Source organism: Coffea arabica, chromosome 11e (genome assembly GCF_036785885.1).
Source record: "Coffea arabica cultivar ET-39 chromosome 11e, Coffea Arabica ET-39 HiFi, whole genome shotgun sequence".
Classification (NCBI taxonomy): domain Eukaryota; kingdom Viridiplantae; phylum Streptophyta; class Magnoliopsida; order Gentianales; family Rubiaceae; genus Coffea; species Coffea arabica.
The window spans coordinates 44,075,461-44,147,549 of NC_092331.1; the positions used below are offsets into that span (position 1 = coordinate 44,075,461).

Genomic DNA, 72,089 nt, shown 5'->3' on the forward strand with positions numbered 1-72,089 from the left:
TCGAATATACCAAATCCAGTGGACCATATCCAAAGGATTACACAATAAACAGTACCTATGGTTCGCCAGTCTCCTCGACCAAGCCCTTACTGGCTCGATTCAACTGACTAACCAATAGAGTTAGGATCCCAAGCAACATTCAAGTCATGCACATATATATATATCAAACCATTTGTAATCAATGCACAGTAATAAGTCACATTAGGGCAAGTGCGATAAAGTACACCATTACCCTATCAAACAAGTTAAGTACCGTCCAATCACGTTAACAAATCCATTCAAGTAATAAGTTCAAACATGCATTTGGAAACACTCACCAATGATTTATTTGTTTCCAAAATCAAACTCAGGTTCAACTCCCTGACTGGATTCCAAATTTGCGATAAAATACCGTTTAACAATTTGCAATCAATTAGGGTTCAAAATATAGGAGTTTCACTTAAAGAAAACCAAGTAAATAGAACGCATTTAAATAGTACTCATTTTACTTATCAAATCCTAGAAAATTCATGCTCGCTCTTTTGATTTCGATAAGAAAGTGTTTAAAACTTTTAACTTTGCAACTTGGTAAAAGAAATTAGGAAATCGTGTTTAACGTGGTCGCTACTTTATCTTTGAAAAATATACACTTTTGTAAGGATCGAAGACAACCAAGTGGAAGAGATAAACAATGTAAAGATCACAAACGTAACAATAAGTAAATAAAAAGGAAAGAATTGCAAACCAATTAACTACCCAGCTCCTCCTGAGCTTGTAGATTAAATCAAACAAACTTCTTCAAGTTGATAAATTACAATCACTCTTGTGTACAAAGGAAGGTTCACCTCCTCCTTGCCCCGAACTCTACTCGGTCAAGTTAGGAAGTTTTACTATCCCTCAGGACAACCCTCACAGAGCTACACTCATGAAGTATTGACTAACAAGTGAAAAACTTATAATGAACCTCACACCACTAAGATAACAAATCTTCTTTGGAGAGTATTTTCTTACTAAAATCACTCTAGATCTTTTGCATTTTCAGTGTGCAAAAGTTGTTTGAAGATTCTGACCATGCTCTATTTATAGGAGACCAAGAAAGTGCTTCATTAATGCTTCCAACGGATAGAAAGTAGCTGAACAGTCAACTAGCCGTTGGAGTATCGGACGTCCGGTACTACCCAAGCATGCGTCCGACAGCAGGCAGTGAGTTTGCAAAATATTTTTCAATTCTATCGGACGTCCGGTATTGTCATTGTGAGCGTCCGACAAGTTTCGTCAAGTTTGAACGATCCTATCGGATGTCCGATGCTTGCGTCCGATTGAGGTCAGTGAACCAGGGGAAATGTCTTATTTCCTTCGGACGTCCGGTGGTGGAGTTCTTCATGCGTCCGAAGTTGCGCAATGATTATCGGACGTCCGATCCAAGCGTCCGACAGCTTTCAACAGCCTTTGTCCCTTTCAATTGCACTTGATTTTTGAATCTGATTTGCTTCACAATTGAAAATATTTCTTGAAGAGATATTAGTATTATCCATTGTTTTGTAAACATCAAAAGTTAGGGACCAAGGTCAACAACTTTTGAGCAAAATTTTGGCTTATAAGTCACCCATAAGGTCAACCTGAGCATCCCTATATAACTAAGTCCCAAATCTCTCACAAGTCACACACTTATTTCTGTTTTCACTCACTTATCCCACGAAAGAAAAATTGGGCAGCATTTCCTTTATATTTATCAATTTTTCCAGCCATTTCAAGGCTTTATTTTTTTCCTCAAATCAGCCCAACTCAACCACCACAAGTAAGATTATAAAGATAGTTCTTAATCTAGACCATAAACCATTCAAATGTAACTCATTCCTAGCAAATAATCATCAGAATACCAAAGGTGGAAAATTTCTAATAAAGCTGGAATTTCCTCTTTTAAAGCTAAAAAGTCACAATAAGGCTACTAATCACCTCACAAATCCATATCCAAACTCAATACCAACATATTATAGATAAACATCATAAATCAAAGATGAAAAATCACAAACCCTAGCTGAAATTTCACCAATCTTCATCAAAATTCCAAATTTCAAGTCATCTTCACCATAACTTGCAAGAATAAGAAAGAAAAAGGAAGTTGTTCATCTTATACCTTCTTGAAGAAAGTGAAGAACCAAGGCTTTCCCTCCAAAAAACTCTCCACTCCAAGCTTCCTAGCTCCCTTGGTGCTAGTTTGTTCGGTTTAGTTTTGTGATTCCAACTTAGACAAGGCAAGAATCAAGGTGGAAATGGAAGTTTTCTCCTCTCTTTTCCTCTCCAAACTCACGGCCAAGATGAAGAAAAAAGTGAAGGAAAATTGGTCCAAAAGAAAGATAAGAAGATAGGAAAATTTCTTGGTCAAACTTGCTTGAATCATTGACACTTGTTAAGCCAAGATTTCTCTTCTTTTTTTCTTTTCTTTCCTTTCCTTTTGGCCAATATTTTCGGCCAGCTTAGGGTTAGATTAAGGAATGATTAAATGAGATAAAAACAAGGAGATTAGGATAAGAAAGTATTGATCAAATGATGTACTCAACCGGTAACAAATGGTGCACGTTGGTTCAAGCCTATTTTCCTCAACTCTCTTGTACTTTTGTCTTAACTTATGATTCACTAACTTATTATTAGTACTTCTAATTACACACTTCTGCTTACCTAATACTCACTCTTATCCACTAATTTTAGTACACACACCTCACTAACTGATCACACTATCAAAATGCACAAAAATCTTAACTTACTTTACCTATAAAAGTAAAAGTAAAACTCTCGATTCTATTATTTATTACAACTATTAAGAGAGCTAATTAGTAGTAAAAGGAATTATAAATTAATTTATTTAAAATAAAAGAGGATTACAAGAAAATACAAGCAAATTTTCAAGTTCTCACACATACGATTCAGGTGAAATCAAATAGATATATACATGGATTTAAAAATAGAAATCCATTTGAACACATAATCAATGAGGGATGAAAAATTTTATTTTGTGAAATGTAAGGGACATAAAAAAAACTTATTTTATGAAATGTGCGGAACTATGGATCGAATTATGTAAATTTTGATTTGATAATTTTACCCTTAAAAAATGATTACATGCACGTGGTATATTCTGGCCAAAAACTGGTCCAAAATCTAAGTAGGGATCAAATTTGACTAATGTGAATTTGTAAGGGATGAAAAATTACACTTTTAAAATTGAGGGACAAAAGGTCATTTTGCAAAATGTGATGGATGATTTTTCCTTTCAATTATTGAAAAATCATTCAAGTTGAGATCCAAATAAGGAATGATAACGGAGCGGGTGCCCGTATCGTCCCACAAGATAGTAATAGGGTGCAGGTGGAACGAGGGAAAGGGTATTTCCATCCCCGCCACTAAAATAAATGAAAAAAAGTAAATATTTATATGTAATTTTATATCTATATACATACACACATTATAACTACACATCAATAATATATGCATATATATATATATTATAATTTGAGAAATAAAAATATCATAAGTTTTATGATAAAATGATGATGTGGCTATTTTTAGTTTATTTGAAGTTTTTTACATATTGAAAGTTGTTTACCAGAAAATAAAAAAAAATATGATGATTATAAGTTTAGAATTGCTATTAAATGTGGAGAAATGAATTAAAAAGATCAAAATGATTTTTATCCTCAATTTCACCCTGAGTATTTTGCTAAAATTCTGGAGAAATTATTTACAAGATTGCTATTGAAATAATTTACAATATTGTTATTGATGCTATATATGCAGACAAAAAATGTCAAAATAAAATTTATAATTAATCAACCACAGGGCACCCGCAGGGCATAGGACCAGGGTAAGGAAAGTATGAGATTTTAGAATATGCGGTAGCAAGAAAAAATTTTAGAACATCGGGTGGGGGAGGGGGGAGGGATCCTCTCCTCACCTCTGCCCCATTGTCACCCCCGGTACAAGTAATACAAATGCTGCAAATTCACTGAAGAAGGATTTATCTGACCTCCCAAGCGATTGTTACTATAATTTGCATATTAATTTGTGTCAACATAGCCTTTTTCAGGATCAAGGAAAGGCCATTATATAGATCAAGTTTCACCACATGGCCTATATGCAGCTAACTCCTTCGCATGAACAACAATCTTCTCCTTTCCATGATGACAAATGATTTCATTTATCAATTAGGTTTAATCTAAACTCGAGAAAAGCGCTCCCAATCAACGTAGCTAACAAAAATGTATTCCGCAGACGAAGAGAAGAAACTCAAGCAGTGGAAAGCTTCCACAGAGACGAGCCATGGCTGTTTTGAACAAAACAGAATGTAAGCTGGTATTTGCGTACGACTAATCCTAACAAGCCTTTCCCAATGTTTATCGATTATTTTCTAAAAGACCGTTTCTCTTTTATTGTCATCGACGATTATGCCGGGCATTCACACAAGGGGGACGCTTTCCAATTCAAGAAATACTTTGTTTTTTACATTGCACTTCATAGTTCAAATTCAAACTTGATAGTTAGACAACCGTGCATAGATAAACAAGTAGTAGATAGATTGTAATATGTCAATCGGTTAATCATGGTAAATCTCCTTGCACTAATCATTATACCTTTTCTTTAGCATAATGCATAGTGATTACCTCAGATTGTTTCCCTACACCCCAACATGCATCAAAATTTTATCATCCAAGACGCACATAATTTATCAAAGTAGAGTATTAACCGTAATTCAATTATTACAAGCTGAACATCGGGATTATCAATTGAGATTTTGCCTGACAAACACGACTATCTTTTGGTATAGCAAAAGAAAACCAATTCAGGCAGGTACAGCACAGGAATCAGAAATAAACTGGTTGTCATGTAAAGACATTTTTGTCAAACAGAAATCATGTTTAGAACAAAGGTGAATGAAATATCCAGTAACCAAAGCTTGCAAGGTTATTTATCATTGTAGACCTTTTAAATCATACAGTTCTTTTACATCTTGATTCTAAGGCGACAATACTCCAACATGTTGTGTTTGGATTGCATTTTCCGTGATTTTTCATAGAAAAATTACTGTAGCGATTTGATGTATGTGAGAGAAAAAGGTAATAGGGAAATGTGATCACGGAAAATGACGTAATTTTTCGACGGAAACCGGCAATCCAAACAAGGCAATCCAAGAAAGATCTTTGCTGGATAGGTTGCAAATATATTACAGAAAATCCTTTACTCAGATTTCTACTCCTTATATGGAAAGAATATACCTCAACATTGCAAATCAGAAGATCAAGACTAATTTAGAATTGTTTTATGCATATTACAGTAAGGTTGGACAATAAACTTAAGCCAAAAGCACTAGACGTTTAAAGCCACCTTATACCAAGTGAAACTCAAAGTGTCGGACAGATGAGACACAACGGGAGACCTCTAAAATCTAGTTAAGGTTTCTCAAATATTCAATCAAAGTTGTAACACCAACACCAGAGTCCTTAGTTTCCAATCTAGAATAACACCTCAGGCTCAGTCAAACTCCCAGTAAAGTTAACTTTACAAGTTTCAGGAAACTGCAATCCGGCCTGATCACAATCCGCTTTAGTAACATGAGGGCATGACCGTACATCAAGATATTTGAGAGAGTTGCACGACTTCAATAGATTGCCAATCCCTACTACCGTGATCTTTGGACAGTTACTAACCTTCAAAATCTTCAAATGAAGCTCGAAGAGTCCACCTCCAAGTCCCTGAAATGCAGCATCTGTCGCCTCTTCACAGCAACCTATATCAAGCATCTCAAGCTTCTTGCAATTTTGAAGTATGCACTCTATGGAAGAATCAGAAATGTTTAAACACCAATCCATCCTAAGATTCTTAAGACTGTTGCTACAAGCAACTGCCAATTGCTTGAGGGACTCGTCAGATACGTCGCGGCAACCACCAATTATTAAATTCTGAAGATCCCCACAGAAGTTGGCCAAGGATAATATGGATGCATCTCCAACTTTATAGCAGTCCAACAACTTCAATGTCTTCAAAGAAGCACAAGCTTTAGAGACACTAGTTACCCCTATATCACCAACATTGCTGCATTTGTTTACATCTAAGTTCTTCAGCCTCCAACAGCCTTGAACAAGAAGCACAAGACCAGAATCGGTTATGCTTGAGCATCCTTGCAAACCCAATTCTTCTAGGTTATTGCAGTTGTCAGAAAGAGTTCTTAACAATGAATCCGTCACAAATCTGCAGCCAGAAAGATGTAAGACTCTCAGGTCACGACAGCCCTGAGCCACAGCAGACAACCCCTCGTCTCTTAGTTTCCTACAATATGAAACATCTAATGACTGCAGATAAGGGAGATTAGCAGCGATTGCTTTCATACCTATATCTGATATACCTGAAACACAAGAGAATAAGTTAAGCATTATAACAACAATCATATTACTCTTCAATGTTTAACAAAAGTTTGGATGTTTTGATGTTATTAACACCAAAAAGAGGAAGAAGGAAAGGAGCAGGAATGAGACAATGACAAAACAGCTTTCCCATTTTCCATTTGCACCATAAGGTTCATGATTAAGTAGAAAAAAGACTTTCGTTCCCAACAAGATCTCCGATAGCACAAATTGCCTAACTATCAGTATAAAGAAGCAAGGTTGCACTAGATCAATTCCAAATCCCTTATTCTCATTATATTTAACTGGCTAATTCTACTGTTTTAGACTGATTGATAGCCATATCCAAACATACATATTTGTGTGTGTATGCATCTACATTTCAAATACACCTATTTGATCGTAACAAATGCGAATAATGAATAACTAAGAAAAATAATTGGCATCACATTTAACAAGGCACATACCCAATGAAAGAAATTGCCAAAAGTTATCACCCATTTTCAGCAACTTTTTCCAGGAACTCAAGCATGTTTCCGTCCAAATTATCGAATGCATTTTATAATCATTGAAACAACATTTTCCATGCATTAAGATAGGAACTTTATCATCATGCATTTATAATTTCAACTCAAATAATAATCTGAAATTCCCAATCAATTCAATAAGGTAAACACAAAGTTATCTATAATGATATTTTGGTATTCCAATAAAAGCTGAGATTTTCGCAGCATGCTTAGTATGACAACAAAAAAAATGAAATCATTAAATTAATTTTATCTATCACCTATAATAAGGAAAACAGCATCACCACAACAAAAAGGAAAATTACAAATTTGAGTTAAAATTTTCAATGAATTTGTCAAAATTCAGGGAAAAAGGAATACCAAATTGAGGAAAACCATCATTTGTTCAGTTTTGTAAAAGTTTAAGAAAATCCTATTAAAAAAATTAAAGTCAGCAACTTTATGTTCCAGCAAATTCAGAACTTACACAAATAGAAAGGTCAAAAAAATAAAATTACCTTTACAATTCTGAAGAATGAGGATTCTGAGGCATGAGAAAGCCGTGGCAATTACGGAAAGATCAGAGTCAGTGACACCAGGGTAGAAAGACCTGGAAGTGGACTGAGAGAGATCAAGTTCGACCAAACGAGTGAACCGAGCCGCCATTCTCCGGAGCATGTGGGGTCCGGCCCGAGCACAAAGCTTGCGTCTTTCGGTGCTTTGCAAGTGAAGCCATCGTTTACAAACTAGTCCAAATATCTCCTTATCTTTGTCGTTTTCCAGCTTAAGTAAAATGGCCCGAAGCTCGTCATCGCCTAGGCTGTCATTTATGCACGGAATGGAGCCATTTTGATGTAAAAACCCGACATCGGCCCTACTGGTGGCAGAGAAGACGGCCATTGTGGTGAAGGCTGGGAATTAGTTCACTGTAACAGAGTAGCAAGAGTTTAATACGGCGTTCGAAAGAGTATGGGCAAAACTTCTAAAACACCGTTGAATGAGTGGTTGGTCACTCGATCAATTGGTGATAGCATTCTGTTGTCTCAATAATGTTGGGTAGTTTGGCTCAAGGTCCACATGCAAGCTATGATTAATTGATTAATTGATTATCCCTTTTTTCTTAGAGAGGGAACAAGCTGATGGTTGCCAACTTATATAGCACATCCTTTATCCTTTACACACACTAGATTAATCAATTAATGAAGCTATGATTAATCAATTAATTATCTCTTTCTTCTTAGAGAAGGAAAAAGCTGATGGCTGCCAACTTCTATAGCACATCCTTTACATCCACTAGAAAATTTAGTTTGCTGGGGATGGGGTGAAATGCATACGCATGTAAACTTTAGAGACAACATAAAACTTTTTGAGAAGTTTTGGAAACAAATAGCTTTATATAAATAAATAAATATATGCATATAGGAATTTTAAAAATTTTCATAAGTTTTAAAAGGAGAAAGCATGATTTTCTAGAACTTGGGTAGCAAATAGTTAAATATATATAGGGAACTTTAAAACTTCTCAAAATTTTATGAGAGATAGTATGTAATTTCTTGAACTTGAAAGGCAGTGGCCCCTCTGCGCCTCCCCTTAGTCCATCCTTGCCAACATAGTGAGTACTGTTGAATTTGACTATATTTTGAACACACACAATGAGTTGTTGAGTGTATATGAATGGGATGGGCCAAAACGCAGTCTCATAACATTACTTTTCATATAAGATTAAGCAAGTTCTTCCAATTTTTGCATGCTTAACAAAATCTCTAACACTACTTGGTAGTCTTTGAATCCATCAAATATGGGAAATAAACAAAATTATTTTGTTCTTGACATTATTTGTTGTTGATGGTATACTGTGTAGTATTAATATGTTAAATGTTTTAGCATGTTATACTCTTTCTAGATGTATAGACCTAAGCTTTCAATGATAAAGATATCTTGCCCCTTCAATTTAGTTGTATGATGAAGTTTTGTTGTGTTGAATGTTTTGATATATTCCCCTACTTTAATCTAACATTTTGCAAAATAACTTTACACAATATTCCAATTTTGACTAATTATACATTTTCAAAATAACTTCATACAATATTCAACTTTTGACTAATTATTCCAGTATTTTGACATACAAATTACGAAATACATGGAGCTCATGTGCTTCCTGGTGACTTTTAATTTAACAAATTAGATAATAGTTAATTATCCAAATAAATTATGCTAAAAAATATATACAGTTCTCATATGACACTAGTTCATATATTTTGCTCTCTGGAATTCCTCATTCTTTTCCAAGAAATAGTAATATGTTATGGTAAAACTTTTCAATATAGGATAGGTTTTTTTTTCTTTTTTTTATAGTAAAAAGTTTTATAATTATAAGAAAATAAATAATAGGTTGAGGGGAAAGGGTTGGATTGGATGGTAAGGGAGGAAAAGATTGTAAGCAGGAGGTCCTACAGGTTCAAGACGTCCCACTAAAACAAACAAACAAAAAAAGATTTGGGACTCCCAAGAATTAGAAGGTTTCAGTTCAAATCTCCTTGCCCCCTCCCTACTTCTTTAATCCCACCCTTCTCCTACGGAAAAATTTTTTACAAACAATAAATAAATAGATAAATAACAAGAAGAACTTACTTAGGAAAAATATAATAGCACAAGAGGGAGATTGATGAAATTGAACGTTCAAGGAGTAAAGTGAAAAGGAGATATTAACTTTGGAATAACCCATATATCTATATGCAAATTGTTACAGCAAACGCATGCAAGGCACACATACTTGGTGCATGCTTGTGGCATATTGAGCTTACTATTTTTTAAATAAGATAACTATTTGTGGTACATTAATTCTTCATTTTTTGCTTTTTTCATCAAATGAGATGATACTTTGCATTCGTGGCGCTTCTCCAATATTATTGATTGTTATATAAATAGTGGGATACAATTTAATGCCTTCTGAATACACCACGTTATATAGTAGGAAGACATCAAGGTTTTTAGTGATGAAGACAAGTGGGAGAAATTGAAATCATTCATACCTTTTCAAAAGCGACCAAGCTAAAGATCTTTCTTTGTCTGTGAAATTATGGACACCAAAGGCATCAGCATATTGTCTGAAGAACGACAAAACCAAGAAATTGAAACATAAGTTCCAGCTTTCAGAAGTCCTTAAAGATGTTACACGATGAACTATGCAAAGTAAGCAAAAAAAGGACTTGGTAGATGGATTCCTCACCATTCTTGGGCATAATTCCTCAACGGACAAGTCCTGCATAAAACAGGCAGCAATAGACATTAGTATCCTCAACTCAAATCTTCTTTTTAAGAAGCCAAGGAGGCCATGGTCTAGAGGCCAAGGTTGAGGATCCAGAAATTAGAGTACTTGAGTTCCAATCTTGCCTTTCCCTTCTCAAGTTAGCTAAAATGGGAAAGCTCTAAACACAAAGTTTTTAAACTTCATAGGTGAGATGTGTGGAAAGAAAAAAATCCAAAGTAAATAAAATGGAAAAATAAACTAAGAGCTAAAGAAAAGCCAAAAGAAAAATCTCAAGAAGAAATGAGAAAAGGGAAATATATCATTTAAGGTATAGATGACGAATGCAATTTAAAAGTGATTCTTGTAACTACTACCTTAAAAAATTCTTGCAATGTTGCCATCATTCAAGAGTATAACGAATATACCATAGCAAAAAGGAAAAAAACGAATTTCTAGCAGCTGTTCTTAGAAAGCATCAAAATCAAATAAAGCATCCATAAGAACAAATGCAGCGAGATATGAAGCAAAGCCTTTTTTGATAGATATGAAAATTATATGATTTTATCACAAAACATCATTCTGTTCAAATACATCCATTTATCTTGGTCGTTGGCATTTTGTGCACTTAACTGCTGATGCTCAATATTGCCCATCCCTTGAAATTCAACTTTTACCAGGATGCTTGCCAACTGTCCAAGTAAATGTTGCAACAGGGATGGACATACTTGAAGTTTACCTATATACTTGGACATACTTGAAGTTTACCTATATAATTGGACATTTACTGTCCAAGTAAATGTTGCAACAGGGATGGACATACTTGAAGTTTACCTATATACTTGGTATTGCTTAGGCAGTCAAAAACATATAATGAAACAAGCATCATGGTAATATTTCCATTTTTTTCTGCTCTAAAAAAAAAAAGGAGTTACCTTGTTTTAAACCTTAATAACTTCTAGAAACCCTTTGTGCTTGCAGAGAGCCTCAAACTATTGTGTAAAACCCAAGACTTTCTTAATTTTCCTTCATGTTTCAAAGGTTTAGTTCCGATAACTTTTTCTATCAACCGAACAATAAACGTGGCCAAGCAAAGATTGTCAAAACATGATAAAACAGCAGAATTCTTAAGGATGTTAGCACAAAAAACACATTAGAGTGATTTGTTTATCTCCCATTTCACTATGCAAGAGTATCAATGCCAGAGATAATGAAATAATTCGTGAGGTTACGAGCCATATATTAGTACATACCTGGTCCAAAAGTTTCACAATAAAACTTGGTTTTGGAAGATGAATTCAATCTATTTGACAAATATAGCAAGTCAAATTGTATCAATTAGCTACTTTTACCCATGAAATTTAATCTTTTAACCTTTTAAATGAAAAAAAAAATAAAACTTATCACACAAATCAATTGAAAATGTGACAAAAGCAAAATTTAGAAGCTTTAAATAATATATAGGTAAAAAAAAAATAAGATTGGCCTAAACTGGAATCAGCAACCATAGCTATGAGAAACATACCCTTGATCAATTGCAAAACAGAAGATGTATTTAGCAAATACATTGAAAAGAAAAAAGTATAGGATAAGGAAAAAGTTGAAACATAAAAAGAATTGCTATCCTTCCCAAACTTATGTTTACCATCTAAAAATCTACAATGCCCAAGTAGCAATGTTTGAGACCATGCCTTAGCTGCCGTGCACGAATAAACTTGTGACAAACAGGGCATGCTTATTCACCTTTAGTACTCTACCTTGACAGCATTGCATATCCTAGAAAATTACTAATTGTCCACATCAATGCCACATACAACTGAAAATTCTATTTTTTGATGCATCATAAGTTTGAAGACCTACATCCCACAACTCAATCAGCTCTTCAATCAGAAGTTGTAGATATATATATCAATGTTATTTTCAGGAGAATACAGTCCAAGTATCAACAATGATAACATGAAATATGGTTGTTTCATGCACATCCATGGAGGTAAATTGTAAGGCACCAAGACCACGGGCCTAGTACTGTGTGAAGGATTCATGTTTCTAAATTGATTAAATTCAACAGATGCTAACCCCAATCTGACATTTCGACAATCTTTAGCAAATTCTGGATCTTGATGGTCAAGAGTTTGCCAATTTATGAATATAATAAGTCCTGTATTGTACTTTTCACTTTTTCTTGAAAAATTCATCCAACTCTTATTATACTCCAATAAGTTTCAGAAAAAATGAAAATTTGTAACATATTAGAAAACTACTGCATACTTGCATCACAAACATGTCGGCATATGATGTAATAGTCATAGATATCAATTTCACTAATCATTCTTAGACAATAAAGAACAACTAAGTTTGTATGGAGTACTAGCCGAACTGAAAATTTGAGCTCCTTCCAATATTACCAAGAAGCTTTACCTTCTAATCTGATTGATTGAAAAGAAAATGCACAAAATCATATTATAGATTGATAACTAAACGAAAGAGTTTCATAAGCATAAACATTTATAAGCAATTTCCAGTACCACTATATATAGTTCAATCTCCAAAAAATTGAATTATCATCTTGAGGTATAACGGGTGTACATAAAAGAAAAAGCAAAAAGAAAAGAAATTACACAAGTACAGCAAGTGCCATTTTAACAATCATCATGTATGTAGTTATCCATAACAAATGAGAACATATATTAATTACCATATCCTTGCTTTAGTTATAGAGCAACTCTTAATTTAATTCTTCTTGCTACTAACTTTTCAAGTTCTACTAATTCTTTTTCTGCTCACCTTTCTTTTCTATTTTAACTTAAAGCAGCTTTGATATATGCTATGTATGTAAGATGCACTTTGCATTAAAATCCTACAGGCAAAGCATTCTATATCAAGTTCAATACCAATAATGCAAATGTTAACAAGTCAAAAACCAAGTTGACACCTCAACAAGTAGCTACTTGCACATTTTCCAAAGGGTGGAAATCAAGTGCTATTGTGGCATCAATAAAAGACTACAGGCTCTAATTAAGCTTTACACTGACCACAAGACCATAGGACCATAAAATTTTAAGATTTGGGGTTTTTAGATGAATTTGAATTCTAAGGTTTTCATAAATATTATATATGTTTAGATGTAGGCTTGACATAAGTAATAACCAATCAAGAAGCTCATAATCTAACAAAATTACATAATATCATTTTATTACCGTTTCAAATATGTTCAAGAACTAAGTAGGAACCTTCCACTGAAAATGCACAAGGATTCTATATTTAAATAGACTTTTCATAGACCCATTTCTTATGTTGTGTAAACAAATTGAACTAATAACAATTCTTTAATCTTAAACAAAGATATCAATATTGGTAATTGCTAAAAACCAAATCAACTACTAAGCTTCTTGGTAAATCCACTAGACACACTTAAAGACATCATTAGCAAGAAACCTGGTTCCTTTGAAAATGTATAAGGATTGCATACATGAATAGACTTTTTATTGACCCATTTCTTTATATTGCGTAAACGAATAGAACTAACAACAATTCTTCAATCTTAAACAAAGATATCAATATTGGTATCAACAATTGCTAAAAACCAAATAACTACTGTGTTTCTAGGCAAATCCACTAGCCACACTTATAGTCTTTATTAGCATTTCGCAAATTACCAAATGATAAAGCGTTGTAGAATCAGCACATATTTAACATACATGTGAACCAAAAAATTCTCAAGAAGCTTGCAAATGGAATACCTAGCAAGTAACCTTAGCCCCCTTTTTTTCTCATCTCAGAATCAAATTTAATTTACTAATAATCAGTTTTTATTTGAGAGGAACACAATAGAAATTAAAAATAAAGCAAATAAAAATCAGAAACATGACGATGCTAATTAATTTTAACATGAACCTACATATTAGGGATGGGTGGGAAAGGACTAATAGTGAGACCGTCGAAGCTGATTAAATATTCCGAAAGTGAGGGTTGAGAGAAATACAAAGAGGACAAGAAAATTCTCCACAAAAATTTGATCCTTTGTAATGAAGAGAGGGAATTGAGGTGATGAAGTAAGGTTCAGAGTAAAGGCTGGCTAAATTTTGCAATTGATGGGAAAATTTTAACCCATTCTAATCACTAGAAAAAGGGGAAGCTAGGTTAGATTAAGAGAGAAGAGTGGGAGAGGAATAAAACCTATTAAAATTTTTAGCTAACCTATTGCCCACTAGGGATGTAATCGAGCCAAGTCAAGCTCGAGTATTGCTATACTCGAGCTCGACTCGACTCATTTATCCCTAGGCTCGAGCTTGGCTCGAGCTTGATCGAGTACAAAAAATCGATACTCGAAACTTGACTCGAGGAACTCGCTTTAAACTCGAGACTCGACTCGATAAGGCTCGACCTTTAATCAAGCCTTATCAAGTCAAGTCTAATCAAGCTTTTTGACTCGACTCGACCAAAAAATGAGGCATATAATCAAGGTGATGTTTTGGGAAGATCCACAGGCAAGCAAATAGCTACCAGTTGGAGTAAATGACGCATAAAATCCATGATTCATTGATACAAATACAACCAAACGTATCCACATTCTACCTCCCACAGTTAGCATCTTTAACACCCCAAAGTCCTGCGAAAGTACCCAAACTAACCAAAATTCCCCACAAAATTCCAAAACACAGCAAAACATGAGCTGAGCCACCAGATTGAGAGACAAACAATTATCTCAAACAGCCACAATATCCCAACTACCTCAAGCTCAATTCAAGAAACCAATGCCAAGATCTATCCAGAAATTCCTTTTCCCCACAAATATCACTAATTACTAACTAAAGAAAGCTGATTTAAACAAGAACATGTCAGAAAAATAAATTCCTGGTTCAGAAATGGTTTGTCTTCTAATCTTGAGTAACTCGTTGAATGTCTAGTGCCACTTTGCATTTTCTTGACAAAGATTCTGCCCGACTGGATTCAGAAGACATGAAGGTGGTAAGACATCCAAAACAACAAAGTATGGTCTAAGAAGGAGCAGAAAAAGAAAAAGAATAAGCAATGAGAGGCATAGATGGAAAATTTCTGGAAAAAGAAAAGAAAAATCAGCAAAGAAATTGTTACAGTTTTATAAATAACATTAATAAACTTGTCAATTCATAAGAGCAGAGGCAGACATACCAGTAACCAGATGCGGCGAGCTCACTCTGTAGCGATGGCGATGGAGTTTGACAGATGCGGCAAGCAACAGCGTCGGCGACGAACGAGAGACTGAGAGTAACGGAGAATCGGAGATAGAGTTTAGATCTAAATCACTCGGAGTCAGTGGTTGGTAGGGATGTACCTCGAACAGAAAGTGAATTTCTTCTCAACTTTCTTCGTGTTCGAACAGAGAAGAAAGTCTGGAAATTTGCACAATTTTTTGATACACTTTCCTCTTTTCTTCCCTTTTTTAGACATTTTTTTTATTTAGGTCTTTTTACAATTATGTTATTACTTTTTTGCCATTATGAAATTTTATTATAAAGAAAAGTTTATTGTAAGTTCCGTAAAACTTATATCCATAATAGTCATTTTATAATTATAATACATATATATTAGTTAAATACCCCCAACTCGACGAGTAGCTCAATAAGTCTCGAGTCTCAAAATATTGGCTCGAAACTCGACTCGATTCACAATCGAGTAGCTCGAGACTCGGCTCGAACTCGGTCAATTCGAGTTCAAGCCAAGCCGTTGATCGAGCTACTCGATTACGGCTCGACTCGCTTATATCCCTATTACCTACTATAAGACTCGAGTTTTACTAGCAACAATCTGAAAACTCTTTTGTGAACATTGCCAAAATAGTTTTCAGATTGCTGCTAGTAAAACTCGAGTCTTATAGTAGGTAATAGGGATATAAGCGAGTCGAGCCGTAATCGAGTATCTCGCGAGTAGCTCGATCAACGGCTTGGCTTGAACTCGAATTGACCGAGTTCGAGCCGAGTCTCGAGCTACTCGATTGTGAATCGAGTCGAGTTTCGAGCCAATATTTTGAGGCTCGAGACTTATTGAGCTACTCGTCGAGTTGGGGGTATTTAACTAATATATATGTATTATAATTATAAAATGACTATTATGGATATAAGTTTTACGGAACTTACAATAAACTTTTCTTTATAATAAAATTTCATAATGGCAAAAAAGTAATAACATAATTGTAAAAAGACCTAAATAAAAAAAATGTCTAAAAAAGGGAAGAAAAGAGGAAAGTGTATCAAAAAATTGTGCAAATTTCCAGACTTTCTTCTCTGTTCGAACACGAAGAAAGTTGAGAAGAAATTCACTTTCTGTTCGAGGTACATCCCTACCAACCACTGACTCCGAGTGATTTAGATCTAAACTCTATCTCCGATTCTCCGTTACTCTCAGTCTCTCGTTCGTCGCCGACGCTGTTGCTTGCCGCATCTGTCAAACTCCATCGCCATCGCTACAGAGTGAGCTCGCCGCATCTGGTTACTGGTATGTCTGCCTCTGCTCTAATGTAGTCTAATTGATTACCGCATCTGGTTACTCCAATCATATTGTGATGCCCCCTGACAAATATTATGGGCTCTGAGTTTGTTAAAGACTTAAAGTTGGTGTCTTGGTAATTTTCGCCGCAGCTCTTCTGGTATCCTTTGCAATTATGAGCCACTGGAACTGGGACCCTGATTCATGCATCTGTAACACTGGAACTGGAACTTTGCAATTTTGACATGTTTATTGTGTATTTGAAGTATTTCTTTATGTTATGTTTGAGGTCAAAGTTCTTATAAAGTTGATTCCAGAATGTACTTTTCGTGGCAATAGTGCTGGAGCACAGTTTTGTACAATTGCTAAACCAATTAATTTCTGGAAAATTTTCGGTCATCTGGTGTAACATGCAATGAGACAAGAGTTTCGAGTGCAAAAATCTTTTGCATTGGTTGTGATTCTTTCCTGGTTGTCTTCATTAAATTACTCATTGGCTAACTTGGCCGAGGGGCTCTTGGATAGTGGTCTTGATATGCATCATATTAGTGGAATGGTACTATACTGCTGCTTTAGTTATGTAACAAAATTTATGGAAGCAAAAAACTTTGGAAGGAACACTAAAACAAAAGATACCAGCCTGCAAGGGCCCCTGTTTTCTGGATATTATGGTTGATCTTCAGGTCTACCAGACTGTTGGAATGAACCTACATTAGGTCTAGATTAAGAGTTAATTCAATACATGCAAATAAGTTTAAGCCAATTTTTGTGATTAATTATTTTGTGTAACCTGCTATACTTGTCCCGCATGGTCTGTTTCCTTTGTTCTATTAATTTCTCAGATAGTTGATGGAATAATTTTTTTCTTTTCTTATCTTCAATTTTCCATCCATGCCTCTCATTCTTATGAATTGACAAGTTTATTAATGTTATTTATAAAACTGTAACAATTTCTTTGCTGATTTTTCTTTTCTTTTTCCAGAAATTTTCCATCTATGCCTCTCATTGCTTATTCTTTTTCTTTTTCTGCTCCTTCTTAGACCATACTTTGTTGTTTTGGATGTCTTACCACCTTCATGTCTTCTGAATCCAGTCGGGCAGAATCTTTGTCAAGAAAATGCAAAGTGGCACTAGACATTCAACGAGTTACTCAAGATTAGAAGACAAACCATTTCTGAACCAGGAATTTATTTTTCTGACATGTTCTTGTTTAAATCAGCTTTCTTTAGTTAGTAATTAGTGATATTTGTGGGGAAAAGGAATTTCTGGATAGATCTTGGCATTGGTTTCTTGAATTGAGCTTGAGGTAGTTGGGATATTGTGGCTGTTTGAGATAATTGTTTGTCTCTCAATCTGGTGGCTCAGCTCATGTTTTGCTGTGTTTTGGAATTTTGTGGGGAATTTTGGTTAGTTTGGGTACTTTCGCAGGACTTTGGGGTGTTAAAGATGCTAACTGTGGGAGGTAGAATGTGGATACGTTTGGTTGTATTTGTATCAATGAATCATGGATTTTATGCGTCATTTACTCCAACTGGTAGCTATTTGCTTGCCTGTGGATCTTCCCAAAACATCACCTTGATTATATGCCTCATTTTTTGGTCGAGTCGAGTCAAAAAGCTTGATTAGACTTGACTTGATAAGGCTTGATTAAAGGTCGAGCCTTATCGAGTCGAGTCTCGAGTTTAAAGCGAGTTCCTCGAGTCAAGTTTCGAGTATCGATTTTTTGTACTCGATCAAGCTCGAGCCAAGCTCGAGCCTAGGGATAAATGAGTCGAGTCGAGCTCGAGTATAGCAATACTCGAGCTTGACTTGGCTCGATTACATCCCTAGTGGGCAATAGGTTAGCTAAAAATTTTAATAGGTTTTATTCCTCTCCCACTCTTCTCTCTTAATCTAACCTAGCTTCCCCTTTTTCTAGTGATTAGAATGGGTTAAAATTTTCCCATCAATTGCAAAATTTAGCCAGCCTTTACTCTGAACCTTACTTCATCACCTCAATTCCCTCTCTTCATTACAAAGGATCAAATTTTTGTGGAGAATTTTCTTGTCCTCTTTGTATTTCTCTCAACCCTCACTTTCGGAATATTTAATCAGCTTCGACGGTCTCACTATTAGTCCTTTCCCACCCATCCCTAATATGTAGGTTCATGTTAAAATTAATTAGCATCGTCATGTTTCTGATTTTTATTTGCTTTATTTTTAATTTCTATTGTGTTCCTCTCAAATAAAAACTGATTATTAGTAAATTAAATTTGATTCTGAGATGAGAAAAAAAGGGGGCTAAGGTTACTTGCTAGGTATTCCATTTGCAAGCTTCTTGAGAATTTTTTGGTTCACATGTATGTTAAATATGTGCTGATTCTACAACGCTTTATCATTTGGTAATTTGCGAAATGCTAATAAAGACTATAAGTGTGGCTAGTGGATTTGCCTAGAAACACAGTAGTTATTTGGTTTTTAGCAATTGTTGATACCAATATTGATATCTTTGTTTAAGATTGAAGAATTGTTGTTAGTTCTATTCGTTTACGCAATATAAAGAAATGGGTCAATAAAAAGTCTATTCATGTATGCAATCCTTATACATTTTCAAAGGAACCAGGTTTCTTGCTAATGATGTCTTTAAGTGTGTCTAGTGGATTTACCAAGAAGCTTAGTAGTTGATTTGGTTTTTAGCAATTACCAATATTGATATCTTTGTTTAAGATTAAAGAATTGTTATTAGTTCAATTTGTTTACACAACATAAGAAATGGGTCTATGAAAAGTCTATTTAAATATAGAATCCTTGTGCATTTTCAGTGGAAGGTTCCTACTTAGTTCTTGAACATATTTGAAACGGTAATAAAATGATATTATGTAATTTTGTTAGATTATGAGCTTCTTGATTGGTTATTACTTATGTCAAGCCTACATCTAAACATATATAATATTTATGAAAACCTTAGAATTCAAATTCATCTAAAAACCCCAAATCTTAAAATTTTATGGTCCTATGGTCTTGTGGTCAGTGTAAAGCTTAATTAGAGCCTGTAGTCTTTTATTGATGCCACAATAGCACTTGATTTCCACCCTTTGGAAAATGTGCAAGTAGCTACTTGTTGAGGTGTCAACTTGGTTTTTGACTTGTTAACATTTGCATTATTGGTATTGAACTTGATATAGAATGCTTTGCCTGTAGGATTTTAATGCAAAGTGCATCTTACATACATAGCATATATCAAAGCTGCTTTAAGTTAAAATAGAAAAGAAAGGTGAGCAGAAAAAGAATTAGTAGAACTTGAAAAGTTAGTAGCAAGAAGAATTAAATTAAGAGTTGCTCTATAACTAAAGCAAGGATATGGTAATTAATATATGTTCTCATTTGTTATGGATAACTACATACATGATGATTGTTAAAATGGCACTTGCTGTACTTGTGTAATTTCTTTTCTTTTTGCTTTTTCTTTTATGTACACCCGTTATACCTCAAGATGATAATTCAATTTTTTGGAGATTGAACTATATATAGTGGTACTGGAAATTGCTTATAAATGTTTATGTTTATGAAACTCTTTCGTTTAGTTATCAATCTATAATATGATTTTGTGCATTTTCTTTTCAATCAATCCGATTAGAAGGTAAAGCTTCTTGGTAATATTGGAAGGAGCTCAAATTTTCAGTTCGGCTAGTACTCCATACAAACTTAGTTGTTCTTTATTGTCTAAGAATGATTAGTGAAATTGATATCTATGACTATTACATCATATGCCGACATGTTTGTGATGCAAGTATGCAGTAGTTTTCTAATATGTTACAAATTTTCATTTTTTCTGAAACTTATTGGAGTATAATAAGAGTTGGATGAATTTTTCAAGAAAAAGTGAAAAGTACAATACAGGACTTATTATATTCATAAATTGGCAAACTCTTGACCATCAAGATCCAGAATTTGCTAAAGATTGTCGAAATGTCAGATTGGGGTTAGCATCTGTTGAATTTAATCAATTTAGAAACATGAATCCTTCACACAGTACTAGGCCCGTGGTCTTGGTGCCTTACAATTTACCTCCATGGATGTGCATGAAACAACCATATTTCATGTTATCATTGTTGATACTTGGACTGTATTCTCCTGAAAATAACATTGATATATATATCTACAACTTCTGATTGAAGAGCTGATTGAGTTGTGGGATGTAGGTCTTCAAACTTATGATGCATCAAAAAATAGAATTTTCAGTTGTATGTGGCATTGATGTGGACAATTAGTAATTTTCTAGGATATGCAATGCTGTCAAGGTAGAGTACTAAAGGTGAATAAGCATGCCCTGTTTGTCACAAGTTTATTCGTGCACGGCAGCTAAGGCATGGTCTCAAACATTGCTACTTGGGCATTGTAGATTTTTAGATGGTAAACATAAGTTTGGGAAGGATAGCAATTCTTTTTATGTTTCAACTTTTTCCTTATCCTATTCTTTTTTCTTTTCAATGTATTTGCTAAATACATCTTCTGTTTTGCAATTGATCAAGGGTATGTTTCTCATAGCTATGGTTGCTGATTCCAGTTTAGGCCAATCTTATTTTTTTTTTACCTATATATTATTTAAAGCTTCTAAATTTTGCTTTTGTCACATTTTCAATTGATTTGTGTGATAAGTTTTATTTTTTTTTCATTTAAAAGGTTAAAAGATTAAATTTCATGGGTAAAAGTAGCTAATTGATACAATTTGACTTGCTATATTTGTCAAATAGATTGCATTCATCTTCCAAAACCAAGTTTTATTGTGAAACTTTTGGACCAGGAATGTACTAATATATGGCTCGTAACCTCACGAATTATTTCATTATCTCTGGCATTGATACTCTTGCATAGTGAAATAGGAGATAAACAAATCACTCTAATGTCTTTTTTGTGCTAACATCCTTAAGAATTCTGTTGTTTTATCATGTTTTGTTCTCTTTTTTTCCCCTAATGTTTGCATATATGTTCTTTCAATTTATTTGTTAGATTCTTCTTCTTCTTCTTCTTCTTCTGTTTTTCCTCGCAATTATCTTGCTGGAATCTTGGTTTTTGACAATCTTTGCTTGGCCACGTTTATTGTTCGGTTGATAGAAAAAGTTATCGGAACTAAACCTTTGAAACATGAAGGAAAATTAAGAAAGTCTTGGGTTTTACACAATAGTTTGAGGCTCTCTGCTCAAGCACAAAGGGTTTCTAGAAGTTATTAAGGTTTAAAACAAGGTAATTCCTATTTTTTTTAGAGCAGAAAAAAAATGGAAATATTACCATGATGCTTGTTTCATTATATGCTTTTGACTGCTGAAGCAATACCAAGTATATAGGTAAACTTCAAGTATGTCCATCCCTGTTGCAACATTTACTTGGACAGTTGGCAAGCAACCTGGTAAAAGTTGAATTTCAAGGGATGGGCAATATTGAGCATCAGCAGTTAAGTACACAAAATGCCCACGACCAAGATAAATGGATGTATTTGAACAGAATGATGTTTTGTGATAAAATCATATAATTTTCATATCTATCAAAAAAAGCTTTGCTTCGTAGCTGGCTGCATTTTTTCTTATGGATGCTTTATTTGATTTTGATGCTTTCTAAGAACAGCTGCTACAAATTTGCCCTTTTTTCCTTTTGCTATGGTATATTCTTTATACTCTTGAATGATGGCAACGTTGCAAGAATTTTTTAAGGTAGTAGTTGAAGAATCAACTTGTAATTACATTCGTCATCTACACCTTAAATGGTATGTTTCCCTTTTTCTCATTTCTTCCTGAGATTTTTCTTTTGGCTTTTCTTAAGCTCTTAGTTTATTTTCCTTTTTTATTTACTTTGGGTTTTTTATCTCCATACATCTCACCTGTGGAGTTTAAAATTTTCCCTTTTCTTTCCATACATCTCAAGGGTGGGGATTGTTTTGCTGTTAGTTTGATTTCTCTTTGGCTCAATGTCATATATTCCCTCCTCTTCTACTCAATAACTACATGAACTATTATTATGAGCAATTGATGAAGTTCTTGTGATTTTGTGTTTTTCTCCTCTCTATTAATCTTTTCTTGCCTTTTAAAAGATTTTGATTTCTTCAAATAAAAAGAAGAGAGCCAAACCAAATACTTGGTTAATTGGTCAATTATTAGGAGACGTGACTCGCTACTCCATGGTGAACATTTTGAAAGTCTAGCAAAAGCTTTCTTTAGTTAATACTTTATGTTCTTGTCTGTACATACAAGGAAAAGGCAAAAGTTAGACCGGATAAAAAAGAAGCAACCTCACCTACGGCTCATGTAATTCGTCGATGAACGTCACGATTCTCAGATAGGCCTGTCAATCGGGCCTAATGAGCCGGGCTTTGATGAGTTCAAGTTCAGCTCATTTAATTTGAAATATTTTCGGGTTTCGGGTTATGAGTTTCGGATTCGTAAATGTGAAGTTCATACTCAACTCACATAATATTCGGGTTGTGAGCCTTAATCGGGCTTAGCCCAAGCTCACTTATTACTCTTTAATTTTCTTAATATAATTACTATAACTATTAAGTTGTAAAACTAATTTAACATTTACAAGACTATAATATTAAAACTAAACATGAACAAATAATAGTTCTTAAAAAGTATATAAACCAAAAAATTTTTCAACAATACTTATATTTAATCCATTTAAAATGCATGACAAATAGGAATAAAACATGCAATCATAAGCCAATACATCTTTAAAAGTTGAAACTTTTTTTTATAATCTTGTGATTTAAATCCAAATATGCTTGATGATTTTGTGTTTGTAGACCAAAAAAAAATCAACCAATAATATGCTAATACAAAAATTTACTCAACCAATAAGAAAAATTAGAGATTTAGTTATGCATTACTAATATTGGCTCTCAAGAAAGCTCATGAAAGAGTCTTTAGATGTATTTTTGTGTTTTGTAATTTATATATATATTTAGTATTTAGTAAAAATATATTTGGATATATAATTATACATAATATCAAAATATAAATATTATATATATAGGTAATTAAAGGGTCGGACCTATATCGGGTTTGAGTCTAATAAGGCCCAAGCTCGGCTCACATTTAATTTGAGCCTAATTTTTAGGCTCAAACTCAGACCGGCTCACTAAATGATCGGGCTCATCGGGCTTTCTGTCGGGCCGAATGAGCCGAGCTCGGGCTGGCCCAGCCCCATTGACAGTCCTATTCTCAGAGTCATTCAAGTTTGGTGGATGAACCTCACATAAGGAATTTTCCAAACATTGTTGTTCTCAATTAACTCATCACCATCATAATTATCATCATATAAGCTTTCATCAGAGGTGATCCAGTAGTAGTCACTCTCACTGCTACTGCTACCATAACCACCGTCATCGTCATCGTCGTCTTCATCATCATCTCCTTCTTAATGTTGTTTCTTGGAAACCACATTTTTAAGTGACCATTGTGCCTTAAACAACACATTGTACCTCGACCAGGAACAATCACCTCTTCCTCCAAAAAAACGTGGCATTATTCATGTCAAGCATATAGTAATTTATGTGCGTACCTTCATTAAAAGAGATAAGCAAGAAATTGGTGGTGGAAACAATCATGGCTTACTATACATGCATTTATCTGTGTGATCCAACCTCTGTCTCTAGAGGATTTTCGTGAACAATTTTTGATTTGGCATCTTTGACAGATATTGCACCATGCGCGCAATTTGTTGATGTTCTTGGTTGTATTTTAGAAAAATGTAGAGAATGGGGAAAACAATGGTGATAGCAGGTTGAAGCATTGCTAAAGTTTTGGGTCATCAGATGTGTGTGTGTGTATTTCAAGTTTTAATTATGAAAAGCCAAATGTTATTTTGAAGTTTACAATAAAATTACGCACTATAATTGAGGTACACCTTTGTTACCTAAACCCTTGAGAATTTGTCTGAATTTCCTTTCAAATACCAATAGAATTTGAATCCCCTCCCCCACGGCGGGGGTGGGGTACGATCCCCAAACACAAAATAGCTAACAGCTATAATGTAGCAGCCTACAGGTAACTGCTCCAGGCTTCTTAAATCCAAATTTACCCTTTTTTCCCAATTAATGATTTTTTCACAACATTTGACCAAGAATTTGAGTTAGTCTTGACTATATATATTTTTATTTTTTATAATAGGCAATATCTACATTATTCCTACTCTAACAAACAATAAGGAGGACTCAACTAGGCAATGGGAGGTTAGAAGTAGAGGATCCCATCTTTTGACCAAAGGGGTGTATTATTGCATACTTGGATTTTATTCTACATTATTATTCCTAAACTAACACTTGGAGAGGACTCAACTTGGTCATGGGAGGCTAGAGGCAGAGGATCCCGTCTCTTGACTAAAGGGATGCACTACTACACACCCTTTGAATTTTACTACAAGTATATAGGTTTGAACCTCAGACTTGGAGTCAAACTAGCAAGTGATGTTTCACCTAATGACCAGATCTCGTATGGCGAGTTGCTTGAGTCTTTGACCATATGCCAGAACTTCATTTTGGCATCGATTTATTGGAACCAGTTGGACAGCTTCGAGTGAATATCGTATGCTCATATAAGATGGAGTTTGGGGTCATTTGTGTTGTGAATTTAGGCTCTTTTGACTACTTGATTTTGGAGTTAAATTGAAATTTTGGCAGGAAATAAACGCTGCATGTGGTGCAAGTTGTTAATTTTAAGAGTTGGGATAAATTTGTGTATTTGTTCTGCTGTGTGGACTCATTCTGCCTTTGTTTTGGGGCAGGTATCTTTGGGGCTATCCAGGTATTTTTATTTGTGGGTGGATATATTTGTGCAATCTGTACAAGCAGGTGAAGTTATAAATGTGAATGAATTGACAAATTTATACTTTTATGTGGTGGAAGATTTTGTTACTGCTTAATCACTCTATTCGCTTTAAGTGAAGATACTCATTGTTTGGTAACGGCTACTAGTAGAGAAGCTTATAATGATGGTGAAATTTCTATTATGCCCTTGCATGCTCACCCAAGCCTTCCAATGTAGTGTCGCATTCACGTGGGATCAGATTAATTTTTTACTTTGATGTGGTGGTTTATTCAAACACATTTATAGGTCCCATTTTTGTAGTTTTGGTTTTGTTTTTGGCATTTCGTGTACTGTGCATTTTGTCTATTATTGAATTACATTCATTAGTTGTATAATTATTACAATTGTTGTCGAGACTAGGACTGTAAACAAACCGAGTCGAGTCGGATTTTGGCCTAATCGAATCGAGTCTTGCCTTAGTTTTATCGAACTTGAACTTGACGACCTGACAATTTTGAAGTTTGAGTTCGAGTTTGACTCAATTTTAACCAAACTCGACTTGAAAAAAATAAAAATAATTATTTTATTTTTATAAAAATAAATAAAATAATATTTTTTCTTAATAAATAATAAAATATTAAGGATACATATGTAATTTTATGATTAAAATAAATAAATATATATATGTATGTATGCTCGCGAGCTAACGAGCTTAATATTTTGAACTTGAGTTCGAGCTCGAGTTTGACTCGGCCAACTCGAACTTAATATTGATCAATCATGTGCCCCCCTAGCCGAGACAAATCCAACATTTAAAGTCTGTTTGGTTGGACGGAAACATTTTCTCAAAAACGTTTTCCTAATTTTCCACTGTTTGGATACAATTTGATTTGGAAAAATGATTTCTGACAGAAAATAACTTACACCGAGAGGGAAATAACTTCCGACTTTGTTTGGATAGAGTATTATTCTAAATAATTATTTAGAATAATTACTGTAGTACTTTTTGTGATGTAATAAATGTGAGATAAAAAGCTAGTTGGGAATATAAAAAGGCGAATTGAAAAATGTGTTTATGATACAAACGAAAAATATTTTTGGAAAAATTTGCTATCCAAAAATTTCCTTATCTATCATTGAAGTTATTTTCCTTTCTTAAAATCACTGCTTCTTCTTTTCCCAGCCTTCAAACGATTGAAGACCATTGCTTGAAAACCCATCGGCAAACTAATCCCTTCTTCGCTGGCAGCATCTCCAGCTCCGGCGAAGTCCCACTTCCAGAGGTAGGCTACTCTTTCAATTAGGTTATTCTCTTTTTAAAAATCAGCTAAATTATCATCTCTCTCTCTCTCTCCCTCTCTAATTTTTTTCCCTTTAAAAGCAGCCAATATCAACGTTTCATCCCCACTCTGGTAGCGACATCTCATCCCCATTCCTGCAACAGCATCTCCAACATGGACAAAGACTCCTCAAGTATTTCCAGAGGTATGATGGTCTCTTATTATTTTTTTTTCCCTCCGTTTTCCTTTGAAAAATTGTCTAGCATTACTGGTGTAGATTCTTGAAGTTGGATTGGAATGAATCTTTGTGGGTTGCTTTTGTTTTAGTTTGTTCTTACCTGATTAGGGTTACATTTGATTTGATTGATGCCAGTGAATTAATTTGGCTGCTGAGTTTTGGGGGTTTTATGATTCTTGACTGACAAATTAATATGCGCAAGCTGCGAGGGATGGACTGTGATGTTGTTCCAGTAGCATTGGAACAAGATAATTTGGCTGGTTGATTTTTGTATGTCAACTTCACATTTTTTTGGGGCACTTAAGGACACTATCTTAGAGTTTGAAGGTTTATTTGGTATTTGACCTAATTTTCAAGGATATAATGTGTTTCTTGCTGTGTTTGTGAGGAGTTAGGAAGCGAACTTTGTTCTATTTTTCGGATACCTAGTCCTTGAAGTATTTAGACTGCAAATTTTCTAGAGCAGTGTTGGACAAGGTTCAAAATCTTTGTTTACTTTATTTAGGCACAATCACTTTGACAGAGGAGGTTCAGTGGTGGTGCAAACACTGCAGCACAAACTCCTTTGGTCACACGGTTAAAAGGTTTGCTTTTCCTATGACAATCTACTTTCTTTGGCAGGCAAGGAACAAGTGTATTTTCGGCATCTGAAACCTTCAACTGTGGTTGTCGTTGCTACTGTAATTAGTATTTAGTGCCATGCAGTTGCTTGTTACTTCCTAGAGTAAGATTCCAGACACTAAAGAAACTGAGAGTTAGCAATAGATTGGGGCATTAGATCATAGCTGTTTCTTTGTGTGTGAGAGAATTTACAGCAAGATATAGAGAACATATTATGAGGTTTCGACTGATCAGGCCCTGATTATTAGTTGCATGTGTGCGCAAATAATGGAATTCCATGATTTCAAGTTCCAATTTCATCAACCTGCACTTAAGACCAAATCAAATCCAGACCCTAAACTTAACGTTACCACCAAATCCTCTAAAACGCAAGTCAAATCTTCAATATAGACTTAGACACCTTTCAAAAATATTGAAGTACAAGTTATCAGAAAATTTTGTGTATTTTGAAATATGCAGAAAGAGATTTTTACTTAATTGTCCATCTTCATGCTTTACTTTCTTTTGTTCAAATGGAAAAAGGATTAACACAAATTCTTCATTATCTTTAGCTGGGAAGTGAAACTAGACAGACTTTCAAGCTTTCTATGTTTACTTTAATTATTCCTTGGATAGAAATGTCAAATACATTCAATATCAATAATGCCTAGTAAATAATTTATATATGTAGAAGTTTACTTGACCAGGACAGTTGATGTTATCTGGGCAATAGTTCTGGTCAATAATGATGGGGTTTTGGACATTGATCATAATGGCATGCTGGAACAAAACATCCCTGACAAAACGTTTGCTTGGCCTAACCCATGATTTAATCCTTGCACCATTCTATGTAGTCCTCAATGTAACAGTTTTTACTTTCACATTCTGTACTTCCTCTTCTTCAAAATCATTTATTTTTATGCCAGACACCTGTCAAAAATATTGAAGTAAAAGTTATTAGAAAACTATGCCATGATCTTTTTGCCCAGTTAGATAGCTAATATTCTTACTTCATGGAAGGAGGAGTACTGACATTGTCTGTCTCTCTTACGGGGGAGCGACTATTAGTTCATGGCATTACTTGTGAACCAAAAAACAGAAATATTTGTAGAAGATTGTGATGAATGAGGTGATTTAAGCCTTGTGTACAAACAAAATAGGGGAATGAAAGTGGTAGAAAGTGACAAGTATTCTGTTATGGGTACATGATGTATCTTTAAACTACTGGTAGATTCCATAGCTTGTCCACCCCCGGAAAAGCCATTTCACTTTCTCCTGGAATTTCGACCTTCAAATTCTTTTTATGTATCACTTCTCCCTCCATTTTTCTCTTCTTTTTTTCTGTAACTTAAAGCAAAGAAAAAAAAATGTTGTATTATATGTTATTAGTGTTGCATAGAACAAAAATAATTGACAGAAATTACAACTTGTAAACTTACTTGAGTTCTGGAGTTGATAGCCAGCAGCTCTATCAAGTTAGTAACAAAGTGCATGGCTGGTTAGTCTGGCTTTGCTTTAAATAAAGGAAAAGCAAAGCAAAAGAAAAGAAAAGTAGTGGATAATTTGTCTATGGTAAAGATAAGACAGGTGGGGGTGGGACTGCACTTGTGTTAGCAGTAACTAAAATGATGGAGATGGCCATGCAACCATCTTTGCTTTTACATATGATGTCTATTTCTTTCTCAGAGGTGTAGTAATATTGTCCATTAATGTCCCAGCTACATTCATCACTTTATATAATGCTTCAACCACTCCACTGGATTTAACTTTAATAGAACCCTATGATTAGCTAGCTTCCTTTTTTTTTTACCCATTTTTTCTTTGTTCATGATCAAGAATAGGAATTCATCTAGAAATGTATCAAGAAATGCACTAGTTTCGTTTTCTTTTGATGACGGAGGGAACTCAATATTTGTGGCTAAACTCAGCAAGATACACCTGTAATAGTTAAGAACTGTACATATTACTATTTTATTAAACATATTGATTATGTGTATGATGTATCACAAACTATACACGTACAGAGTACATATTAATTTGTGCTATGTCATGAGGAATTTCACTAATCTATTATCTAGTATTAGTTCCAGAGTATACTGATGGTAATTTATCTGCCACTAACTTGGTGAACCATTTAATCAATCTAGATGCTGAAACAAGGCCTATCGCGCTTTTCTTTGCCCCCCCCCCCCTTCCTCCTGCTTTTCTTTCTGTCTTTCTCTCTTTTGATGTATGAGTGCTCTGATTCTCACAGTTGTAACTTTAATTTACTATCTTTAATTGCCACAGTTTACTTAATTAATGATTATATGCATGCAATCAATTAATAATTATATTAAATTTTCATAGATGAATCCCAGTAGTGATGATGATGAGAATACTATTGTAATTGGTGCTGCGACTTCTGTCCTAGCTGCAGGATACGCAGCTTTTGAAGCCTATAAAACTCCAGTTGTAATACCTAAACCACCTTTTGTTAATAGAGAGCGAGCTAGGGAGGATTACATGGATAGCATATTATATCGAAGTAGTTCCTATTGTATAGACCAAATTAGAATGGACCAAAATACATTTTTCCAGTTACTAAATGCTCTCACCATTAGAGGATTGTTACAGCCTACCATTCATATGTCAGTAAGAGAGCAGTTGTTAATGTTTCTGCAAATAGTTGCCTATAATTTGAGGTTTTGAGTGGTTGGGGGTGTTTTTTTTTGGGGGGGGGGGGGGTACTTGTATAGGTCAACTGCAACCATACACTGCTACTTTTCCATTGTACTTGATGCCATATTGAAACTATATCCAGATTTAATACAATTGCCAAATGGTGCAACTCCACGAGAGATCCGTAATAGTCGAAGATACTACCCCTGGTTTGCTGTAAGTTCTGTTCTTTGTATAAAAATTAATTAACTCAGATAATAGAAACTATTTTATATCTAATTTAAATCATAAATAGTACTGTGTAGGGGCTGTAGATGGGATACATTTTGTTGCAAGTGTACCCCTTGGAATTCAAGAAAGATTTTGAGGTCGAAAGGGTTACCACACTTAAAATGTGTTAGCTGTTATTTCTTTCGGCCTCAAGTTTTCATACGTGCTTGCTGGTTGGGAAAGATCAGCACACGACTCTTGTGTTCTTGAAGATGCTCTTACAAGACTGGGGGTCTTCAAGTACCCCAAGACACTTGTCTTAATTTATGTGAGTCATAATTATGCAAAACACCATTAGATTAGGCAAAAGTTTTTTTTTTTTTTTTCAATTTTAGACAAGTACTATCTTATAAAAAGGAGTCCAATAGGAATTTTACCCTTATTTTCGCTCGCACTAACAGTTATATTTGACCAAAGTCTTGACTCTTTTTTCGTTGAGGGGTTTATTTGCGTTAATATGTTTTTTTTTTTTGTCAAAATGATAATATGTTATTAAGGAGCCAAAGAGGGCAATAGGAATAGTTTAGGGACCAGGTGGATAGTTTCCTGTCTCGTGATGTTCCTTCCTCGATTTTTTACTTCTTCCTTCTGTTATTGAACTTGGAAACACCCTTCTAGAATCTCAATCAATTGGTGGATGTGTTACTGATTAGAGGATCTCTTATTTTCTCTCCAAAAATTGCATCTTCAATTTAGATTTTTATCCAAAAATTTTCAGAATAAGTGACTGAACTGACATGATTTTTGTGATATCAATTCAGTTTTCTCCTCTTGTGTGTTTAATGGCTTCATTCAAAACCTTTTCAGCCATGAATGATGACTTATTCAATCTGCGATCATAGAGTAGAAGAGCATCCTCATAAATTTGTCCAATTTTGCTGGCAAATTTGCATGCGGGTCTTCTCGTACTCTAGCTTTTGAGAAGGTTAGTTTCTGGCTATTAAATTTGCTTTATTTTATTGGTATTTATCGGATTGCGTGTTGGATTCTTGGATTCTCTCTGTTTTTTTTTCCTATGGGTAATAAACGATGCATAAAATTAAATAATCGATGAATATAGCTTTAGGTGGTTTCTCATTGTTTCTTGCAATCTTTTGTCAAAAAAAGAAAAAGAAAAAGAGGAGATTCTGATTCCTGAATTGACTAAAGGAGACTCGGGTTAGACTCAGGGTGAGTCCGATTCCCACTGATCATCTATTGTGTCTCGTCTGAGTTGAGTCAACTCAGACTTGGACGATTTGGTGAAATACTAAAGAACAACAAATCAGATAAAAGAAGCAGTAATTAGTAATTTTTTGGGTTAATTATTTTTGGGCCTTAAAAAAATGAGTAAAACATTATCTTTTCTTTCAATCATGAACAGGTTAATTTGCTGCAGTGATTTATATAGTAGTGCAGTTCTTTGGAGATGACAAAAAAAATTGGTGATCAAGCTGGCAAAATGTTTGAATATTTTGGGAGTTTCTTGAGAAAATGTATTTTTTCAGTTCTTTCGGTTGGACCTGTTCCTGATCACATTGCATTTATTATGGATGGAAATCGAAGATATGCTAAGAAGAGGAATTTGTTAGATGGTGCTGGCCATAGGTCTGGGTATTTAGCTCTCATGAACATGCTAAAATACTGTTATGAGTTAGGTGTGAAGTATGCTACAATTTACGCCTTCAGCATTGACAATTTTAGAAGACGTCCTGAAGAAGTTCAGTCCACTATGCAGTTGATACTAGAGAAAATTGAAGATTTGATTAAGGAGGAGAGCATGGTCAATCAGTACGGCGTTAGGATTTACTTTCTAGGCAGCCTTAAACTTTTGAGCAAGCCAGTAAGGTTGGCCGCAGAGAGGGCCATGGTTGCTACTTCTGGGAATTCAAAATCTGTGCTGTCAATTTGTCTTGCCTACACTTCCTCAGATGAAATTTTGCATGCTGTTCAAGAGTGTTGTGGAGAAAAATGGGATGAAGGAAGCGCATTGGAGTCAAAAGGAGCTGGAAATGGTTTAGTTTTTCTGAAAGGAAATGAGAATGGCAAGATCAAGCCTTCAATCGTAGTCAAGGATTTAGAGAAACATATGTATGCTGCAGTTGCACCTGATCCTGATATAATTATACGTACTTCTGGTGAGACTCGATTGAGTAACTTTCTTTTGTGGCAAAGTGCTAACTGTCTTTTATATGCACCCCCTATACTTTGGCCAGAGATTGGTCTTTGGCATTTGATTTGGGCGGTCTTGGATTTTCAAAGAAATTTCTCTTATTTGAAAGAGAAAACTAAGCTATCATAAGTTAGCTGGTAAGAGTTTTGTTGCTATTTTTGTAACTCATTATATGGTTTTGTTGATTGGTCTTTTAACTGATTTCCACTTTCATGAGACAAAAACAAACAGGGGACAGAATTTTGTATTAGTGCCCCTGTCCTCAATATAGTGATGACACATTTCACAGATGTAGGGGAATATGGCGTTTAGTTCCTAACAGGATCAGATATAGTTCTCCATGTATGGTGTTATTAGAATTCTGTTGTATCTTTGTTTTTGCGGCACGGGATCTATTGTACTGTGTACTTCACAAGCAGAAAGGATTTTTTTCCACTTTTCAGTTCAGCTTGGTGAAGTATTATGAAAACGAAAGAGTCCTTTAGCTTTTTTTCTTATTTTAATTGTATTTTTTATTGTGACTTGTATATTCTGGATGGGCGATTTGCTATGCATTGTATCCTGAAAATTTTGAAAGTAGATGGATGACACATAAAGTTTCAATTTTAGTTGCATTCTGTTATAATTCGTCTTGATACTTGATAGCCCTGGAAAATCTGAAAGTGCATATCTTTATTGAATGAGATATCTTTGGAAAATACATAAAATACAAAGCATGCATCAATAGCATTCATCAAGCTATCATTGATTTCTGTGCACTTCTGCTATGCCTAATTAAAATAGCATGCATCAAGAAGGCAATAGAGCCAGCGGAACAACACCTTGACAGCCTGCATACTATGATGGTAGAGTATGGTGCACTTTATTAGTTACCAAGCAAGAGAGTAACACCCATAGAGCAGTCCATGTATCTTTGGAGGCAGGGAGGAATGGAGCATTTCATTGTCCTCTTAGCTTGTTAAGTACTAATAGTGTATTTGGTATTCTACATATCTTAAAATAGTTCCTTTTTTGGGCTAAGCTAAGTGAAGGAATGGACTGAGGGGCTCATTTTGACCATACAATCTTTCGCTTTCTTTGCAAGCTTAGAACTCAGGTGTAGAGTTCGGTACGCCCTTGAATCCTAACCCCATAAAATTGTGCATGAGGGTTGCAAGTATTGCGTGTTTGAATTGTTTATCAGGAAAAATATAACCAGCTTAGCAGCATTGGTAACTTCTTAATTCAACAAATGCTTTCTACTCCTATTTTTTTCTTTTTGGAATTCTATGAATCCTTTCTAGAACTCTCATGAAAAGGCTTGATAAAGATTTATATTTAATAATTTCTGTTTGTATGGGACATGAACATGACTATTCCATAGGACAGTCTAATCATAGCATTTTTTAATTATTGCTTTTCAGTAATTATGTTTAATAATTTCTGTTTATGTGGGACATGAACATGACTATTCCATAAGACAGTCTAATCATAGCATTTTTATAATTATTGGTTTTCTACTGACCTATTTACACCATATTAGCTTCATTTTTTTAATTATTGATTTTCTACTGACCTATGTACACCATATCAGCTTCACAAAAAATACGAAAGCAAATATTTGAAGTAAGAAAAAAATTCAAGAACCAGAACACTAATCAAGTAATGAAGTAATGAAGTAATGAGCGGGTCCAATTGAAATTGAGAAGTTCCCGGCCGGATTTTAAAGATGGATGAGGAGAGAACAAATACAAAAGTAAAGCTTATCCTAACATGAAATCAACCTCATAATTTAGTCATCATTCACTTCATAATCATAATTTTAGCATTTGATCATGAAAAATACAATATCTAACTAAATCAAAATCAATTACAACTGTAAAGTCAAAAGATGCATAAGATCGAGCCAAGAATCTAATTAATCCAACCCAAGTCATGAGCTCAATCTCTCCAAACCAAGTAAACCAAAACTAAAACCAAGCAACTAAATCTTTCCTTGATTAGTTGTTGAGTTTAGCATGCAAACCCTCCTTTATCTTGTTGATTAAAATCACCCCAAAATCACACCTTGATTGGAAGAGAGAGGGAGAGAGAGAGAGAATACGAAACAATTGGAAAAGTTTCTCGATAGTCAAATTCTACTACGCTATTATCTTTCAATATTTTATTTAACTATAGTTCAACCCCACAACTTTCCTAAGCTTATCAATTTCACCCTCAAACTTCTAATTCTTTACTTAAGACCCTAAAAAGAAAACATGGATATCACAAAAGCATGAGAGGTTTTAACTTCAGAGAGTGAGGCCAAAACCGCAACGGATCTTCTGTCTCATATCTTGTGTCACTCTCTACCCCACTTTTTATTATATTGCTATTTCTCGTACATAAATATCATGTTTTAGTTCTTTTTTGTTTCCTTAAGATCCAATAACTATTAATTGAGTAATACGCAAAATTTAACATACTCAAAAAATCAAAATGCATTAAAAATGAGATTTTTTATGAATTTTCTGCTATATTTTTTAATTTTCTATTATATATTGCTTTTTTGAAGCTACTGTATTTATTTTTTACTCAATTAATAGTTATTGGATCTTAAGGAAACAAAAAAGAACTAAAACATGATATTTATATAGGAGAAATAACAATTTAATAAAAAGTGGGACAGAGAGTGATACATAGTATAAGACAGAAGATCCGTTGCGGGCCAAAACTATCTTCTGTTAGTTTCAATAGAACGTGTGGCAACAACTTGAAAAATAGAATGAAACAGAGGCGGGAGATGGACAAAGAAATGCCAGAAATCAGAGTGCCGTAATTATGCGGCTATACCATGGGCAAAGGAGAAATTTCCACAATTATGATGAAATTCTAAATCATCCTACAACAAAAATGATTTTGGTTGCATGTTCTAGAAGAAAGGTGCTTGCATTCCGATGCATGTAGATAGAGCATCGACCCTATAGTTTAGAGGTTTCTAGATGTGATCTTCATTCCTCATGTATCCAGTAGCCCACATTCCTAGGATTATTTTATTGTCTTCTACATTATTCATAACAGCCTAAGTGCGAGATTATATAGGGGTAGGACCTATGGCCTTGTTTGGCAGACAAGTTTTTTTTCAAGTTTATTTGTTACAAGTTTTTTAAAAATTTTAGCTACAATAATATCAAAAAATTTCTCAAAGTTTTTAAACAATACATTTCAAAATATTAAAAAATTTACACATTTCAAAATTTTTTTTAAAAGCCTCTACAGTAAGCTATAGTAAAATTTTAGACAAATACCAAAAAAACTCACTTGCCAAACGGGACCCTAATATGAGGAGAGTTTTCGGCTCCTGAAGATTGGTTGATGTCTTAGGTACTGTGCAACTTGTGTGTTTGTTTATATAGCTATATGTTGCCAAATAATATTTCGCTTGTTTCTTAAATATATTTTTCAAACCATCTTTTTATGTCGCATATATTATATTATAAAAAATATTACAGTATTTATTCTAAATAATATTTCAAATAATACTCTATCCAAGCACTCTCATTAACTCTTGTGTCCCACCTTGCATTACTAGCAATATTTCGCGTGCTTTGCACACAATTTTATCACCCTAAAATATAGTACTGTTAGACTATTAAATTTTTTCTTAATTTTGATTGTCAATTGCATACTATAATATTTCAATATTTTTATTGTTAACCAATTATGTTGAATGCATTAAAGTCATAATTTGACTTTTTTTTGCCTTTAGAGAATTTATATTTTTTAATTGTGACAAACAAATATCAATGCAATCATGTTATATCAAAGTTATTGTACACTTTTAATATCATTATAATTAAACTATATAAAGGGTAAAATGTAACATCAATTTTAAAAGGAATAAGAGCAAATGAGTTTGTTTATATTAATTATGTAATTTAAACTCAACTATCATATTAGGGTCAATTTAAAAACTCCCCCTAAAGTATATCTATTTTTGACTTTGCCCACAACATTATTTTTTTTCACTTCATCTCCTAAACTGTTAATTGACTCCTATGTTGTGTGATGGTAATGTCAAAAGGATATTTATACCCTTAATAGTTAAATGCAGTAATTCTCCTATCTTATTTTACATTTTATGTTAGTCACTATTTTTTCTCAATTTGTTTATTTGTCACTAAAATCTTTAGTCAACTCCAATATTTTATAACATGAGGACAAATAATGTCTAAAAAATCAATATCCCTAGCATAGTATGAAAAAATTATGTGTTTGGATAGGAGATTATTTGGAATAATATTTTGAAAAAATATTGTAGCAGTGTTTTTAATGTGATGTATGTGAGATAAAAATATGGTTAAAAAGATTTTAAAAAATAGTTAGAAAATATGTTTGTGATGCAATCAAAAAAAATTTGGCACATAAACCACTATCCAAACACACTATATTTATAGATGTGGTCCTAGTAAATTTCATCCCACCTCTTTTAGATTGAGAGAAACATCTTACTAATTTCATGTAATAATGAGAAAAATAACAAAATTTGTTATTTGAAAAATTAATATGTGAAATTATAATGAAAAGTTTAAAAATGCTTGCATATTATCTATTTCTCTTTATGAATATGCATATAGTTTTGCTTTTATTTTAATAGTTAGATATTTTCTTTATATGGGTGTATACATTTTTTGTTAGTAATACTTAAAAAATGGAGAAGCATGGTTGATTTGGCTTTCAAAATTTTTAGGATCGTTTTTTAATATAGCATGATTAGACGCTATTAAAAATTATTTGAATTTCTAAAAATTTTTGTTGCATCATAAGCACGTTTTTTAATCATCTTTTTTTTAATCATATTTTTATTTCACAAATATCAAATTGCAAAAAGTATTACAATATTATTTTTAAAAAATTTTCAAATAATTTTCAGGGAAAAATGGCCAATTTAGTCCCCATACTTTCATACTTATGCCGATTTCGTCTCTTTATTTTATTCTTGGCCAATTAGATACCTTAACTTAAGATGCGAGTCTAATTGAGGCCCTTCGCGGTGGCGCCACCAGGAAATGTCAAGCAGGAGTGAATTGACTGTTGGGCTACTTTCGGAATATCACTTATGGGGCTTTAATAAAGCCAACTAATTCATAAGGTAGAAACTTTCACATCCCCGAGGGTAGAAAACACCCAAAAGAATATGCAAAAAAACATAGTAGTAGCATGCAATCTCGTCTCCAAGTTAGGTTCTTCCATTGTCTCCAAGGCAGCCTCATCTACTATCTTAGATTTGGGAGTTGGGGCTTGGAGAATTTCCTTCATCTTTAAGCTTATGATTCGGCTCATTTGGGCTCCGCCAATTTTTAATCTCTCGCCGAACAAGGATGAAGCCATTTTTAGTTTCTCCAACTTGTCCATTTTTTGTTTCTTTTTTCTTTTACTTGGGTTTGAATCTCTTTATGATGTTGGGCAGAGTGGTGGTAAGTGGGGGAAACTTTGAATAGCTCAAACCTCAGGGAGGGCAGGATATTTTTTGGCCTAATGGGAAGGATTTTGATACCATAGTTACACGTGTCTACATTTTGAAAAGCGGTGGTGGTCGATGGCGAATTAGGTGGGGGAGAAACTTTGAACAGTGAAAGCTCCTCACTTTTATTTTAGTTTTGTTACCATATGAATTAGTTGGCTTTATTAAATCCCCATAAGTGATATTCCAAAAGTAGCCTTCTCTATGTGGTCAATTTCACTCCCGTTTGACATTTTCTGGTGGTGCCGCCACGAAGGGCCTCAATTGGACTTGCATATGAAGTTAAGATATCTAATTGGCCAAGAATAAAATAAAGGGACTAAATCGACACAAGTATGAAAGTATAGGGACTAAAGTGACCATTTTCCCTAATCTTCAGTCCAAACAAACCCAATCTATAGACCTTTAATAATATTTTTATTGTTTATTATTTCACTAATAATTTTTATTTTTCCCTTATATATGTAAAATGAGCAAGATATTTTACGTCTATCTAAAAACCTGTAATTATGGAGATAAAATTTAACAAGACCTATATTCATAAATATACAATAATTTTTATTATTATGTTAGGGATACTGATTTTTTAAATATTATCTGTCTTGAGTGGTTTTAGAAACAAACAAACAAATTAAGAGAAAAATAATATTAGATGGTAAAATGCAAAACATGTTGTACCTTAAAGGGATTTATTGGAATTAATCCTTTGGGGTATAAATGTCTTTTTGACATTTTCATTACACAATGTTGGAGTTGACTAACGGTTTATGGGATAAAGTGAAAAATATGTTAGGGGATAAAGTGCCAAATTAGTTAAACTTGAAGTATGTGATTAACCCATTTCTCTCTTCATCCTACTCCCGACGAACTCACTCCAGCTAAAGTTTGAATTGGAAACGTCAAACTTGAACCCTTAAAAAAAGGAAAAGCAGATTTGACTAAAATACTAAGGGTGGGGTTATTTTTCAAAAACAGCATTATAGTATTTCGTTTTTCAAATATAAGTCCGTTTGAATTAATTATTTTTGGGATTATTTTTCAAAAACTATATGAAAAACTTTAGATTTTAGATTTTAGTTTTATCAAATCCACCATGAGTATTATGGGCTGTATAAGAGTTCCAAATTTAGAATTGTTTTTACAAAAATTGATTAAAGGAATTGAAAAAAAAAAAAGAATTATTCTATTCTAAAGCTCATGATCAAAATTTTACAAAGAATTTTAATATCTCACAAATGTCATATTTTGAATTAACACAATTACGTGTAAGCACGTGGGATCGAAAAAGCATTGACCCCACCGCCATTGCTCAAAACAATTGCCATTCATCAGTAGTAGTACCAACCTAGCAACAAATCTCTTCCACCGTAGAGAAATCTTTCTCACACACTCTCCGTCTTTGCAAAGGAAGACCCAATGGCGGATGCATTTCTTGGTGCCACTATACAGTTTCTAGAGGGGAAAGCAATAACCTTGGCTTCCCAGCAGATTAGCCTTTCTTTAGCCTTTAAGAAAGATTTGCCGAAGCTGAAGAAAACACTTGCCAAGATCCAAGCTGTTTTTCATGATGCAGAGCAAAAGCAAGTCACCCTCGAGTACGCGAAGCTTTGGCTGAAGGAACTTGAAGACGTGGCTTTTGATGCTGATAATTTGTTGGATGATCTCAATTATGAAATGATTCTGCGCAAAGTTGAGATTCAGAAACAGGTGAAGAGGAAGGTATACTTCTCCTTCTCACTCTTCAATCCCATCAGATTTCGTTTCAAAACGGCAAATAGAATTCGAACAGTCACTATGGAATTGAAAAGAATTAATGAAGAAGCAAAGGGCTTTGGCCTCCAGTCACAAAATGGAGGATTAATGAAGAACAGAGAGACTAACTCTGTTACTATTGATTCAAGCTTTGTTGGAAGAGATGATGACCTCTCGATAATAGTGACAGGGTTGACTGCTGCGATTAAAAATGAAATAGTCCTGGTTCTTCCTATAGTTGGCATGGGCGGGATTGGAAAGACCACCTTGGCTCGAAAAGCTTTTAATGATTTAAAGATTGAAAATCATATTTTGACAAGAGAATATGGGTATGTGTATCAAAAGATTTTGATGTCAATAGGCTTTTTAGTTCGATTATAGAATCATTGCAAGTCCAAAAACCCGAAGCTGAGGATAAAAAGGCCAGAGTCAAGCTGCTAAAAGAATTATTGGATGGCAAAAAGTATCTAATGGTTCTTGATGATGTGCGGAATGAGCAAGCCACACTATGAAATGATTTTCTTGGGTCTTTGAAAGGTATCAGCTCATCCAAGGGGAATTCCATTCTTATGACCACCCGTCAGCAACAAGTGGCAGTCATGACAAGAATTTCTTCTTCTCCATGTTCTTTGAAAAAATTGCCAGATGATGAATGCTGGCTCATTCTCAAATGGTGCTGGGAAAGTGCCGGATGGAATGCAAGACAGGATGCGAGATTGCAAAAAAATACCAAGGTGTACCATTAGCTGCAAGTGTACCCGGCAGCATATTGCGCAACAAGGGAAGTGATGAAAGGCTTTCAATTTTGGAGACTGGCCTTCAAAATTTAGGTGGAGATGAAAAGTTGAGTGTTCATCATCTTCCATCTCCATCGCTGAAAAACTGCTTTGCGTATTGTTCAATTTTTCCCAAAGACATTGAAATAAATAGGAGTCAGCTACTTCTAACTTTGGGCAGCAGAAAGATTTCTTCATTCAAATCCAAGAAACAACATGGAGATGGAGGAAGTTGGAGAAATGTTTTTTTCGATTTTGTTGGATACTAACTTGTTGCAAGATGCTGTGAAGGATGAGTAAAGGAATGTCTTGAATTGCAAAGTGCATGATCTTGTGTATGATTTGGCATTATCCATCTTCAATTATAAACCCTTAAGGTTGAAAGGAACTAGAACGTATTACGACGAGACCCTTTCTACTCGGTATCTTGCAACGGAGAAAAGTGACGAAGAAATACCATTTCCTTTGCATGAGAGTTTCAGGTACGTTACGACATTATTCTTGTCTGCAAGCACTTGAGCATCTCATTTTATCAAACATTTTGAATCTAATGGAATGGATGGAAGCAGCATTTCATGATGAAAAAGATGATGGTATTTCCTGTTCTTGAGAAGTTAGAGATTAAGAATTGTACGCAATTAGCCATTGCTCCAAGTCATTTTCTGATTCTCAAGGAATTTCATGCCAAGGACATCAATCATGGATCAACCATAATAGCAAATATTTGCAGTCGAGTCAGCGCTTTTACCAGTCTGTCAATTTGGAATGTCAAAGAGCTCACCAAGCTATCAAATGTGTTATTCCAAAACAATCCGAATATTGCATTTTTCAAGTTGTACAATTGCCATTATTTGGAGCAGTTGTTGGATTTCAGCTCTCGTGTTCAAATCCAAAACTGCCAAATAGTACCCGAGTTGAACCAATCATATAGTAATGTTGACAATATTAATTCTCAAGATCTGGTTGGTCTTAGCTCACTAGAGACCAGTAGATTTCCGTATTTGAGAATATACTAGAGACCAGTGTTATTCCGTAGATTTCCGTATTCTCAAGATTTCCGTATTTGGTTGGTCTTAGGTCACTATTAATTCACAAATCTTCTTAGTAAAAAAGGGAGGAAATTTCCGTATTTTGGTGCTCGAATTTTATATCCTTTCCAGTAGATTTAGACCGAACACCTTCCTTCTCTATTCTAGACATACTATTGGAAATTAGTTTGTAGTATGAAAATTGATCTAGACTTGTGACATGATTTTTCTTATCATGTCTAGGAGTTTGATTCATGAATTTCCTATAAAGTTCATTGGTATTTTGATGTATCTTCTCAAGTTTATTAGTTCATTTATGGAACCACTTAATTCATGTACTTGGTGTACTAAATTCATAAATAGATATTAAGTGAAAATACATCTTCACACTGATGTATCTTCTCATGTTCATTAGTTCATCAAACTACTCAATTAATGTATTTAAAGTACTAAATTCATGAATAGACATTAAGTGAAGATATATTGTTGTATCTTCTCAAATTTATTAGTTCATATATTGGTGTACTATATTCATAAATGGACATTAAATGAGATTCATGTACTTTAACTCTTGTATTGCCTATAAATAGAGGTAGTTTAACCTCTCTTGTGGCAACTTGTGCTTAAGTTATTTTAGATTTGCAAAACCAACTTCTTACATCCTTCTCTTGTGAAAACTAAACTTAAACTTGCTATAGGCTAGTTTTCGTTTCCATTGTATCTTAGAGGTAATTTACCATATCAACCCGATTAGCAAGACTTGAAAATTCTCTTGAACTTCCCAAAAATTAGTTTAGTCAAGTTGTTGATATTATTCTTGTAATAACTTTGCAGTAGGTTCATACACTTGTAATTCCCATATTTCTCCAACACATACGTCAATGTGACAAATGAATTAATTTCCCCCAGAGGGAATCTTGGTTTTCTTACAAGGTTAAGAGGGTTGGAAATTGGACCCTTCTCAGAAATCATGGATCTGCATTCGTTCCTAGCCGACCACACCACCACTTGCCCTCCCTTTGGCATTTAAGTTTGTATGAAAACTTCAGCACATGTCCTCCTTTGAAATTCTTGATTTAGAAGTTTTTGCAGTAAAATCATTGCCTGATTGGTTTGGGAAGCTTTCGTGACTTGTACAAGTCGGGCTCGACTATTGTGAAAGGCTAGAGAGTTTACCTTCCAACCAATCAATGAGAAGTCTCACCAAACAAAGATGGCTGCCGATTGAAGGTTGTCACCTTCTACAGGAAAGATGCAATCCAGAGAGCAGCTGCAGCAGCAACGACCCCAATTCTGAGTGGTCCAAGATCTCCCATATTCCTGAAATCACTAGCAAATTGAAGGAGTCTCTATGTAAAGTTCATGATAATGTAAATTTCCCAGTTAAAGATCCTCTGAATTTCTCTATTTATATAAGTTTCTTTCACCATTTTCTCCTCAAACTCTTTCTGCTAAACAATTGCTGCAAAAGATCTTGCTAGCTGCTAAACAATTGTATGTGTGAGAGAGAGAGATTAATATTTTATTTTTCCGGATGACTATTCATTTGTGGACTTTACATGGTGTCCTGCTCTGCCAAATAACTCTTTTCCCTCCTACGTTTACTTGTGGCTGCCCAAGAACTGAGATTTTGGGAGATCAGATGTAGTTTTTGCAGGATACGTTTTCGTGTTTCCTTTTTCATCACTTAAATAATGATGTGATTTATAAATTATGGCTATGTTGTGAATTGCAGCTGAAATTTTTGAAAGTTCAATTTTTCTGAGCAACATGAAGTTTCTTCAATTTTGCTCATCTTGTTTTCTTTCTTCCCTGCTTATGCACTTAGTAGATATATTGCATATCCAGTCCTGGTTTATATCCAGGACATCTTTAAATTCAGTTCTGGACTTTTGTTTGTCCTACTCTGATTTTTTTTTTTTTAAATTTTAAATTCAGTTCTGGATTGTATCCAGGAGCGAAACTTCTAGGCAAGTAAATCGCTTTTAGCTAAAACAAAGTACTAGAACTTGTTAGCAATCAAGACTATCTTGGCTTGTCTTTCAATATTCTAAGGGAAATTACTATTACCCATGGTTTTGCATTTGACCGCACCATAATGCTCCTATTGTTTAATATTATTCACTTAACCCCCTGTAGTATTCTGTAAAGTGGAAAATAGACAGGGAAATCACCCGTAAAGTTGCCATTCATTCAAAACTTTTTCACTTATTAGTGCCTTAAATATCAAGAATTATCAACAAATAGTCAAGCTTGTCTTATGGTTGAACAGTCAAGTAGTGCCCTAAAGCAATTTCTTCATATATCTTCCAAATGGAACTTCCAGGTGAAATAACAGGCAATCTGGTATTTTAATTTTACTGGGTATGCAGTGATTGAACGATGAAGTTTCATATCTTCCTTCTTGCAGCTGAATGCTGATATTACTTGTTTTTCTATAGTTAGCAAACCATAATACTTTGAGGTTGTGCATGCCTTAGTTTTGGAGTTAGTTTTTATCCCCTACTGGGCTATACTTGTCTGTTGAACTATGTTACTAGCTACGAGATTACATTCTTTTATGCTGTTAATTCCCTAATGCAACTGTGGTTTGTCAGACAGTTGCTCTAGTGCTATAGATCTGATGAAGTCTCTACGCATAAGCTATTCTCCCAAGCTTCGGGCTATTACGAGGTTGATGTAAAAGCTAGATTACATGGTTAGTATCTCAAGGTTGCATAAATTTCTCGAGTCTATCTTAAGATATTTCTTATTTTGTGTCTTTAAAACAAATCAGGGTAATGGACTCTACCTGGAGAAGGCCAAATTTTTTGATGTAGGAGAGGTAATGTTTGACGCTAAAACTATAAATGAATATGTAATACATATCTTTCAATCAGGTACTGAATTTTTGAGGGGAAGGATCTACCCCATTGGCAATACAGTTCATGTGGATGGCAATCTCCTAGTGAAAAGGACTGTCCATGCAAATTTCTTGGAGTTTTTTTTCGAACTCTGCAAAAATCCTCAAGTCCTTTAAATGGGCAAGTCAAATACCTTGATGGTACTTGCAAACAAACTAAAATTAGAAAAACAACAAACAAGTAAAAAAAAAAAAAAAAGAATGTAAGGACTATTCCTATTGAAACCAGTTTTCTTATAATATTTGAGGGATCTGAACAAGATCGAAAGTCTAGATACATCGTTTAAGATGGCTCGATCCCTTGAATGAAATTTGACTTGGGCTATATTGCAGGTGCAAAAGGTTTTCCAGTGGCAGTAACTTGAGATGCTGGGTTCCACCTAAGCTACTTGCACTCTTATGTTAGTATTAACTTCTCAAGAACTAATTCTACCATTTCATTCCTTTAAAAATCAAGCATTGATTGATGTTATTATCTTCTAAGAATTGAATTTTACTAACTCTTTTTATGCTGTACATTATTCATATTTGCTGTGCTTTGGACTCAGCAAGGCTTGGCATAAAATCAGTAACGTGGAATTGGAAATGCTGTTGACTAAGGCCTGATGGTAGCCCACTGTTTTTTGCTCACAAGACACACTGTGAATAGCTAAGGCAAGGCATCTTTTGAGGAACCTTTGCTATATTATCTAAGATTATGCAATGAGGATATGGATCCCAAGATTTAGGTCTTAAATTGGCCCAGTTCAAGTCATCATTTGCAGCTGGACTAGAAAAAGTAGGAAAACTTTTTTACTTGGGGGGATCTGTCTGGGCTCTCTCAAAAGGATGACTCTTGCACTTTAATTCCAAAATGAGAAGGTTAAGGTACAAGTCTGTGTGAGTGCAATGCTTTCTGCATCGGTTTATTCTCATTGTGCAACTCATTGTCTGATGTCATTTCTTCATATGGTCAAAGGCAATCCTAAGTCTAGTTTGAGAGTCTACATTCACATTGGTGAGTCCCTGGAAAATGTATGAGGAGGACAGATAGAGTTTCTTGAGGCTTAGAGCTCTTGCAGAAGCTGCATGAAAGATGATTCTAGCTGGCTGCAGGGATTTTCACTCATGAGGTACTTCTCTTTGTGATGAAGTTATATTGATTCAAGAAAATTTATTTGATTTTCACCGCCACTTCTGATTTATTCATGATTCCATCAAATTTTCATAATCAATAGAATCAAAGAGGTCTTCATGATTGCCATTTATTTTAAACTTGTATGAAATTGTGAATCCCATTGTTTACAAGGTAAATTACAAGGTAATGAACAGACAGATGGATAAGCCAATACATGGGAAAACTCCTGGTTGGATTTTTAAGTCATCATATGTCCTTACTCTTATAATCATGCATATACTTCTGAATCAGCTGCTTTCAATTTTTGGAGTGTAATTATTATTGCTCTTAACCTAGTGATGATCAAAATGCCTTATCGCCTTGTTTGTCTCCATTTAGATGACAAATGCTGCAAATGAGGCTTGTCAGCCCTTTCAAAGAAATATAGCCCGATCGAATTGAGAAGCATTTGTCTGAAGGGTTCTAAGTTGGCACATCTGAAATGCTTGAGTGGTAACTTTCCTACCAATCCATCAGAAGACTCCCTATAGGGTGTGAATCTTCTTATCTGAACGGAAGATGATGGAAGATGATGTCATGAGGGCAGCTGCGCCAACACTGAGTGGTGTAAGAGTTCAAAGCTTTTTGTACTTTGTGATTGATCATTTTTTAATTGGATACGAAGTTGTCACAATTTGCTCAAATTCTAAGGAACTCTGGTCTACAGCTGTCTCATTCCTTGTTTAACTGATCTTTAGATATAGGCTCTGAAGAGATTTCACATGGCCTCTTGTACATATCATATATTTATCAGTTTATCATCTGCTTCAGTTTAAATTATGCTTCAGATCACTCAACTCTGTGCTACATACTCTGCCTGAGTATATTTCGTAGATTTGAAAAATCTATTTGGAGTTGGGACTTTGTTGGATTATACACTGGGACTGCTTGCTAGAATGATTTTGACACTTACTCTGCAGTTTCCCCTCCACAATAACTTGTCTGCAATATGATCTAAATGATGAGTTGGATTTGCAATATTTCAGTGTCAATTGTATTCTGTATGTTTCTCCGTCAGGAGGGAATTGTTTCACATAAGTGGGGATTGCTTTCACAATAACTAGTCATGGTCATAGAGATTGTAGATATTCCTTTTGCTCTTTTTTTTTTTTTGGATCCCAATTCTTTTTGAAATTCTAAATTCTCTCACCTCAACTCAAGTGAAATAAGGAATATATCTAGGAAAAAAGATCATTGGAAGTACCTTTTATTTTAGGATTACTCTTTTAAAGGGTCATTAGTATCACTTGAAATTAATATTGTAATCTAATCTTTATTGTGCCTCTGTTATCCCTTTGACTTGCTGAAATGGGCATGGTCACAATGAGATCTTATCTGGCTAGGAACACTTAAAATGTAGTATTACTAACATTTTAGTACTCGTGCAAAGGCCCAAATCCTGTATTATATTATTCAGCATGTGTGTTAAGTTGCAGTTCTACAATCATATGCATAATTATTTTAAAAGAAAATTTACTGAAGCTCATACTTACGTTTGTTGACTGAACAATTACATGAAAATATTTTTTAAAAAAAAAAAATAGATGGGGATTGATTTTTTTTTTTTTGGCTTCTAGGAAGGATGCTCATAATGCTCAAGATCATTGGTTTTAATATAAATCTTTCCTTGGGTGGTCAAATAAAATGATAAGTTTACTTCTTCCAAACTTTTAGTGTTCAAGAATTGAGATTGTTTAAGACTATGTTAACGAAAGAAATTTTGGGATATTTTTACAAGTCAACAACTGAAATGTCTTAAAGTTTCTCCTTTTTCTTAAGGCAAGATAAATTTTGTCAACTTAGGGTCTGTTTGTTTGGGTGGAAAAGGTTTTCTGGAAAACATTTTTCATATTTTTCGTTGTTTGATTGTCAATTAATTTAAGAAAATAATCTCTGGCAGAAAATAAATTACATTCATGGGAGGAATATAATTTCCTTATTTATCACTGTGAAGTTATTTTCCTCAGCCTTCTTTTCACAGCCTCGCAAGGATTTTTGACATCAGCAAACCAATCCGAGGGAAAATACCTTTCATTCCCAGCATCTCATCAGGTAAACTACTCCGGCATCTCTCTCTCTCTCTCTCTCTCTCTCTCTCTCTCTCATTTTTTTTCCTTTCATTCCCGAAGAACCCCCATTCCCGCTTCCTCCGGCGTCAGTCCTCGGTGGCGATCACCTCCTCCGGCGACACTATCTCAGCGGCTACCACCACATAATCTATACACTCACAAGTCATTTTCATTCGGCAGGTTTTTTTTAACTTTCAGTTTCTCGTCTTCACGCACAAACACCTTCACTGTGTCTGTATATACAATTGCACACAAATTTCGTCTGTTTCCTTTCGAAGTTGGATTTGAATGACATTTTGTGGGTTGCTTTTGTTTTAGTTTGTTCTTACCTGATTAGGGTTAAATCTGATTTGATTGATGCTAATGAATTAATTTGGCTGCTGAGTTTTGGGGGTTTTATGATTCTTGGAATCAGAATCCGGGTAGGGTAGGGTAGTGTTTTTCTTACAATCTGGTGAGACCATTTGTGACAAGATTTCGCTGGGGTACCACTAGAAGACAATTGGATACTTTTTCTTTTTTGGTTGAAGTTCCTGTACCCCTTTTGATGTTGGAATTAGATTGATTTCAATAACTAGCTTGAGTTTGCTGCTTTTGGGTAAACACCCGCTGATAACAAGTGCCATTATTTACTTCCCATTTGCCCCAGTGATGATTGTGTTTCATGTTGCTGATTGGGATATGGAGGAATTCTGTCTTGGATTCCTTTTGGGCGAGCTTGAAGTGCAGCCTTCTCTGTATAATTTCATTTGTCTATTCTTCTCTTGTGAATTCTTGTCTGGTTTTTTGAGACTTTATTCTTCGACTGCTGGTAGTGTTTTTCTTACAATCTGGTGAGACCATTTGTAAATAGTTGACAAAATCTGATTAGGGAGGAAAACAGTTTGCTTGTGCTCATCCCAGAGAGCAGTAAACTTTTTATAAAAAAGATTCCATTGTCTTCCACGACTCAACTATTAGCTGCTTAAATCCATTATGACAGTTTGTAAGACCACAAATTGTGTTTGATAGGAGCTATGCTTTATGAAAAAGAAGATATGAAAAAAGAGAAGCAATGAGTACACTGTTTGCTGACAACATCATTTTAGACTTCAAATAGGTAGGCATCTGTCAGACTAACCCATCAATAATTGTAAACAATCGCCACCTTGTTTCTCCAGTCTGTTTTCCATGTCATTCCGTGCATAAATTGAATAAACTCTCTGTAGATTTGTCCTGAAATTTTGTGGTTGTCTGAGTGTATACATGCACCTGTCTGATGTGGTCGGTGAATCTAGTTCCAAGTTTCAATGCTATGTAGAGTTGAAGAAGCAAGTCCAGCATTATTAGGATTATTTTCATCAGATTTTGTCATAGTCTTGAAACTCATCCAGTATGTAAAGTCCTTATCCTTTTGTAAAGTCGTTACCTTCAAGGGAAGTTTAGATGGCTGAGGTTTTCTCAATCATGATTGCTGAACATTCTTCTACTGACAGTACAGCGTCTGCCAATTTTGCATTCTCTCTTTCCACCATCATTTCATTAGTTGATAGTTAAAGGCATAAAGCTACTTGGATTTGTCTTCGTGAGGCTGAGCCAATTGGAACTAGCACTCAGAAAGCAGTGATGGTGGTGATATATATGATCCTGGGTTCAAACATGTGGAGTTTGGGAAGAAGTCTTTTTTTCTAGAATTACTGTTATTGCAAATGGTATATTACAGACAACCTGTAATTGCACTTAAAGTTCTGAATCAATAATTCCACTGGATTTCACTTCCATTGTTCCTATTTCGGTATTATGTGTAGCCCAAGTAATCATCTTCCACGAAGATTGATAAAAACCTTATTTTATCAGTATTCCTTGCTGAAGCTAAAGATAAGTGTTGATCCCAAGATTGTCACTTGGGAGTACAGTAGATTATTCATTTTGCAACATCTGCAAGAGATTGCATAAAGCATAGCTCCTATCAAGACTACTTACTGCATGAAAAGTCACTTACCCGTCTGTGTTTTACATTTTGCAGAGGGTGATGCTGTATATATGAAGATGACTATCATCGTGTTTGGCCTTGTTAGAGCCAGGAAAGAGATTGCATGTGTGTGAACTTTAGTTTGAGTAATTAGTTGGGTAGTTTAGTCCCTTTCTCTTGTAATCAAATATGCAAGGCTGATGTTTCATTGTCTAATTATCAAATTTGGTTGGATTCTTGGAATTGTATTATGATTGTGAGACTTATTATGGATGCTAGAATTGCTAATTATCTTATGATGCAGGTTATATAATACAGCTAGTTTTCTTTTGATTTTTAACTCTTCTTTCCCAGCCAATTCATTAGTATCATTAATAATTCCATTTAAGAATTCATGGTGTAATATAAATAAATATTTTATAGAAATGATAATATGATTATAATGGATAGAAACTAAAATTAACTTGTAATGAAATAAATGTTTTGAGAGTAGAAAAATATTTGTAACATATCAACAAACAAATTAGAAAATATTTTTATTGACAAACCAAACACTGGAAAATTATGAAAAAGGAATTTGAAAAATATTTTCACTTAATAATCAAATACCGGAAAATTATGGGGAAGGAAGTGATTTTTGAGGAATGCAAAACACAAAACAAATAAAGCAAATAGAGACTTAAACTATTACATTTGGGGCCCCAGCTACAATCTAAAGAGGGGGAAAAGAATTTCAGTCCAACCAAACGGGCCCTTAGTGCTTCGGATTCGTCATTTTTTGCTGCTTATCCTATATTTCTTTTCTATACTTAGCTCAAGTACATGCACTACGTAGTACGTATCAGCCTTTCGCTCAAGCACAGTATAGCTTTTAAGCAATCAGACTGTTTGACTTCTTCTGAAATTCAAAAAGCGTTAAATTTCGTATGGATGATTGTCTATCAAAATATTTTACAGCACAAGATGCTTGCAACTTACCATTAACACTTAGGAATCATTCTTCATGGCTTATCCTTTATCTCATGTATTCATGTTCGGTATGTTTAATCTGGCTTCTAGCTGGAAATTTATTGATGCAACACGAATGTGATTTTTTAACGGGTAGAATGGACGGGAAATTACATAATACACCATAAGTTATTAAACCCGACTTGACCTAGTGACTTGGGCATCAGACTGGACTAGGTCTCTAGTTTGATCAAATAAGGAATTAATCCGATCAAATCCAAACAAACCTATTTAACCCGATAGTTAAACTAGGAATCGTTCGATTTTCCAATTGACTCTCTCTCTCTCTCTCCACAATTGTGGGTCTTTGTTTTTGAAACAAAGTGTATATATGCTTTTGATAAGATTTGAATATTGGATCATCATTTAAATGTACATAAGACTTTACCACTTCCTTAGATTTATTTGATAACTAAATGTTTTTTAAATACATTTTCTTACCTTTTTAATTATTCAATTAATCCTTTTAACTTTCAAAATGACAATATTTGAATAGTTAAAAAATTACTTTATTTTTAAACAAAAATAAACTAATGAAAAAATAATGTTATATTTTTTAATAGGAAAAAATGCACTTTTCATCCTCAATATTTAAGGTGTTAACCAATTTCATCCCTAAAGTTTCATTCCAAATATATTTCATCCTCATAGTTTTATAATTTTGACCAATTTTGTCCCTAAACTTTATGTAAAACACATTTCATCCTCATAATTTCATAATTTCTATCAATTGAGGACAATTAAATGATTGTTAACCAATTTGTACATAATATGATCACATGTCCCATTAGTAATTGTATTATTCATACTTAATTCAGTTATTGATTAAATTATAAAAATAACAAGTGTTTTTTATAGGAGATTATCTCTTTGTTTTTTAAAATTATGATATGATGTATTTGAGATAAAACAAATAGATTGAAAGATAAATAGATGATTGAAAAATGTGTACATGATGCAACTGTTGGTGCAAAATACATAGCAATAAAACAAAATTTTGCAAATAAATGACAATCCTAACCATTATTTCTTTCACATTAATATTTTTTCCAATTAGTTGTAATGGGATTGTTCGACATTTTTTTCCAATTGGCTACAGTGAGGTTGTTTGTTTTCCACTTCTTTTTCTTTAGATCTTCTTGTTCGATTGTGATTAAGAAGAAAATAATGCTGGCTAAAAATTTCTTAGGTTTTTTTGGTACTAAAACGAGAAAGTGAATTAAGAAAAGATTTTTAAACTCTTTGTTGATCCAGTGTTTTTTTTTTTTTTTTACTAATGGGCATGCTATGTTCAAGTGACTATATTCTATTTAAAATCCTTGACAATCCATCAATTGTCCTCAATTAGCCAAATCTATTAAACTATGAGGATGAAATGTGTTTGTGTGAAATTTTAAGGATGAAATTAGTCAAAATTATAAAATTACAAGGATGAAATATGTTTTGCATGAAACTTTAGGGACGAAATTTGTTAACACCTTAAACATTAGGGATGAAAAATGCATTTTTCCCTTTTTTAAAACAAGTGATACAATTTTGTTTTATATTTGACTATATTATTTATTTATGTAAAAGTATGGTAAAATGAAATTAAATCCTCTATTAATATCTATATATTCATTATTCTTTTTTTTTAAATTCAATAATTAGTATCTAAAAGCGCTTTATTAGATATTTCACGTGTATTAAAATTACTATTTTATATTTATAAATATTAAATCAATACTTACAAGTTCAATGAATGATCCACCGATTGAATCAGTGACCCAGTGACCCAATCCCTTTACCGGGTTCCTTATCAGGTTGGATTTAGTAACTACATTATAGTATTTTCGAGGAGTTTTATAGTTCCTTTTGGATGTTATAACCGTAAGTTTAATTTCGCTGTTAGATATATAAAAGGAATTTGTCACCCTTTGGATGACATTAAAAGTTTAATCATTGAATAATGTGGCAAGAGTTAAGAGACAATTAGATTATAATCATAGGTAAAGTACCTAAAAAGGTGGGAGAGTGATAGGTTGGATGTTTCGAGGGAGGAAATGTAAGTGAGAAGTCTTAGTTCAATCCCTTTTACTTACACTTAAACAAATTAAACAAATGATTAAAAAATACAAAAAATACTATTGAAATTTTCAATCATTTTCATCACTTTCAATGGTTGCTATATTAATGACTTTTTTTTTTTTTTCACATAGTCACAGACCTGCACTGTAGCACGATGTCTTGATCTTTCCATTAGAGGATTTGCTCATCTCAATTGCTCACTCTCTCTCAAAAAAGGAGTAACATGGAGTGCCCTTATTAAACCCGATCCGACCCAGGAATGAACTACACGATCTGGACAGCCACTAGGTCTAGCTGGACCCTTAATTGACCATATAAAGAACAACTTGCTCAAACTCATTTGAGCTTGCCCAGGAACTTGGTCGCCCAGTGCTTACAAAGCTGAGGAAATCTTCTAGGCACAAAAGGCAAGGAGCAGATGGCTCAAGGAAGAAGACAAGAATACAGCTTACTTTCATGCTTGCGTGAAGACAAGAAGGAAAATAAATAAAATAACCAGCTTGCAGAAAGGAAATGGCGAATGGTGTACTGATAACCAACAAATCATCCAGGAGATTTACAGGTACTATGAAGACATGTACACCACATCTCAGCCACAAAATATGGAAGAAGTGCTAGAAGGGGTGCCTGTATCAATTACAAGCAGGCTAAATCAGAATTTGATACAACCTGTGGACGAAAATGAGGTTAGAGCAGCTGTGTTCTCCATGCACCCAAATAAAGCACCTGGACCTGATGGTATGACACCCTTATTTTTTCAAAGATATTGGCATACTATTAAAACTGATGTGGTGTCCGCTATTCAAAACTTTTTGAGTAATGGCCATCTTTTGAAGAGCATAAATGAGACTAGTATAACCCTCATTCCTAAGGTAGATAATGCTATATCTCTACCAAACTATAGGCCAATCAGTCTTAGTAATGTGCTCTATAGAATCATAGCAAAAATTTTGGCCAATAGACTGAAAAAAGTTATCGCCTTATGTATTAGCTATTCTCAGTCAGCTTTCGTACCTGGTAGATAGATTGTGGATAATATCATTTTGGCCCATGAAATCATGCATTTTTTAAAAAGCAAAAGGACGAGTAATACTGCTTTTATGACCCTCAAACTTGACATGTCAAAGGCTTATGACCGAGTGGAATGGAAATTTGTGGGCAGAATGATGCTAAAAATGGATTTTTGTCCTATATTTGTAAGATGGATTATGAACTGCATGTTGTCAATGACCTATTCTTTCAATTTTAATGGGGAGAGGGTAGGGTATGTGAAGCCTAGTAGAGGTATTAGACAGGGAGATCCCTTGTCCCCTTATCTTTTTTTGTTCTGTTCGGAAGGATTATCCAATCTCATGGCAAAGGCAATTGAAGATAGGCAGATCACAGGTCTCAAAGTGAGTAGGAATGGACCTGTTTTATCCCATTTATTCTTTGCAGACGACTCCTTAATTGCTGTAAAGCACACCCACAGGAAGCTAGAGCCATGCAAAGGATTCTTGCAAAGTATGAAATAGCCTCAGGATAGTGCGTCAACTATGACAAATCTGCTGCTATACAAAGGAGGCAGAGCTGTGAGCAGATGAACAACATCAAAGAGGCAAACAGTGGCAAATACTTGGGACTCCTCCTAGTGATAACAGGATCAAAGAAGCAAGTCTTCGCCTACATTGTTGATAAAGCAAGATCCAAAATGCAAGGATGGAAGCACAATCTACTCAGCTATGCAGGAAAAGAGGTACTCCTCAAGTCGGTTATTATGGCATTACCCACTTACACAATGTCATGCTGCAGGTTGCCTAAAGGACTGTGTGCAGAAATATGTGGCCACATGGCAAAATTCTGGAGAGGCCAAAATGAAGAGGAAAGGAAGATGCAATGGATAAGTTGGAAGAAAATCACACAGGTAAAGGGAAATGGAGGCCTGGGATTTAGGGACCTAGAGCACTTTAACAGTGCTCTATTAGCAAAGCAGCTATGGAGGATACTAATGCAGCCAGACCTATTAGTGAGTAGGGTGTTGGGAGCGAAGTACAAAATATCACAAACAGGCTGGGAAGGGGAAGCTCCAAAGAATGCATCTTGGGTATGGAGAAGTATATACAGTTCTAGCTCGGTGCTGCAAAAGGGAATATGGAAAAGAGTGGGAGATGGGACTACTATCAACATATGGAGGGACAAATGGATCACGGAATCACCAACTGGGAAAATAGCAACACGGAAACCTCCAGCTTGTAGTCTGCAAACAGTGGCAGATTTGATGAAAGAGAGGAAATGGAATAAGGAACTGATTGAGGAAACTTTCTCAGAGGAGGAAGCTTTACAAATCTTACAGATGCCTCTAAGTTTGTTTCCCAAGAAGGATACGGTCTACTGGAAATACTCAAAGTCAAGAATATATACAGTGAAGTCAGGATATGCAATAGACAAAGAGGAGGTAAGCAAAAGGAGCAAGGAAAGGCAAGGCGAGGGAGGAACTAGCTATGCACAGAATAAGGAAAAGGTGTGGAAGAGCTTATGGGGATTGAAAATGAAACCAAAGATCAAACATTTCATATGGAGATGCCTACACAACAACATTCCTGTGAATGAGTTGATACACAAAAGAACAGGAAAAGGCTCTCCATTATGCAAATGTTGTGGGGAAGGGGAAGAAACAGTGGAACATATGATCTTCTTTTGCAACAATGATGAACCTATATGGAAACTGGCCCCAATACTATGGGACAGATTACTTCAATGGAGATCAAACATCTGGAGGTGGTGGGAAGGTATATTACAGGCAAGGAAAAGACCAAGAGGAGAAGATCACATCACCTTAATAGCAAACATTATCTAGCAACTTTGGAAAGCAAGAAATGCTCGACAGTATGAAGGGCAGTATGGAGATCACATGTCCATATTAGAAAATGCAAAAAATGAATGGTTAGAATTTCAAGAGGAGCAGATGGAAAATGATGCAAAGCACAGGACAGGAACGAGTCACTAACTGCACAACCACCAATGGAGGCCTCCATTTTCCAAAAAACAAGAGAAAAGGCAAGAATGCTTTTATGAGCCTAGGTTTGACATGTCAAAAACTTATGACAGAGTAGAGTGGTGGTTTTTAGGGAGAATGATGATGAAAATGGGTTTCTGTCCTATTTGGATAAGATGAATAATTAATTGTGCATCCACTGCTTCCTACTCTTTTAGTGTTAATGGTCAGAAAATTGGCTATGTGAAACCCTCTAGAGGTTTAAGACAAGGTGACCCCTTCTCCCCTTACCTCTTCTTAATTTGTGTTGAGGGAATCTCAAACCTGATGAGCAAGAAGATTAATAATAGCTTAATCACAAGGGTGAGAGTAGGAAGGGGGTGTCCTATGGTGTCCCATCTTTTTTTGGCTGATGAGTTTTGTTGTAAAGCCAGTATGCAGGAAGTAAAGCAAAAGAAAGATCTGCTTGCTATTTATGAAAATGCCTCAGGACAGCTCATAAATTTTGAAAAATCTGTTGTATTTTTTAGTGCTAACAGTTGCAGGAACTTAAGGAAGGAAATTTGCTCAGAATTAGGAAATATAAAAGAAGCACTAAGTGGAAAATACTTAGACTTGCCTATGATGATAGGGAGATCAAAGCCGCAAGCGTTTGGATTCGTAAAGGAGAGATTACAGAATAAAATGCAGAACTAGAAGAGGAACTTATCCAATCATGTAGGAATAAAGGTGATGATTAAGTCCGTTGTCATAACACTCCCAATGTGCACCATGTCATGCTTCAAACTTCCAAAAGAACTATGCAAAGATCTATACAAGATGGTGGCAAAATTATAGCGGGGAAATGAGGAAAATGTCAAGAAAATACATTAGGTTAACTAGAGTAAAATGACTCAAATAAAAGGAAAAGGGGGATTGGGCTTCAGGAGTGCTTTTAAAAAGCCCTATTGGCTAAGTAACTTTGGAGAATCATCACTTATCCAAACCTGCTCGTTAGTAGAGTGTTGAAAACTAGGTATCTAAGTAGGGGCAAGATTTGAACAGTGATCCTCCAACGATGGCTTCTTGGGTATGGAAAAGCATTATAGGAACCAGGCAGTAGTTGAATAAAGGAATGAGGCACAGAGTGGGAGATGGAAGAACTGTACAAGTGTGGTCTAACAAATGGATCCCAAGTTATGAGGATGGAAAGGTAAAAATGATAAGAAAGCAGGATTGCAATGTAGAGAAATTGGAGGAACTAATTAGGGAGGATGAGTGGAATCAGGATCTAATAAACAAATGGTTCATGAAGGTAGACGTTCAAAATATTTTAGCTATTCCTCTGAGTTTGATAGGGGGTAGGGACAGAGTATGTTGGAAGTATAGCAAATCTAGACAATTCACTGTCAAGTCTGCATATGCAGCAGAGATGGAAGAAGTAGGAGAATATCAAAGGGAGGAGGAAGAGAAAATAGGGAAGGCACCAACTATCCCCCAGTAGAAGTCCAAAATGTGGAAAAGCTTATGGTCCTTGCAGATGAAGCACAAACTTGAACATTTTGTATGGAGATGCTTGTTACACAGCTTACCAGTAAATGGAGGAGAAGGAGATAGAGTGGATAGAATTCATAGAAGCCCAAAACAGTGGAGAAGGAAAGTTCATTGAGCAAACAAATCATTCAACTACTTCTGAACACTGGAAACCACCGGGTAGAGGAGTAGTGAAGATCAATATAGATGCCGCTTTCTCAAAACGAACGGACAGAAGTGGATTGGGAGTCGTGACAAGAGACTGGAAAGGGAGAATAATGAAAGCATGGGCAAAGATCTGAGGAGAAATCCAATGAGCCACTTGTGGAGGAAGCTACAGCAATCAGAATACGAATGATGATGAGCCTGGGATGCACATTGGAAGGTAGTGGAGATTCAATAAGACTGCAAAGCTTTAGTGGACATGATCATGTAGGAGAATGTCAAGGAGTCCAGAGTTGCTGTTATCCTGGATGACAATGATAAAATGAAAGGCTTGTTCGACCAATGTACTTTTTCTTTTTATTAATAGGATAGAGAACGGATGCACACAAGCTAGCGAAATTTGCAGTCAAACTTGTTAGAAATGTAAAATGAATAGGGAATTTTCCCATGCGACTCCATGAGAGTGCACAAAATGGTTACTTGGGTGGTAACCCTTTTTGTAACAGAACTTGTGGTACAAGTTAGAAATGAAATATGACTTGCTTTTGACACCAAAAAAAAAAACTATTACTAAGTCAAGGGAAATGCTTTAAGCACTGAGTTGAATTTAACTTTAAAATGGCTAGATAAGCAATAGTTGCTCACCCCATAAAAGAATGACAACTAGAAAGTCTCTACAAGAATAGACTCTTTACAATCAATGCCTCGGAATTCATTCTACAAGTATTTTTTTGAAAAAAATCAAACTTGAAAAACTAGAATACATGATGAAAACTGGAGTCCAAAATTTATATTCCTCATATGCTCAAATGTTCATCTCTGGGCAAACTTTGAACTGTATCTGACCATCTGCCTGGTGAATGGTCACTACTATTGGAAGACACCTGAGCTTCTGCCCTTGCCTCCCTGATCATCCGCAAAACATCCCTCATTGTGGGCCTATTCTCTGGTGCAAGTGCAACACACGCCATGGCAACGTTCAAAAGAGCTCCAAGTTTCTCCTCCGAGGCCTCATTGCTAGAGGCAGGCTCATCACCAGATTCAGTCTCTTCTTCCCTGACTGATCGTACCCACCTTGGGATGTCTGAACCGTGTTCTTGGACAAGATCCTGGAAAGGAGTCTTTCCAGTGAGGAGCTCCAAAAGAAGAACTCCAAAGCTGTAGACATCAGCTTGTTGAGTTAGAGGCCTTCGAATGTCGCGGCATTCAGGAGCTCTGTAGAAGAGGGAAGAAGCGCTGGATTCCTCAATGGAATCTGGGTTTCTAAAAGTAGCGAGCCCATAATCAGTCAGGCAGGACTCAAAATCAGTACCCAAGAGTACATTGGATGACTTCAAGTTGCCATGGGTTAAGCCAGGATTCTGATGAATGTAGAGCAGCCCTGTGGCCAAGTCCTCGGCTATCTTAAGGCAGGACGTCCAGTGAAGAGGTTTGGAACCACCAGAAGCTCTTGATCCTGCGAAAGAAGTACAAAAAAAATTAGTCAGGAAAACAAAACCAGTGGCACGTGCAGAACCATGTCCTAAACTTTATCTGAAATTAGTTTTGAAGTTATTCAGTAGAAAGTTCGTCTATTTGTCTTTCTTCCAGTCTTCCAAACTTTAACAGACTCATTCACCATCATTGGCTGTCAGATCTCTCCCATGCATCCAGCCAATAGATATTTATACCTCATCGCGTTGAACTTTATGTACTCCACTACATAACTTTCACGTGATTTTCAAGCACACAACGTAGAAATTCCTTTGTGATGCAAAGAAGCTACCTCAGAATTCAATTATTCAGATTTAAATGGTTTTTATTGTCAAACGTAGCCATATATGAAAAGATATACTTAATTTTTATGAAAGCAATAAGAACTTTAATAAATAGTGCATAGTTTTGTATGCGCCAAAAGATGAGCAAAGGTTACTTGGTCAAACCATTTTCAGAGTAATTTTGCTAAAGACATTCTATCTAACAGCTTCATAGAAGCAAGGTCATCATAGTTATGATGAATCACAGAGTTCAATCGGTGATGCAGCAAAAGAAGTTTAGTAGCATCCTTCGCCGACCACTAGTTTAATATAATGAATGACAAGAATCAAACCAATGATTTAATGTCTTATATTTGTTTCCTGCTCTGAGCAGGTAAATGTGCCCTGACCTCATTTTGCTCATTCCAGAGAAATAAAGTTATGCTCATTTTGCAGAGACCTTTCCATGAGCTTCAAAAGAAGTATTCTCCATACAAGGAATAACAAATTGTGTCAAGGCAGGGTGTCATGGAAAACCAATCCACTTAGAAAATGTCACAAGAACAAACTTTTAAGATTGAAAGTGATTGAGTCTAGATATTATTTCTGCTAGCTAGTTTTCAAATACAATGCTACAATAATATACCAAACAAAAAATAGCTCCAAAAACACCTAATTCATACAATAACTCTAAAACAACTCACAAATACACAAAAAAAAACAGTTTAAAAAAGTCACCATATTTTCCTCTTCCACCACCCCCTCCCTCCTCTTCCTCCTCCTCCTCTCTCTCCCCCCCTCTCCCTCTCCCTCCTTTCTCTCTTTCTCCCCTCCCCTTCTTCCTCCTCCCCTTCCCTCCCTCCCTTGCCATCCCAGATCCCCCCTCCCCTCCCACAGCCGCGACCTTCAACCTTTCACAGCTGCTGGCTGTGATCGGAAGGACGTGGTCAATCGTAGCTATGGTAGGGGAGGGGGGTCTGGGGTGAGGGGGGAGGAAGGAGGAAGAGGGAGGAAGGAGGAAGAAGGGAAGGGGAAGCAGGAAGAGAGGGAGGGAGGAGGGAGGAGGAGAAGAGAGGGGGCGGTGGTGGTTGGTTCAATTTTAAAAAAATACCCTAAACAAATTTTAAATTCTAAAAATATCCCAAAATATAGCCCAAAACAAACTTTCAAAAATACCCCAAAAACATCTAAAGTAAAATTTTTTATATACAATGCTACGGTAAATTTTTTGAAAAACACCACCAAAAATAGCTAATCCATATGAACAGCATATCAACAATTGTTGAACCCAATTAACTCCAGTCAACATTAGAAAGTTTAAAAACCTAAGAACTGAAAACTTTAACCAAGTTTAAAACAGAATTATACAATAGAGACCATTTGCACTTTCAGTATATCTACTAACTCAGTTTTGCATGTTGAATTTGATGGAAACTGCTACATAAAACAAACTAAATAACAACATGACATCACCATTCTACAAATTTTGACGACTGCCATTTATACAAGTGGTACGAACATAAAATAAATATGACAAACATAAAAAACATTTGAAAGTTGGACCACAGGGAACAAAACTTTACATAATCTTTCCTCATGGCAATAATGGATTCATAATGAAGTTCTCTTCAGGATCAGAGGAATATTCATTTAACTTTAACATACAAAACCAGAATGGTTGAACCAAGTCGTATCTAGTAAATGGTCTAACAGCAATTTTTCTTTGTTAACAGCAAAATATTTACTTCATATGCGGACGACTGTGACAGAAATTAGTTTATAGGCACTGCATAAACATATAACAGATAGCCCTTAGATTATCAGGCAACCTTCCCTTGTTTCACCTTAACCTTCTCTTCTTACAATTCTGCCAAGGACTAAGTGTACAAAAGTAGACACAAACACCATGTATCCATTACTTCCACCATAGATATAGTGATTATCCTATAATTTGTTCCAGTTATCATGATGCTCAATCACAAGAATCAGGTTAATACCACATTCAAGGAGCTCATCATTGTACTGTTTCTTTTTAAATGTTTCTCACTTCTTTAACCAAAATCAATTAGCTTGGAAATTCATCTTGAAATCTTGGAATGCTTTGTATTCACAATAAAGCAATAACTGCAGTTATGCAGAAAGTCGCAACAAGAAGATATATTTCTTCAAGTAAAGTTATAAAGTGGATGAACTAAGAAACAATTGAACCTTAACATCGATTTCAAGTTTTATTAGTGATGTATTGCTGATAACTGGGATTTTTCAGTTTTATCATTTTCTTCCAGAAAGTAGCTCTCATTGTAGTTCCTTCATGAACGATGAAAATCAAGGGGCTCAAAGTCAAATTTTGAGTAAAATTAAGGCTGTTCATTTGATTCATGCTTCTAAACTAAAGCAGGGAAATACCACCTTTTAAGTGGACTCCAAATATAGTTCTTTTTTTTTTATAATTATAGACTAATATAGTTCTTGAATTCTCAAAATCAAAGTCCAAGTAAAATTATGGCTGTTCATTGGTTCATGCTTTTAAACTAAAGCAGGGAATTATCCACCTTTTAAGTGGGGTCATAAGTACTTCACACAGAGGCATCATAGACAAATATTATTGTAATCAACTGTTTCTTTGCACACACAAGACAAAAAAGTCTCGCTACTTTTGTGCAGTACATTTTGTTATTGAGTTTCTAGGTCTTAATGCTTTATTGATGCAACTAACAAATCTGTTTGGATAGAGGATTATTAGCCAAAATTTATTTGCTTACATCATCATTACAATTTCCAACACACCTTTTTATCTTTTCAATTACCTTTTTATCTCACATACATCACATCACAAAAAGTGCTACAGTAAAAATATTTCAAATAATTTACAATCCAAACAGAGAGGTGCAAATTGATCAGACTTTCGAACATGGATCAAAGTTAATTTTAAACATACCTTCAAATATCTCTGGCCTCCTCAGGAGCCAAAATCAAATTGATTTGAGAGTCCTTATGTGAGTGTGCACAATTGATTGTAGTCAATCTAACTTCTTCTTTTTTTTTTCCCTTTTTGGGAGTTTGGTTTCTTTTTTTTCAAGTAAAGCAACTAGGACTATTTCAAGTCAACTGGAATTTGAATTAATTTTGACTGTTTAATATGCCTTCTGTCTTATCATAGAGTAATCTTTGTTCATCTAGCTTAGTCTTAGCAGTAGACTCGTAACTTTAACTCAAAAGTTGATCCCAGTAGGTATGAGAAAATATCTAATAGGAGTAACGCCCATCTCCTTTTAATCCGGTACAGTGAAGCTTATATATAAATGAAAAATCAAAAAAGAACCTGAAGATTTTGAAGCATTCTTAAGACTGAACTGCACCTAACCCTTGAGTGATGCCTAAAGGTTACTTAAACTGATTCCCAAAATTTTCTTCTTCCTCCACATCTTTCTTAGGGTACTTTCTATATCCTTTGTACCTGAATTTTTCCTACCTAGAATTATCAAACAAGTCATCAAGATACCAACAACTTGGTGCTGTATAACCTGAATAGAAAGAAACTATATCATTCGTGAGACAGAATTTTCTGTATCCAATCTAACTAACATTGGAAAAAGCCCTTGTGCCTCAACTATATGTTTGACTTTTAGATCTTGAACCTGAATCTTTGTATTTCCTTCCCTATTAAAACTTCAGAACTTCCCAGAAACACATGAAGTGTATGTGTGACATATTAGTTTAACACATAAGTCTATATTTAAGCTCAGATGAACTTTTGTGGAGATCATATTGGCAGAAAGTTAATCCATATGATCATTACTTTTTTGTAAAAGAATTATTTCAGATTGTTGCTCTTTAATCACTATTATTCAGTTATTGCAGCTATTTAAGTCACTGGTCATAGTCTACTTTTGATTTTAAAAAGAAAAAGGTCAGTAAGTAAATCAAGTCTTCCTGTCAATGTATGACACATATGCACACAAGAACAATTTTGTTGATTTATCAATGTGGTTTCAGAAAAAAAAAAGCCCTAAAGAACTAAAATAGCTCAAGGGTAAAAGACTAAAAGATGAAATTATGTACCAAGAAGATCCTTTTGTCAATGGCTAAGTTTCACTCTCCTACCAAGTTGCTATCCATCTTGGGATGCACCCTCAAAAAATCAGGCCAAACTCCCCTCCATTTTATCGGAGAAAATGCTCTCAATTACACCCAAATGAAATGATTTTGAACCATATGTGACTATCAAAAGTAATTCATCATGTGCTTGATTTCTTATAAAAGTTATACAAAAGATTGAAATAAATTTGATTAAGTGTTACCACTAGTTGAATCATTAACAATTCATGATACCTATGACCCATATTTTTCACCATCAAAATCTTTCATTGCAAATTGAATGATAAAACATTCTCAAATGGGTATTATTTTTAAGTATGCTTAAGTACTGAATATTGACATAATTGGTGATTTTCAAAATTTGTTTTCTATTTATATATGAGTAAATGAACAGATAATTGGAGAAAATAGTAACGAGATGCTCAACCCTCAAAACTCACCCTTGCAAATCCAAAGAGAGAGAGGCCTATATAGTTCCAGGTACTAAAATGGAAAAAGAAAATTCACAGTAATAGTCTATGTAATTTTAAAAGGATTGATCTTTCCTACACTGATAGTGTATACACTATCAGCGTTGGATGAATAACAACTATGCAAAATTTGAATTTGAAATTCAACTTTTGCACACATGTCATGAATCCAATGATGATAGTGTATACACCGTCAATGTAGGAAAGATTTACTCATTTTAAAATCCAAATAGAAGTATTTATGATTTTGAGATATATAAAAAATGTCAAGACACAATTTATATCTTACACAAAAAAAATTATTGTGGATTTTTTCCTTTATTTTTCCTTCCTTTTCTTGTTGTTATTTGAATATATTGATTCTCCTTCCAGTGACAATGAAATACATTTTCTACACGAACAGGTCTAAATTCATGCCACGTGTTCTGGTCTAAATTAATATGACTTATGGCACTTCTAAACCCCCTCATATAGACAGCATATGAAACATTAATTCCATAATAGTGACTATCTAGCACTAATGTCTACAACGGTAGGCAGAACCTTGATATTGAAAGATCACCAAATCAAGAATCCATTTATCATAAAAGCACTAAAATATCGCAATATACCAACTTCAAGCCAAAAAAGACAAAATGTTGCAATATAAATTCGAAAAGCGATTAATGCATTCACAAGACTATCATAATTAATTATCACAATAATTAGTAATAATTAATGAACTATAAATTAATTATTAGTTAGTCAAATAATTAGTGAACTCTAATACTGGAAGTTTAGTGACCGACGAAAACTGCGTACCGTGGATGAGCGAGAAGAGACTGCCGTTGGGGAAATAATCATATACAAGCAGACGTTCCTCCTTAGCCTGGAAATAAGCTCTAAGCGGGACCAGATTCGGGTGCCTCAGCCGTCCGATAACTTCCACGTGTCTCCGAAACTCCTCAATCCTAGGATATCTAGCCTCCTTCAGCCTTTTAACGGTCACGATGTATCCGGACTCCATCACAGCTTTGTACGTGCTTCCTATCGTACCTCTCCCCAACGTCTCCGCCGATGCCTTCAATAAATCCTCCAAGCTATAATTCATTTGCTGATCCCCTGGTCCGCAGAACACCAGAGTCCCTAGTCCTTCACCGCCCTGATCCCATGAAAATGCACCTTGTTTCCCCCCTCCTCCAAGATCATCATGATGATCATCACCCCTACCCCCATTGCCCCCTGCTTCTCCCTCCCCTTCGTCCACGCTTTTACTCTTGATCTCCTTTGTCTTCTTAGCTCTACCCTTAAAACAAACAATCAAAGCTGCTACACTAATACAGACTAATAAAATCCCACCAAGAATGCTGGGAACAAGGATCAAAATAAGCTTCTTTTTCCTTCTATGGTTTTCTTGACTTTTTGGGATTATTGGGTATGAAGGACTAATGGAGGGACCAGGAGTATTGGAAGGAGTACATTGTTTATGAATTTGTTCGCCGCATAAATCAACATTGTTGGAAAATGAGGACTCATTGAAATAAACCAAGGAAGAGTGAGCCGGGATTTCGCCGGAGAGATTGTTGTTTGAGACGTTAAAGAATTTCAAGCTAGTTTGATTGAATGGAGGGATTTCACCGGTTAAGAGATTGTTTTCTAAATAGAGTACATGCAATTTTGGAAGTCTGAGTAGTGATTCCGGGATGTTATCGGATATTTTGTTGTTGGCCAGAACTACCACTTTGAGCCGGTGCAGAAGCGATAGGGAGGACGGGAAGCTGCCGGAAAAGTTGTTGTTGTTGAGGTACAACGATTTGAGGTTCACTAGGCCGGAAAGATTTGGGATTTGGCCAGAAATGGAGTTGTCTTTGAAGCTTAAAACTCGAAGCTGATCTAATTGGTTCATGCTGTTTTCTTCTAATATACCTGTTAAATTTAGCCTCTCCACCACCAGCTTCGTGACCCTCCCATTCCTGCACTCTCTGACTCCTTGCCAGTAGCATACATTAGGCACAAATTCTCTACCCCATTGAAGAACGTTGGTTGGGTCTATTGATGATTTTAAGGCCAAAAGCGCCTCAGCATCGCTTGATCTTGCTTGGAGAAAACTAAGGGAGAGGAATGATAAGAAAATTAGCAACAGGTTAAAATCTGAGTACCTTGAGAAAATGGAGGCATATGAATACTGCATTTTGACTGCTGGCTGCTCTTGTTCTTGAACATCAGGGGAAAAGATTGTCGAGCAAATCTGAGAAGCTAAAAGATCCAAGAGGCATGACCCTTTTTGGGATTAGATTTGAATTTTCCATGATCAAGTGGAGAATCACCAATACCAAAAAGTTCAGATCTAGGGAAAGCAGATTCAAGAAACAGTAGTGCAGCAGAAGAAGCAGAAATGGAGCGTGCTGGACTGAGAATGTATGGGGTTGGGGTCGGGGCTGAAGAAGGTGCCAATAAAGTGAAGAGGAAGGCGCCAATTACTAGTGTCATTATCAGGGGCTGAGTTTTGACCAAATTAACGTGACAAAAACAGTTGGTTTGGTATTTCTCCCCCTTTTGTTGAAGGGAATTAATTTTGGGCCACGAGTTAAGCACTGGTGCAATTTATGGGAATGCATCTACTCACTGTGGAAGGAATTGAAAACACCATGAAGTGAAGTAGCTAATGCTGCTTCTGATTCTGGCAAAAGTGTACAGGACAGAGCGTGACAGAAGCGGTGAGACTGAGACTATTGTGACAGACTGAGAAGGAAAGAGAACAATGAACATTTGCTGCTGGAGAAGTGAAGTTTCCAATTACTCTTTGGATTCAGGAGTACTAAGTACTCGGTGTTAAATTGCTTGTAACTTGCTAAGGCAATACCCTGTTAATATAGCTGTAATTTATGGTGCTTGTCTGTTCACTTGAACTATATTTTATTTTTCAATAGGTACGTATTGAGCACTGGATAATACATTCAATGAATATCAAATTGGTATTTGAATGTACGTATTTATAATTAAGGTCCAGTTAATAAAGAAGACTGAAGATTACGACATCACAAAATGATAGATACAGACATGAAAATCCCTGCAATAAAAGGAGGGGGTCATCTTTCATTTTGTTTCTATCGTACAAGTGATACATCGTAATGGTATAATTTTTCCTTATAATTTTCTATTTTAGTTTTATTTTTTTAAGGAGTTAACTCCTAAAAGTGAAACGTCTTCTAACAAATGTTTATCAGGTACACGTGATATAGATAAATTATAGAATACACTAGTTGCAACAAAAATATGTGTTATGGTATATGGGCAGTTAGGCATGTGATAAATTCACTTTTATTTTAGCCATTTTACATTTTCCAATTTTATGTTATTGGAGAGCTAAAAAATCTACACAACAATGTTCAAAATTTTGAATTGTTACATCACTCTCTAATTTCAAAAACTATTATATAGGCTTTTAAGGGAATTTAATAAATAAAAAGATAGGAGATATATATATATATATGTTTTATGTAGAACGTGCACTATATTTAGGAAAGATATTAATTGAGGAGATTGCTCAATTGTTGGATTCTTTTAATGAATTTATCTTACTTGAATCAATTAGGTATGGCTCAACCTTAATATTCACGACTAAAGTTTTTTTTTTTTAGGCCTTTTTGTAAGTCAACTATAGAAAGTTGATAACGGTGAAGACACTCCTTTCTCTCTTTTTTCCTATTATAGAATTTTCTTTCCTATTATAGAAGTTACGGTAAAATACAAAAAAAAAAATCCTGTGGTTAAGCTAACTAGCGAAAAAACCCTTTATGATTTTAAATCATACATTTTTGACCCATCATGATCTGAATTAATTTGAAGCAGTAATGGAAATCGTCAAAACTAACAAAGGCAGACAAAATGACATAATTACCCTAATATATATATAAGCAATAAAAGACTTTCTAATTACGATCATATTAAGCAAATTTACAAAAAAAACTCCCTGTGGTTAAGGCAACCCACGGAAAAAGGCCCATATGGTTACATGTTGCTTTTATTTATTTATTTTGTGCATAGGAATAAAGTAAGTTATATTTAGAAGTTTTTATTTATTTATTTTGTGTATAGAAATAATGTGAGTTTTATTTGAAATTTTTTATTTACTTATTTTGTGTATAAAAATAAGGAGAGTTATATTTGAGAGTTTTGGGTTGTTTTTGAAAATTTTATGAGTTCTAAGGGGTTTAATAGGTATATTAGCTAAAATGTTGATTTAAAAAATTATTTTCCATGTCAAACAACCTCAAACTCGTTAATATAAATGATTTTTGTCAATTTTTCACATTTGTTCAAACCACGAGATACTGAATTGTATGATTTAAAAAAATTTTAAATTTCTTTAACTATAAGGGACTTTTCTGTATTATAACTCCAAGCGTATAATAGGTATATTAACTAACAATTTATTTGTTTCCAATACAAATACTCTAAAAAAAAAAAGCGCATGTATTTCAAACCTATTAATTCAGACGATTTCTGTTGCTTTTTTAAAATGGTTCAAATCATGAGATATCGAAATGTATGCTTTAAAACTATAGAGATTTTTTTGTACGCTCGTTTAATCTCAAGGGACTTTTCTATATTTCACCCTAGAAGTTACAAAAGCAACAGGCATTAACTATTTCACAAACTTATCGTACTCAAGTTTATTCATGACGACCATAATTCAATATTACTTTTACTTCTAAATTCTAAACTCGTACTTCACCAGCAAGCAACTGTAGTCAATTAATACAAGACAAATTTAATATGAAGCAAACATAATTTGATAGATAGATCCAAAGAATAGTTGGCACTCATCACCAAAGAGCGATTAACAGTAATGCTCTCATCCGTTAAGAATTGGGACCTTCTTATTTATGGTATTGCCAGAAATATTTCTTTCACCGTTAAAAGTAGTCACTCTTAGTTCCATTTCTTTACTTATTTATGCTCTCATGCAATATACAAACCATACGTATATCACTAACAAAAATTAGCCATTGGGGTCGTCCCAACTCCCAATGGTCAAGGCATAGCCTTTAGAATTTTCTCAATTGTCAAATTTAGGGTTTAAATCTTATAACTGCAAGTTGTGAAGAGAAAGAATGTAAAAAAGAGCGTGGGATTTAAAAAGACTAAGAAATAGGGGTGTGACATGAACACACTTCAGAAGTATAAATTATAATAAAAATATTAATTGCACTTTACTTTTTATTAATTATACTTCTATTATTTATTTCATCGTATAATTTAATACATAAAAATTATATAATAAAAATAATAATAAATGTTCGGTCAACGACAAGTAAAGTGAGATTAACATATTTCAAATTATTATATATAAATTCTTCTTATTTTGTAGTCCGAAACCGCGCCAGGTACTGTATCACTCGTGTCCTTTCTTTATTTTTCCTTTTTCTCTCGTTTTTCGAACTTTTGGCTCCTCATAACACTCACGGACACATGGCTTACAGCTCACGTGAAATCAGCTCAGAGTTTGCAGACCCAAAAATACCTTTTTTTTTCCCAAAAATACCTTTGTCTGCTTTGCCCAAAACTACCTTTTTTTAATACTTGTAAGTCATGGGGACTTCCCCTTCATAATAATAGAGGCTAATTGCCAATGTTTTATCAAAGAGTACAATTTTCTCAATTTGTTCCCTCCAATTACTTTCCTTTTAAGATTTCTTTAAATTTTTTGAATGCCATAAAAATTTTTCCCACATCAATGCACATATAGCACAATTAAATAGAGAGCTTAAAGGAGGTTGTATAAGAGATCAGCAAGTATCCAAACTCAACAAGATCAAATGAGCGTTATAGCATCTCTTTTGAATTTCTTTCACTGCAGATGGCATTCGAACTCTCAACTTGCAATTCGAAGAGAGATTTAATCTCTTTTTGGTGGCTACTGAGTCAAAACTCGATGGTTAACTTGGAACTACTTGTTTGCTTGTAATATGAAGAAATTGAAGAGGCTAAATAGCAAATAGATCCAATTGAAGAAGGCTAAGTGATAAGCTAAACTTTTTGAGGGGCGCATCTTGTAATAGGCCGAATATCATATTGATCTATCATTGAAGTCCAAGTTATTTTAATCTCAAATTATCCTGGATTATAAACAAAAAGGTTTACTTATAAACAGGGAAACGATATTGTGAGGAAAAAATATTCTAACGGAATTATATGCACCATTCCTGAGCTCGAGAGCATTTATGAGCTAAGATAATTTTTCTTTCAAATATAGACGTTTAAGGCTAATATTAATTTAATTAGTTCAATGTCTTTTAACAGTGACAAATTGTTCATCAATAATTGCACAGCTATGTAGTAATTAAACAATTCTTTTTTTCATTAGAAAAGTTTATTTCATTATTCTTTAAATTTGAGATTTCACTTTTTTTTTTAAATTTATCTATCTAATAGGGAAAGGGTGGGATTTAAAAAGTGGAAAGGAGGATTAGAATCCAGAGTCTTTAATTTCTAGAATCTCAATCTTTATTACTAAATCAGGGTGAAAATTTTCATTTATGCTCAAACAAGATAGCAAAAATCAACTTACAAGCTTGTGTAGCTTTGCAAATAAAACAGAACATTTAAGCCAATGTTGCAAATACTATAGCAGTGCAGCGTAACTTGCGGTTTTCTTTGAAATTCCTTTTGTTTATATGTTGGACAATTATTTGTGTATGGGTGCTGGTAATTCATAATTAGGAGAACCCTATAAAATATTTGTCCTCTGCTAAAAAGATCTCGGATTGCTCAATATTTCTTTTTCTATCCATTAAACTTGGATCTTAATTGCGCTTTGAACGTTGCAAAACATTGGATCCTGTCTGGGCAGCTAAAGAATCAAGAGACATCTCCAATGAATTTTGCATTTCCACAATAAAATTCTGCAACCATCTTCTAAACGACATGGCAGACAATCACAGCTTTACTTGTTGGAGATAAGCTCTTCACTTGAACTTGATCCTTCCCTGACTCTTCCTGACCACTGAACCAACCCCAGTGGAAAGGACGTAGAAAGAGATAGAGGATTTAAACACAAAAAAATTCTTCACGTTAGTAAATTCTACACAAAAAAAAATTCGATTTTATGAACTTGAATAATTTTCTTCGTTTGAGATGGGTGGGTAGGAAAAGAGAATTAGAGCAGGTACAATTGTATCAGGTTAATATCATTCCTGTAAGATTTGATATCATTGTACCTTGTTTGAACAGCAATTTTTTTTAAAAAAAAATTGTTACGTTTTCTGTGAACACATTTCTCAATCACATTTTTACCTCACATATATCAAATCGTTACAGTAATTTTTTTACAAAAAATCTAAAAAAATTGCAATCCAAACACAAGTTTTCCTTTCCAGAATTTGATGTATTTGCCTCAAACTTTGCGACCCAAAAAAAAAAGATTAAACCAAATCATATGACTTCACACCAAATCTGGTAAGAATTACATAAATAGCATAATTTCCACCATTTGGTAGTAAAAAAAAAAAAAAAATACTATGAAGGCTGCCCATCAATACATCATGCAATTCTTGACGTGTTCATGATAGCGCATTGATAACTATTTTACCGTCGTCCTGAAGATAAATGATTAACTCTCCTTTTTTGTTTATTTTTATTTGAATACATTAGCTCAAGACCATAATTTTGTCACTTTTTCTGTGTCTTTTGGAAGATGGGCTAGATTGAATATCTTTTGGTATATTGGAAAAGTAGAATCTTTAGTAAGAAGTAAGAATGGGGCTAAAGGGGCGACTAGAAAAGGAAATCTTAGTGGGGAGAGAAAGGGTGTCAAATATTGTTTATGGAAAATCATTTTCCTTCACTTAATCTATAATAATCAATCTAATAAAGCAATTGCCATTGAGGTTCCCAGCCATTATGACAACTAATTCTTGAAAACTTTTAGTGGTAGGTGATTTTACGATTTAAAAATGAAAGTGTGAACTAAAAGTTAGAAAAAAATTTGAAATGTGGAGAGATTTACTAGGAAATAGTTTTTAACATAACCACTCACTACTTTAGTGTATATAATTTTAATGTTTTGGTGTCTAGATTTTCTCGTGAAATTGGTACTGACAATAATAGCTAAGGCATCAAATCTCTAATTAGTTTATAAACTAGGCTATTAATTAATATTTGAAAAATTTTATATTAAATGACATAAGACTTAAGTAATAAAAATAAACTAGAAAATGATCCATCTTCTTGATTTTAGAAATTTTCATACTTATCTCTATCGCTTAGAAATGCTTGTAATTTTTTTAGTTGTTTTTTATAGATGAACTCTTAATATCGCTTTATGTAGGTGAACTCTTAATGTTTAACCCTTCGAAGCTCTTTAAGCTTGCTCCTCAACATATTTCTAAT

General features: G+C 34.6%; 4 protein-coding genes across 9 annotated transcripts; 2 read left to right on the forward strand and 2 right to left on the reverse strand.

Moving 5' to 3' along the window:
• Positions 1–5,256: 5,256 nt before the first annotated feature.
• LOC113719071 (uncharacterized) lies at positions 5,257–15,503 on the reverse strand. Of its 3 annotated transcripts, none has more exons than XM_027244082.2 (5): positions 15,279–15,503; positions 10,110–10,142; positions 9,913–9,987; positions 7,399–7,806; positions 5,257–6,376 (listed from the first exon to the last, which is right to left on the reverse strand). In XM_027244082.2, exons 4-5 carry the CDS (start codon positions 7,778–7,780, stop codon positions 5,487–5,489), a joined length of 1,272 nt encoding a protein of 423 aa, XP_027099883.1. In that variant the 5' UTR covers positions 7,781–7,806; positions 9,913–9,987; positions 10,110–10,142; positions 15,279–15,503; the 3' UTR covers positions 5,257–5,486. The 3 variants fall into 3 exon arrangements, with proteins under 3 accessions (XP_027099883.1, XP_071927966.1, XP_027099886.1); XM_072071865.1 differs by having other exon boundaries at positions 10,110–15,071; positions 15,279–15,424; XM_027244085.2 differs by lacking the exons at positions 9,913–9,987; positions 10,110–10,142 and having other exon boundaries at positions 15,279–15,417.
• An 846-nt stretch (positions 15,504–16,349) lies between these two features.
• On the forward strand, positions 16,350–33,067 carry LOC113719601 (dehydrodolichyl diphosphate synthase CPT3). 3 transcript variants are annotated; one of them, XM_072072538.1, is made up of 5 exons: positions 16,350–26,652; positions 26,754–26,854; positions 27,393–27,471; positions 31,226–31,343; positions 31,906–33,067. In XM_072072538.1, exon 5 carries the CDS (start codon positions 31,947–31,949, stop codon positions 32,697–32,699), a length of 753 nt encoding a protein of 250 aa, XP_071928639.1. In that variant the 5' UTR covers positions 16,350–26,652; positions 26,754–26,854; positions 27,393–27,471; positions 31,226–31,343; positions 31,906–31,946; the 3' UTR covers positions 32,700–33,067. The 3 variants fall into 3 exon arrangements, with proteins under 3 accessions (XP_071928639.1, XP_071928637.1, XP_071928638.1); XM_072072536.1 differs by lacking the exon at positions 27,393–27,471 and having other exon boundaries at positions 31,782–33,067; XM_072072537.1 differs by lacking the exon at positions 27,393–27,471.
• Positions 33,068–42,837: 9,770 nt separating this feature from the next.
• On the forward strand, positions 42,838–50,019 carry LOC113719076 (uncharacterized). 2 transcript variants are annotated; one of them, XM_072071903.1, is made up of 9 exons: positions 42,838–42,978; positions 44,206–44,306; positions 44,844–44,911; positions 45,059–45,622; positions 46,006–46,233; positions 47,634–47,718; positions 47,796–47,915; positions 48,385–48,472; positions 49,741–50,019. In XM_072071903.1, the coding sequence occupies exons 5-9, from the start codon at positions 46,186–46,188 to the stop codon at positions 49,745–49,747; spliced, it is 348 nt and encodes a 115-aa protein (XP_071928004.1). In that variant the 5' UTR covers positions 42,838–42,978; positions 44,206–44,306; positions 44,844–44,911; positions 45,059–45,622; positions 46,006–46,185; the 3' UTR covers positions 49,748–50,019. The 2 variants fall into 2 exon arrangements, 1 of the variants encoding a protein (XP_071928004.1); XR_003454744.2 differs by lacking the exons at positions 42,838–42,978; positions 44,206–44,306; positions 44,844–44,911; ... (2 more) ...; positions 47,634–47,718; positions 48,385–48,472 and having other exon boundaries at positions 47,725–47,915.
• A 7,968-nt stretch (positions 50,020–57,987) lies between these two features.
• On the reverse strand, positions 57,988–66,534 carry LOC113719074 (inactive leucine-rich repeat receptor-like serine/threonine-protein kinase At1g60630). The gene is made up of 2 exons (XM_027244089.2): positions 64,518–66,534; positions 57,988–58,868 (listed from the first exon to the last, which is right to left on the reverse strand). Exons 1-2 carry the CDS (start codon positions 65,884–65,886, stop codon positions 58,210–58,212), a joined length of 2,028 nt encoding a protein of 675 aa, XP_027099890.1. The 5' UTR covers positions 65,887–66,534; the 3' UTR covers positions 57,988–58,209.
• Between the last annotated feature and the right edge of the window lie 5,555 nt (positions 66,535–72,089).

Coding starts and splice junctions, on each gene's coding strand:
- LOC113719076 (XM_072071903.1), top strand. CDS start 46,186: ATGATGGAAGATGATGTCATGAGGGCAGCTGCGCCAACACTGAGTGGT. Junction 46,234..47,633: donor CTGCGCCAACACTGAGTGGT/GTAAGAGTTCAA, acceptor TATTTTCCTCAG/CCTTCTTTTCACAGCCTCGC. Junction 47,916..48,384: donor AAGTCATTTTCATTCGGCAG/GTTTTTTTTAAC, acceptor CATTTGCCCCAG/TGATGATTGTGTTTCATGTT.
- LOC113719074 (XM_027244089.2), bottom strand. CDS start 65,886: ATGCAGTATTCATATGCCTCCATTTTCTCAAGGTACTCAGATTTTAAC. Junction 58,869..64,517: donor TCTCTTCTCGCTCATCCACG/GTACGCAGTTTT, acceptor CTTCTTTCGCAG/GATCAAGAGCTTCTGGTGGT.
- LOC113719071 (XM_027244082.2), bottom strand. CDS start 7,780: ATGGCCGTCTTCTCTGCCACCAGTAGGGCCGATGTCGGGTTTTTACAT. Junction 6,377..7,398: donor CATTCTTCAGAATTGTAAAG/GTAATTTTATTT, acceptor CTTGTGTTTCAG/GTATATCAGATATAGGTATG.
- LOC113719601 (XM_072072536.1), top strand. CDS start 31,827: ATGACAAAAAAAATTGGTGATCAAGCTGGCAAAATGTTTGAATATTTT.